General features: G+C 43.9%; 2 protein-coding genes, 1 long non-coding RNA gene and 2 pseudogenes across 3 annotated transcripts; 1 reads left to right on the top strand and 4 right to left on the bottom strand.

Moving 5' to 3' along the window:
* Window positions 1-14,423: 14,423 nt before the first annotated feature.
* On the bottom strand, window positions 14,424-14,563 carry LOC125533307 (annotated as a pseudogene).
* A 4,964-nt stretch (window positions 14,564-19,527) lies between these two features.
* Window positions 19,528-20,801, bottom strand: LOC125554159. The gene is made up of 2 exons (XR_007304340.1): window positions 20,532-20,801; window positions 19,528-19,883 (listed from the first exon to the last, which is right to left on the bottom strand). It is a non-coding gene; the product is annotated as an uncharacterized LOC125554159 (long non-coding RNA).
* A 4,780-nt stretch (window positions 20,802-25,581) lies between these two features.
* Window positions 25,582-27,458, top strand: LOC125532694 (annotated as a pseudogene).
* A 14,816-nt stretch (window positions 27,459-42,274) lies between these two features.
* On the bottom strand, window positions 42,275-46,102 carry LOC125532693. Its single transcript, XM_048696649.1, has 7 exons — window positions 46,084-46,102; window positions 45,680-45,882; window positions 44,980-45,327; window positions 43,789-43,886; window positions 43,658-43,686; window positions 43,459-43,520; window positions 42,275-42,778 (listed from the first exon to the last, which is right to left on the bottom strand). Exons 1-7 carry the CDS (start codon window positions 46,100-46,102, stop codon window positions 42,461-42,463), a joined length of 1,077 nt encoding a protein of 358 aa, XP_048552606.1. The 3' UTR covers window positions 42,275-42,460.
* A 21,470-nt stretch (window positions 46,103-67,572) lies between these two features.
* LOC125554056 lies at window positions 67,573-70,504 on the bottom strand. Its single transcript, XM_048717696.1, has 3 exons — window positions 70,303-70,504; window positions 70,063-70,169; window positions 67,573-68,005 (listed from the first exon to the last, which is right to left on the bottom strand). The coding sequence occupies exons 1-3, from the start codon at window positions 70,438-70,440 to the stop codon at window positions 67,807-67,809; spliced, it is 444 nt and encodes a 147-aa protein (XP_048573653.1). The 5' UTR covers window positions 70,441-70,504; the 3' UTR covers window positions 67,573-67,806.
* Window positions 70,505-72,089: the final 1,585 nt, after the last annotated feature.

Below are 72,089 nucleotides of genomic sequence, written 5' to 3'. Positions count from 1 at the left end.
GGTGGGCTGGGCCAGCACACTGTGCACTCATGGCCCATGTGCGGAGTGGGCTGCCTTGTTTTTCTTTTTATTAAATAACAGAGAGAGGAAATGAATTACTTGGGCAGTCTATTGACTCGGGAAAAACTTGGGAAGGGTGCCATTAAATCCCTGGTGATTTTAGACACTTCCACAAAAAGTTTAGGCAAGTTTGGAATTCATTTGAATTTTTTGAAAAAAGAATAGGGCATTTAAAGTGTCGTTTTGGCACTGTTTTAAATGCTTAGGCCCATATGAGTTGAAGATGATGCTGTTTTCCTTAACAACATTTGTTCTGAAATATTTTCTAGATGACAAACATTTTAGTTTTGCAATTTGAAGAAATAAATATTTGCTTTATTTCAAGTATGAATTTGAAGTTGGGTTTGGGACAAGCGGCATTTTGACTTAGTGAAAAATGCGCACATGAACCATTAATTAGCTTGATGACAGGGTTATCATCTGGAGGTGTTACAGCATCTTTATACCAAAAATATTATATCTATCAGATCTCACTCTCGTAAGTGACCGTGAAGGGATTGACAACCCCTAATCGTGTTGGTTGCGAGTAGCTATCGTTTTGTGCAGGTACGAGGGGCTTGAGCGTGACCTCCTACTGGATTGATACCTTGGTTCTCAAAAACTGAGGGAAATACTTACACTACTTTGCTGCATCATCCCTTCCTCTTTGGGGAAAACCAACGCAAGCTTAAGACGTAGCAATCATCAGGGAGCTGACACTGCATATTTGCTGCTCTACGTTGACGACATCATCCTCACGGCGTCCACCCCCGATCTCCTTCAGCGGCTGACTGCTCGTCTTCGTGATGAGTTCGCCCTCAAGGACTTGGGGACCCTGCACTACTTTCTCGGCATCAAGTTGATCCGCCGGGCTGATGGTTTCTTTCTGCATCAGCAGAAGTACGTCCACGAGCTCCTTGAGCGTGCTGGTATGCTTAACTGCAAGCCGGTGCCCACCCCTGTCGACACGAAAGCGAAGGTCTCTGCTCTGGAGGGGTCTCTCGCGTTCGATGGAGCATTTTATCGCTCTATTGTCGGTGCTTTACAGTACTTGACGTCGACTCGCGCCGACCTGCAATACGCTGTTCAGCAGGTGTGCCTCCATATGCACGCCCCGCGCGACTCTCACTGGACTCTGGTGAAGCATATTCTCCGTTACATACGCGGCACCATGTCCTTGGGACTCACCCTGACGGCCTCCGCCTCCACCGACCTCGTGGCCTACTCGGATGCTGACTGGGCTGGCTGCCCTGACACGCGACGCTCCACGTCAGGCTACTGCGTCTACCTTGGGCCCTCGTTGATCTCTTGGTCATCGAAGCGGCAGCCCACGGTCTCCCGCTCCAGCACCGAGGCAGAGTATCGCGTCGTGGCCAACGTCGTGGCCGAGTGCTCTTGGATACGTCAGCTGCTCCAAGAGTTGCTTTGTGATGTTCACAAGGGCACCCTTGTCTACTGCGATAATGTCAGTGCGGTCTACCTCTCCGCCAACCCGGTGCACCATCGACGGACGAATCATATTGAGCTCGATATTCACTTCGTGCGCGAGAAGGTTGCCCTTGGCCGTGTTCGGGTTCTCCACGTGCCGACAACGCAACAGTTTGCTGATGTGATGGCTAAGGGATTGCCTACTCCCGTCTTCGAGGAGTTTCGGTCCAGTCTCTGTGTCTCCGGCGGTGCTTCGACTGTATTGCACGTGTATTGGATTTGTGGCCCACCTCCTAGTCTTGTATAGTTGAGGTAGAGGCCTTCCCTTGTAATATATATACGTGCACCAGCACCCCATCAATACAACGATTATTGTATTGCAAACTTTCCCGTCAACAGGTCGGATGGCAAGGCCGTTGTGCACGGCAGATAGAGGCCAGCATGCCGGTGAGCTCGCCGGAGGTCAACGACGATGAAGGAGGCCTTCGACAATGAGCCGGAGCCCCTGCCCGCGCTGGTCCATGCCGGCTTGTCGATTTTATTTGCCACTTTTAAATATGCTATATGATGATCCAGTGTACCAGTGCACCTCAATGGTCTATGACCGTTTACCGTGATTGAACCACAAGTCACGAGTTTGTGAGCACGCCACAAAGGCCATAAAGAAAAGAGTTCCAATCCTACCACCTGGGTTCATCAGAATTGCCAAGAAACATAAACAAGCTGATTTAAGGAATGAAGAAAGATGTCATGTTCGTTAGAAGAAAGAAACCATTTTTTTTGTAGAACTAAGAAAGAAAGAAACAAAGCAATTGATGAAGGATGCCTGGAAAATAAAAATTCTTGCACATTCAGACATTTGGTAGTGTCTAAATTTGTTGTATGCAATCAATTAGAGTCATCTGCTCAGGCTGCCGTTGAGCTTGGTTACATAAGAATTAGAGTCATGGTTCAAGCTGAATACTGACATATGTTGCACCCTTCAGGCCCATGTCAAGCCTCAGAAAGATATATACTACTCCCTTCGTTCACAAATAAGATGTTTTGAATATTGCAATATTCACTACATACGGACTGAAACGAGTAAACAAAAGACACAGCGTATCTATATACCTCCAAATCAAAAGAAGATAAATTATCTTATATCTGTGAACGGAGGAAGTACTACTTAGACAACGATTTTAGAATGATAATGAGATTGAGAGCGTTAATAGACAAGGATCAGCATCTGTGGTGGACAAAACGACACAAATCGATAACCATCTCGACTAACTGCAGGACAATGGATGCTCGTCTTAGCGCACCTGCACAGTGAATTTGCACAGAAGACATCAGTGCGGCTCAAACTCAACTTCTATTCCTATATATGTTACAAAAGCTTGGACTAGTAAGATATCATACCTTCCAGCTCTGGTCTTCATCATACGCGCTTCAGCATCTTCAGGGCAGTCGACGCAGCAGTGCCAAACAACCTTCTCGACTGATACTTACTTGCGGGCGTCGGCTTACTTGCCACTCTCGGGTAATTTCTCTCCAACGTGCCAAGAAGAATATGAGAGTGCCTTTCAGCTCTCAACTTCTCCGAGCTCCCATCACAAGTATACAGTGGCAAGTCTTTTTTCGGTGTGTAGGGCGGAAAGATCTTCGAAATAAACCGAGCTGTTAACACTGATCTTCATACCGGGAAAAACTGATCTCTTGCATACAAGTGCCTAACCCGTGGTTTCTTCGTCGTGGCCTGTTTAACACGTACATAATCAAGATATCACCGTCAACAACGCACACAGAGCATTCATATTTTAACGTGATCAAACAACATGTACAGGCCCACTTGAGGTTCAAAACAGGCTGCATATGGATTACTATGTCATCAGCCACGAACAATCAAATAAAAAACAATCTAGGTTAAGCACTTTCATTTACCATTTAGTCTGCAAAAATCGTGTGCTTAACAGCAGGTGCAGACTGTACAAACTACAAGCCCAAGATCCTAAACTCCCATAGACCAGATTTCCCTCTTCTTCTTTTTTTGTTGGTAATTCAGAGTACAAAAAGGAACAAAAATGGCATGTGTGTCCTATGCATACACTTTTACTACAACAATACAAGATCATTTGCACAACATCAGTTCTCTTGATAAAAACTAAAACAGGAGTTTCATCTCTAGCCATCAAAGGACTCTTGAATTTGTACACACACCACTAAAATATGGGATTATCCGTGAAAATGTAGCCTGAAGACTTGAATGTGACTCTCATCATCCAAATGAATATTAACACAATTTTGTCAGTCTCAGCATGTAAACATCAGAAAGAAATTAAAACAGAAAACACAAAATTCATAAAAAAATGATAATCAGCATCCAGCAAAATAAGAGACAGAAAAATCGAGAGGAACTCAAGTTCAAATATCCTTACATTTTTTCCTTGGCTTGAGGAGTAGGTGATCCAATGGCTGCCTTGGTCAAATCTGTGCCCCCTGTTTCCCATGACAGAATTATTACAGCCAATTTTGCGAAATTTGTGAAGTAACTTTAACATACCAGGCTGTGAAACACAGATGTACCATGTTCATGTGGCTGTGAAACACAGACGTACCGTGTTCATGTAACACACCATCCGGCCCTCCACAGTCATAGGGGAAGCTTCAAGAGCATATGAAATAAAGAATCAAAATATTGTTAAGTAATCGTCTACAGATACAAGATATAGCAACCATAGAAGCACAAGGCATGAAAAAATCGAACCATTGAAGGTCTTCAATGCAAATATCTTTTCCGAGAGGACCAACATCATAACTTTTGAGAACTGCTGAAACTTTTCCATGGACCTCGTGATGAGATGCCTGCATATTATTCTATAAACCCAGTAACAAAGGTAATTAGGTTTGACTTGTTTTGATTTACTTGATAAGTGTCCAATCCTACTCAACTCATGTGCTATGTTCTAACCTGTTCCATAAACCCAAATGGCCAGGAGTGCCAAAGACTTAAACACTAGATTACCAGTCTACCACTACAGATCTCAAATGTGCTTACAGATAGATGCCAGTACACCTGTATCCGTAATCTTATTAAATCTTCAGGGTTTGAGCTCATGGGGATGTCGATGTTTAGACATGGATGCCCATGAAAAGTAGTTGAGTTGGATCAAAATATCTCTGTGCGTGGTGAAGATGTGGGTGATCGTGACTTTGAAGATGATCATTCATATCATGCTCATCGTGGTGAAGAGAGTAATGGGTTGAGGAGCCCTCCAATGAGTTGGGGAGTGGGATGATCATCAGAATGGCTTTTACTAATTGGGTTGTGATGCCATGCTTGCTACTATCTTGTATTAGTTTATCAATCTATCAACTTATGCAAGTTGATAATTGCTGCGTTTTGGCCATGCTTGAGTTTTGGTGACACCAACATTTGGTAAGATTGGTATTGTCAAGAAATCTTCAGGGTTTGAGCTCATGGGGATGTCGATGTTTAGACATGGATGCCCATGAAAAGTAGTTGAGTTGGATCAAAATATCTCTGTGCGTGGTGAAGATGTGGGTGATCGTGACTTTGAAGATGATTATTCATATCATGCTCATGGTGGTGAAGAGAGTAATGGGTTGAGGAGCCCTCCAGTGAGTTGGGGAGTGGGATGATCATCAGAATGGCTTTTACTAATTGGGTTGTGATGCCATGCTTGCTACTATCTTGTATTAGTTTATCAGTCTATCAACTTATGCAAGTTGATAATTGCTGCGTTTTGGCCATGCTTGAGTTTTGGTGACACCAACATTTGGTAAGATTGGTATTGTCAAGAAATCAAGCATCTCAAAATAAATAAATAAATTATAGTAACAACAACCTTTTTCAATCAGTAAATAGTACCCAACTACAATATGGAACTAGTTGTCTCTATGGCTTCCCCCGAATAACCGATTTAGTACTATTACTTAGGGAAATACTGATGATGCACATTTTCAGGAGATATTGATTATAAAGATGTCATAGCAGAGAAAATCCAAGAAAAATTAATTCAAAAAAATCCAAGAAAAAAAGATGTCTGATGACAATGACGATTTGGTAAAACAAGAAGAAAAAACAGTCAGATACTCTGTTCGGCAGATCACCTGCCTTGCAAGTCAAAAAGAAAAAACTCTGTTCTTTTCGTTATGGTCGGCAAGGGAACTGTTATATAATATTTTCTCACTACGATCAATACTTTAAGGTTCAAAAGCCAAACCATAACATACTAGAATATTAAGATTCGGTAAAACAAGAAAAAACAAATATATGCATCAAATGAAAAGGTGGTACCTCTGAATGAGTTTGAATATATGCATCAAGAGCTTCACCAGCTTTCAGAATTATCCTAACAAGGAACAACGCATTATAGAAACGTACTTCCTTCTCCTTCCGCTGCTTTGCTGCCTTGGTATTTTTACCAATTTGCAATCCACACCCCTCCCTTATCAGGGAGAATATAGAATCATCAATACGGTTCTTGATCATATCAAAACCATTGAGCTTACGAAATCGCCTTTGAGCTGCAAGGAGAAGAATAGCTGCAGGGACAATCTTCCCATGCTCCATGTACTTCCAGAGCTCATCGACTACATTATCAGTGTGAGCTGCAAGCAATCTAGTGGTGTCCAAGAAGATCTTCTGCATAAGTCACCAACACAGAACAGCTTTCACTTCAAGTGCTTATAGTATACATAACATTGACATCAAACTCTATCAGCAAACAAAATCAACTTAAAACTTATAATTGCAGAGAAACTTAGACTCATTTCCCATTGATTAAAGAAAAACGGTGCCTCCTGTATTATGGACATAAATACATCAGATGTTTTAAAAAGGTAAACTGTCCATCTCACAAATTGAACTATACAAAATCACAGATTGTCAGTTCTTAAACACTGTTAAGAATGGTGGATTTAAATAACTGGGATGAGCTGAACTTCTTTATTGCTATCATGTAACCAAAGTTTGTGAGGAGGGATTTAACACGAACCATCTCAGGCAGGCAAAGCAGTTGTATGAGCTTGTAGATGTACCCAACATTCCCATTCCTGTAGTTCTCGTCAACTAATAGGTTGTCCTCCAGATACTTATGCTGGCAAGTGTTCTCGATGGCAACATGGAGTGGGAGGAGGCCCTCGATGATTTTATTACCCGAGGTGCGCTGATTGGCCGATGCACCATATGGAACCCCAACTATTTTGATGCCATTGAGATTAGGAAAATGTGCAAGTTTTCATCCCTCGACTATTACATATGTAGCTTTCAGAACTAAACTTCTAAACTACCCAAAGTTGAACCCTCCACTATGAAAAGTTCAATACCATGCAACATTCATCTCTCATAATGGTTTCGAGAACAATTTCGAATTACATGGCACCTAAATATGTAGCTTACATTGCAGTTGCACCCACATGTCTAGCATGTCACAAATTTTCTCCATGATATTCCATTTGTTTATTTCAACGTTTGAACATAAAAAACTAAATTAAGACAAACAAAAAAAATTGTAAGAGAAAATAGATGTCTCCCTAGTATTTTTGTTTCCATAAAGTTGAGTTATTCCTGCATTTTACATTTTTACAAGTTCTTTAATACAAAAACAGATGTGATTTTCGGAACTTTTTTCTCTAGAACATTTCCTGTTTTCTGAGTTCTTAAAAAATCTATTGAAATTATTACCAATTTTATGAATTGTTTTTAAGGGAACTGATAGCATGGCGGAAACTGGTGGGTGATGTGGCCAACCGGTAGGCGCCACGCCATTGAGAACTGCTTTGGATTGGACAGAACCACTTTAATGATGAAAACCGCACACTATTGATAGTTGAGGGAGCAACGTCGAGGCGGTTTAGACTTTAGGGTTGAAAGTTACAATCAGATAATAGTTGAGGGATGAAAAACATACTTTTTTACAATGTTACAACATACAAGATAGCATGAAAAAACATTTGCAGGAAAAAGGCAAGAATATTAGTTACATGCCAATCAATAGTCACTCATATAAAATGAACAAGTATTAAAAAATACCTTGGGAGTGCGGTCTGGGGCGATTATATTGGTAGCTCTGGCATCAGCAAGGAAACGCTGCAGTTGAAGCATGTACTGTAAAAAAGGAATTGTCAGTCAAGAACCACCACAAAAATAAGTGTAATAAGAAGAGGGACGAAGTGGGATACATATCAATTGTGCTACTCCCTCCGATCCATATTAATTGACACACACATAGTACAACTTTAGTAATATGGATAGGAGGGAGTAGTTACTTTACCTGCCTCATATGTTGAATAGGACACGTCAAGTCAGCTAATGAGGGGTGAGGAGGAGGATGGGGAGGTTCCCACGGGTCATACTCGTCCGTGGGCGCTCCATCAGTGGTACCTTTACTATTATCTTCTTGATGAAGAGCTTCCACTGCTGCAGTTCCGTGGTCCGTTTGCAGTGACATTGGCTGAAAAGGGGAAGCATGAGATTGAATTACCATGCCAATCCAATTTGCCACCCTGCTGACCAAATTCTAGTGTGCTACAGCTAGACAACATGAAAGAATGCAGAATGCTTGAATGTAATTCAGCAGAGGCTGCTGGGACCTAATCAGCAACTCAGTAGGGTATCCTTTTTCCAAGGAGTTTATTACCCTTTAGCCTTAGGTGCTACAGTAGTTTATTTGAAACGAAGGAACAGAAAAATAACCTTCGATCAAATGCAGCAGAGCAACAATAGATCGGAATAGTGTTGATATCTCAATTGGATCTTCCAAACAAGGTCGCTTCTAGAATGCTAGGACTCTTAAAAATTGGCTAAGCATAAAGATAATAACAACAAGATCTTAACTATCTACGAGTTCTTTCGTTTTCTCTTGATCTTTCGGATTAGCTTTGCTGCAAATTGTGGGGATTTTTTTTCTGTTTCTTTTATGCGGGATCTTGTTAACTGATCCCTTTATGTACATCACTTTAGTGCATAATGCATTCTCAGGAGGGCTTGCCACTACTGTTTCTGGAAGCGAAATGCGACTGTTTGTTTTTTTTTTTGAACGGTCACCGGGGGGGGGGGGGGGGGAGCTTCCCCAACAGATCTTACATCCTACACAAACATACACAGAAGGATCCCCGGTGTATAAAACATAAGCCAAGATGCATACCATTTTCATAATGGTTCAAGTTTCAGATACTTGCAGACAGTATGCAGGTTGGAGAGCCAAAGAGAGCTGGCTTTTAGTTTTAGGTACCTGATCTGGAACGGTCGATGGGGCGGCTGACAAGGTAGACATTGGCCCAACTAGAGGCCGCAACACTGACCTGCACTGCACTGCCCGCAAACAAGTTCTCAATGTCAGTAAAATTCTTACTAGGTACTGTACGTACTACTGATTAAACAAAAGAAGCAGCAGATAACCTGACAGGAGAATGATGATTAAACAGAAGTGTCACGGCCTGATGCAAACCACCACCAGCTGATGGCGACTGGGCGGAAGAAAAATCGCGATGGATTGTTCTGACAAAGGGAGCTTCAACCTCCCAATTCGCTGGACTCTTTGCGTTTGTTCGAAAAGGAAAAAAGGGGATCTTTCTTCCTCTCTTCTTCTACGGCGATGGGGAGGCACGGCGCATCTAGGGTTCCGCGTCGGTCGACGAGAAAGAGAGACGGCGGAGAAGATGCCGACGAAGGGGGACGGCGGGGATCGATATCGCGAGCGGAGTACCTAACTGCGACGGCAGCTGCTGGAAATCCAGAGGACGATTTTCTTTTTCTCCAGGAGGACGCTACGGTCGCCCGATCCCGGCAAGCGATTAGTCGCCTCCCGAGCCGTCGGATCACACGCACGTGTACGTTCAGGATCAATTCTGGACTCGATCGTGGATCACAAGACGGTTTTACTAAAGATTAATGCTAGACGTGCTAAGGGCATCTCCAAGCTAAATGCTTGCTTAGGTTTCCTAAAAAAAATGTGTGCTTTGCTTAGGCAATTAAGAAAAGGACGTGTTACGTGTCGGCCGATGAAACTTTTAAAAGATCTGCCTCGTTAGCCGCCAGACCTGGCTTAATCTAGTGGCCGAGCATCATCGTCTATTTCTGCAACAAAACTTTTGTTATGAAAACCTTTGCAACAGAGTTGAGAACTGCTTTGGATTGGACAGAACCACTTTAATGATGAAAACCGCACACTATTGATAGTTGAGGGAGCAACGTCGAGGCGGTTTAGACTTTAGGGTTGAAAGTTACAATCAGATAATAGTTGAGGGATGAAAAACATACTTTTTTACAATGTTACAACATACAAGATAGCATGAAAAAACATTTGCAGGAAAAAGGCAAGAATATTAGTTACATGCCAATCAATAGTCACTCATAGAAAATGAACAAGTATTAAAAAATACCTTGGGAGTGCGGTCTGGGGCGATTATACTGGTAGCTCTGGCATCAGCAAGGAAACGCTGCAGTTGAAGCATGTACTGTAAAAAAGGAATTGTCAGTCAAGAACCACCACAAAAATAAGTGTAATAAGAAGAGGGACGAAGTGGGATACATATCAATTGTGCTACTCCCCCCGATCCATATTAATTGACACACACATAGTACAACTTTAGTAATATGGATAGGTGCGATGGCGGAAACGTCTTGCCTCGTTGGAGGCGACGGGTTCGTGTTAAATAGCAGGGGCGCACCTCCCTGATACAGCACATACATGAGTTGTTACAAAGATTGAGACTTGGAAGACAAGAGATAGAATTGGTTACAACTAGGTAGAGATAAGAGAGAATCCTACTACCCAACTACCAATCTAATCTATATCACAACAACCTCATCAGAAGAGATGCGCTAGGTAAAGGTGGTGCGGTGCGGTGCACACATTGGCACGTTACATGACATGTTTAACACCCTCCCTTAATCACAACTTCATCAAGTTGAGATTATACTTGAAAGCTTCAAAGCTCCTTGTTGGCAATGGCTTTGTGAATCCATCTGCAATCTGATCTCTGGAGTGTATGAACCGAATATCAAGCTGTTTTTGAGCAACCCTTTCTCGGACAAAATGAAAATCTATCTCAATATGTTTCGTTCTTGCATGAAACACAGGATTGGCAGACAGATAGGTAGCACCAAGATTGTCACACCATAGACAGAGAGCTTGCTTACTTTTCACACCAAGTTCCTTAAGCATGGACTGCACCCAAATGATTTCAGCTGTGGCATTTGCTAGTGCCTTGTATTCTGCCTCTGTACTTGACCTAGAAACTGTTGCTTGTTTTCTAGCACACCAGGAGATCAAGTTAGGCCCAAAAAATATTGCAAAACCACCAGTTGAACGCCTGTCATCCAAGCATCCTGCCCAATCAGAGTCAGAAAAGGCACTGACAAGGGTAGAAGATGATCTGCTGAAACTGAGACCAACACTCAAAGTATTCTTGACATATCTTACTATACGTTTTGCAGCAGTCAAATGAACAGTAGTGGGTGCATGAAGGAACTGACAGACTTTATTGACAGCAAAAGAAATATCAGGTCTGATTAGAGTGAGATATTGAAGTGCTCCTACCAAACTTCTGTATTTTGTGCTGTCTTCTTGGCTCAAGGGTGTACCTTCCATAAGAGATAGTTTTTCCGAGCTGGATAATGGAGTGGGTGTAGGTTTACAACCTTGCAGACCAGCCTTCTTTACTAGGTCAGTGGCATATTTTTTCTGAGAGAGATGAAGTCCATCCTTGTGTTTCTTCACCTCAATTCCAAGGAAATAATGCAAGTCTCCAAGATCCTTTAGAGCAAAGTCGGCCCCCAAGTCTTTCAACAGTCCTGTGATCGCTTCATCAGATGAACTTGTCACAATGATATCATCAACATATATGAGGACAAATATGCATGTGTTGGACTTGTTGTAAATAAACAATGAGGTGTCAGACTTTGAAGGAATAAAGCCAAGAGTTTGCATTTTGTGACAAAGACGAGAATACCAAGCCCGTGGAGCTTGCTTTAGACCATATAGTGCCTTGTCAAGTTTGCACACATGAGAGGGGTTGCTTTTACTTTCATACCCAGGAGGTTGCTTCATGTACACTTCCTCTTCCAGAACATCATGGAGAAACGCGTTATGTACGCCAAGTTGTCTGAGACTCCAGCCCCTGGAAACAGCAATAGACAGGACAAGATGAATAGTTGCAGCTTTTACAACTGGACTAAACGTGTCTTCATAGTCTATACCATACCGTTGCTTGAAGCCTTTTGCAACTAGTCTAGCTTTGTAGCGATCAATGGTTCCATCAGACTTTCTTTTGATTCGAAATACCCACTTGCAATCGATCAAGTTTTTACCTTGCTGTGGAGGAACCAAATGCCATGTATTATTTTTCTTTAGTGCAATAAACTCTTCATTCATTGCCTTCTGCCACTGTTCATCACCAAGAGCTTGTTCAAGTGTATTTGGTTCATCTGGTTCGCCTGTGGAACATATCATGCCATATTTAGTTATATGCTTGTAATCAACATGTTGTATTACCCTTTTTGAAGCCGTGTGCGACGTGGTGATGAGGTGGTCTGTAGATTAGCCGCAGAAGATCCTGTGGGCTGAATAGGAGTTGCCGTTGCCGATCCCGAGAGAGATTCACTGACCGCTGCAGCCGAATCTGCAGAGCTTGGATCTTCTGTGGCAGGAGACGACGTTGGATCCTCAGCAGCAGCCGCAGAAGATCCCCGCAGCTCATCATTGCTGCATGATGGCGTATCGACCTCGGAGCACGCGCGTGTCAGGCGGTCACGTCCGCTGGGTTCAGCACCAGCGCGGGGCGCCGTGGCTGCGTCTGCTCCTGGCCCCACCCCGGTCAGGCGAACCGGGGCGCGGCGTGCGTAGCACCGCGGGTGGGCGCCGAATCGTGCATCGCCCAGACCCGTCGCAGGGGGCCGCGTGTCAGGCGTGGATTGGAGCGGCGTTGGAGACGCGCCTCGACCAATTTGAGGCGACCGCGTGGCGCGCCCTGAGGCGGTCGGCGGGGAACGAAGTCCTGGCGCGGACGCGCCCGCGGATCCCGCGGATCCCGAGGAAGATCCGATCTGCTACGCCTGCCAAATGGATCCCGAGGCGGATCTGCCTCCCGTTTCACGACACATGAGATATCGCTCGGATGAGGTGATTTCTTCGCCGTTTTCTTCACCGTTTTCTTCGTTGTTCTCCCTGGTTTCTCCTGTTTCATCACAAGACTCAAGTGTGCCATTAGTAGGAGGATGTATCAGTAGTTGATCATCATAGTTTAGGCCCCCTTGATCAATGCCGGAGAGATTAGGAGGGAGGAGTAAAATTTCCAGAGCGCCGACATTTGGATGGAGGTCAGCGAAGGGAAACTTTGTTTCATCAAAAACGACATCCCTGGAGATATAGACGCGACCTGTGGAGACATCTAGGCATTTAACACCTTTGTGTTGGGCGCTATATCCTAAGAAGACGCATTGCTTTGAGCGAAACATAAGCTTGCGGTTGTTGTATGGGCGAAGATTGGGCCAATAGGCACATCTAAAAACACGAAGAGACTTGTAGTCGGGTTTTGTATGGAGAAGACGTTCTAGTGGAGTTTCATTGTTGATAACACGACTAGGAAGCATGTTGATGATATGAACGGCAGTGAGAAAAGCCTCATCCCAAAACTTGAGGGGCATGGATGCACCAGCAAGGAGGGCTAAGCCAACCTCAACTATATGTCTGTGCTTGCGTTCAGCTGAGCCATTCTGTTGATGGGCATGCGGGCATGACACGTGATGTGATATGCCAAGGGTTTGGAAGAAGGACTTTAGTTTTTCGTACTCCCCCCCCCCAGTCCGATTGGACTGCAATAATCTTGCGATCAAATTTTCTTTCAACTAGAGCTTAGAAGTTTTTGAAAACTTGAAAGACGTCGGATCTTCTCTTGAGGAGATAGATCCATGAAAATTTGTTGTAGTCATCTATGAAGCTTACGTAATAAGTGTGTCTACCAACAGAACTAGGAGCAGGACCCCAAACATCAGAGAAGATTAATTGCAAAGGATTGGTAGAAACACTAGTAGATATAGGGTAAGGTAACCGATGACTTTTTGCTCGTTGACAAGAATCACAAATAGTTTCAAGATCACGCTCACCAACATACGGGAGCTTATTTTTCCTAAGTAATTGTTCAACCAAAGAGAAAGCAACATGTCCTAGTCGATCGTGCCACCGTGTTGACGAAAGTTTGGCAACACCATAGGCTCGTTTATTGAATCTTGGATGCTCCGGAAGCAATGGGTAGAGTCCTCGAACGCATCTACCTCGATAGAGTGTTTTCTTCGTTGCCTGGTCCTTGATCAAGAAAAAGGAAGGATGAAACTCAAGGAAGACATGATTGTCAACGGCAATTCTATGGACAGAAAGTAGATTCTTATTGGCACTAGGAACATGCAAAATTTTCTTTAGATGAATTTTACGGCGAGGGGTACTAAAAACCGAGTGACCAACATGACTGATCCTCATGCCTTCACCGTTGGCAGTGTAGATTTGATCTTTTCCACGGTACTTCTCCTTCATCGTGACCTTCTCGAGCTCGTTTGTGATGTGATTGGTAGCACCACTGTCGACATACCAGTTTGTGTCAACGCCGTAGGAGCCGTCCGCAGCTGCAGAAACTTTGTCCTCGTCTTGGGAGTCGTCGTCGTCTTCATCGTAGCGGTACCAGCAGTCTTTGGCCGTGTGCCCAAGCTTGCCACAGATCTGACAGCGAGGGGCATCCGGACGAGACCTGGTGGAGCTGCCGCCGCGACGAGGTTTGGAGTTGGTGGAGCGACCGCCGCGGGAGTTGGAGGAGCCACCACCGTTTGCTGGTGCCTCCGGGCCGCCCTTTGTTGCGAGGAGAGCCACGTGATCGAGGGTCATTGCCACGACCGCGAGAAGCAGCGTTGGCCGAGGACTTGAAGCCGCCGGAGGAGCCATGGAATTGGGCCATGCGCTGATCGAAGTTACTTCAGCATGGCATAGAGCTCATCAAGGGTGACGGGCGTGACGCGGGCGTCGAGGGCGGAGACAAGCGGCTGGTAGTCGATGTCGAGCCCATGGAGGATGTACGAGATCAACTCGTCATCCTGGATGGGTTTTCCGGCGGCGGCGAGTTCATCAGCAAGGCCGCGCAGGGAGGTGAAGTAGGCGGCGACCGACTGGTTGCCCTTCTGCGCGTTGATGAGCGCAGTGCGGATGTTGTTGACGCGGCTGAGGGAGTGGGACGAGAACATGCCCGCCAATGCCACCCAAAGTTCACGCGCCATGGTGATCGCGGTGACCGCGACCAGGACCTCCTTGGAGAGAGTACTCAGCAGGTAGCCGAGCACTTGTTGGTCCTCCCTGACCCAAAGAGGGTGGAGAGGGTTGGGCCCAGAAGTCTCCTTGTTGTCTTTGTCCTTGGTGACGTGGAGTCTGGCCGGTTCTGGCGAGGTGTCGTCAACATAGCCGAAGACACCGGTGCCCCGCAGGTGAGGTGTGACCTGCGTGCGCCAGAGCACGTAATTCGTGCGGCTGAGCTTCTCGGTGACCTGGCCGTTGAGGCTAGGTTGGGAGGCGCCGGATGAAGACATGGCTATGCACTAGATGTAATCGGGATAGCCTAGCTAGATTGAGAGAGGAAGGGCTCTGATTACGGTGCGATGGCGGAAACGTCTTGCTCGTTGGAGGCGATGGTTCGTGTTAATAGCAGGGGCGCACTCCTGCATACATGAGTTGTTACAAAGATTGAGATTTGGAAGACAAGAGATAGAATTGGTTACAACTAGGTAGAGATAAGAGAGAATCCTACTACCCAATTACCAATCTAATCTATATCACAACAACCTCATCAGAAGAGATGCGCTAGGTAAAGGTGGTGCGGTGCGGTGCACACATTGGCACGTTACATGACATGTTTAACAGATAGGAGGGAGTAGTTACTTTACCTGCCTCATATGTTGAATAGGACACGTCAAGTCAGCTAATGAGGGGTGAGGAGGAGGATGGGGAGGTTCCCACGGGTCATACTCGTCCGTGGGCGCTCCATCAGTGGTACCTTTACTATTATCTTCTTGATGAAGAGCTTCCACTGCTGCAGTTTCGTGGTCCGTTTGCAGTGACATTGGCTGAAAAGGGGAGAAGCATGAGATTGAATTACCATGCCAATCCAATTTGCCACCCTGCTGACAAAATTCTAGTGTGCTACAGCTAGACAACATGAAAGAATGCAGAATGCTTGAATGTAATTCAGCAGAGGCTGCTGGGACCTAATCAGCAACTCAGTAGGGTATCCTTTTTCCAAGGAGTTTATTACCCTTAGCCTTAGGTGCTACAGTAGTTTATTTGAAACGAAGGAACAGAAAAATAACCTTTGACCAAATGCAGCAGTGCAATAATAGATCGGAATAGTGTTGATATCTCAATTGGATCTTCCAAACAAGGTCGCTTCTAGAATGCTAGGACTGTTAAGAATTGGCTAAGCATAAAGATAATAACAAAAAGATCTTAACTATCTACGAGTTCTTTCGTTTTCTCTTGATCTTTCGGATTAGCTTTGCTGCAAATTGTGGGGATTTTTTTCCTGTTTCTTTTTATGCAGGATCTTGTTAACTGATCCCTTTATGTACATCACTTTAGTGCATAATGCATTCTCAGGATGGCTTGCCACTACTGTTCCTGGAAGCGAAATGCGACTGTTCATTTTGGTACCTAATAAAACATATGATAAATGTGCTTCTTTTACCATTCAGTGACAGCAGACTCCAAAGTTGACAGAAATCATTCAAAATTTGTTGAAAAATAGAAGGATTTGAAGTGCGATATATATGTTGACAAAGCATTGAACTCATGACGGCGTACAGATCTTACATCCCACACAAACATATACAAAAGGCTCCCCGGTGCATACAACATATGCCAAGATGCATACCGTTTTCATAATAGTTCAAGTTTCAGATACTTGCAGATGCAGGCAGTATGCAGGTTGGAGAACCAAAGAGAGCTGGCTTTTAGGTTTTAGGTACCTGGTCTGGAACGGTCGATGGGGCGGCTGACAAGGTAGACATTGGCCCAACTAGAGGCCGCAACACTGACCTGCACTGCACTGCCCGCAAACAAGTTTTCAATGTCAGTAAAATTCTTACTAGGTACTGTACGTACTACTGATTAAACAAAAGAAGCAGCAGATAACCTGTCAGAAGAATGATGATTAAACAGAAGTATCACGGCCTGATGCAAATCACCACCGACTGATGGCGACTGGGTGGACGAAAAATCGTGATGGATTGTTCTGATAGACGGAGCTTCGACTACTCAATTCGCTGAACTCTTTGCGTTTGTTCGAAAAGGAAAAAAAAAGGGGGATTTTCTCTTCCTCTATTGCTCTGCGGCAATGGGGTGGCACGGCGCATCTAGGGTTCCGCGTCGGTCGAGGAGAGAGAGACGTCTGATAGGGAAAAGAATTCTATGAGACCAGGTCTCACGCGAGACCCATCCTGATGAATGACACGTGGCATTCATAAATCACAAAGTATCCTCCACCCCTCACTTAAAATCAGGGAGAATTAGATGCTTTGTGATTTGTGAATGCCACGTGTCATCTATCAGGACGGATCTCACCTGCTAACCGTGAGACCTGGTCTCATATAATTTTTTTTGTCTGATAGTGATAGCCGGCGGAGAAGATGCCGACGAAAGGGGCGGCGGGAATCGATATCGCGAGCGGAGTACCTAGCTGCGACGACAGCTGCTGGAAATCGAGAGGACGATTTTTTTTTCTCTCCAGGAGGATGCTACGGTCGCCCGATCCCAGCAAGCGATTAGTCACCTCCTGAGCCGTCGGATCACACGCACGTGTACGTTCAGGATCAATTCTGGACTTGATCGTGGCACCTCACCCACTCACCTCTGTGCAACACCTCGCCTCGTGGATAACAAGACGGTTTTGCTAAAGATTAATGCTAGACGTGCTAAGGGCATCTCCAAGCTAAATGCTTGCTTAGGTTTCCCTAAAAAAATGCTGGCTTAGGTGCTTAGACAATTAAGAAAGGAACGTGCTACGTATCGACCGACGGATCTTTTAAAAGATCTGTCTCGTGAGCCGTCATACCTGGCTTAATTTAGTGGCTAAAAGTCATCGTCTACTTCTGCAACAAAATTTTTGTTATGAAAACTTTTGCAACAAAGATCTTGTTGCAGAAACATTTGCAACAGAGGTTGAGTTGCGGATATTTTTTTTTTTTTTTGCAGTAGAGGTCATGTTGCAGAAACATTTAGACATTCTTTTAACTTGCAGAAAAATTTATGCAACGGAGGTCAAGTTGCAGAGAATTTATGCAATAAATATAACGTTGCTGGAACAGTTGTTGCGACGGCACCGACATCTACGGCTCAAACTCGAGGAGGCGACAACCATGGACGCCGGTGCTCCTATGGGGCGGCGGCAATGTGGAACGACGAGCGACGGCGGAAGAGGCTCCAACGGCGATGTGCCTCGCAGAGGCGGCGGCGACAGGATGGTGCTGCTCAATCTAGAGGGCGTCGCCGATTGACCGAGAACAGGAGAGACACGGGCAGCGGAGCACTTGCTCGCCGGTGACAGCGTCGGCGCATTGGGTAGCGAGTGTTTGTTGCGGAAGAAACATGAGGGGATGTGTTGCTCAAAAAACAAAAAACGTGGTTTTTGTTACTCAAGAGGATAAGAGCAATTCCAACAGGCCGACGCAAACGGACGGCAATTTCGTCCATTTGGGTCGGCCAGACGGACACAGATGCCCGCTTCGGCATTTGGGTCGGCGCCTGTGTGCAAAACAAGGCTGTCAGCTCTAGGCTTAATTAGCAAGGCCTTTTCAAGATCTTCCTTGGTGGCAAAACAATGCTGCGAGCCTATCATGAAATTCATTTCCCTGCGATCAGGATCAACGTAAAGGGTGCCATAAAATTGTCTCACAACATCTTCATTACAAACCCAAGATGAGTTGTTACTAGCCAGACCTTTGAGACCAAGATCCTCATACTTAGTGGACAAGTCAAAAGGACATGTTTCAGCATCAGCTATATCTGACCACTCCACAAATCTGTGCTAAAAAACTTTCTTTTCACGATAGATCTGATCATATAGATCTTTTTGCCTCGTGTCCCAAAAATTGCAGTCGCAAGAGATAGATCTAGCAGCAACATATGGGTTACATTGCTTCTGCTTCTTAATTTCAGGATATCTCGACTGATCCAATGTCTTCTTCTGCTGCTGCTTTCCCCTGGCCATGGCTCTATTGCCTGTAAGTGTGAAAACAAATCCAACACTAAGTATCTAATAATAAGCTTAATTTACAAGGGAACTGGAATGCCAGCTGATTAAGTTTTCTCATAGTTTTAAAATAAGGTAAAGTTACTCACTAGGGGCCATAACTTTGCAGCTATTAAACAGTAATTGTCCTTATGAATTCTGAATTTATTTATGTACAGGGCAATTTATATATATACATCATCAAATCAAATATCTAAATTATGTGTACAGAATGAGGTGCAGGGCAATTGTGAGCATTGGATGGTAGAGCGTTGGCAAAACAAGTCGTCTCATGAAAGAAAGCGGACGCCCATTATGCAGTTCAAAAATTGCAAATGGCAAGAAGTACCAAAACAGGACATCGATGTAATAGATTGTGGCCTGCAAGCGTAAGCTAGTGGAAACTGTTGGTTAGTCATTCTTGGGGAAAGAATTTCCAATCATCACTTCACTGACAAGAAGGTCAATTTCCAATCACGAACAAATGCAGGCCGGTAAACCCTCGTCTTCAGAAGGAGATTTGAGCCCTCTAAGGCTTCGTTCGGTTGTTGGGGTTTCCTTCCCTGTGAGGAACCAACCCCTGCAGGGATTGGGTGAATCCGCTCATGTCACCCAACCCCTGCCAACACCTTCCTCACTAATCCCTTCGTCTTAAATTCTGTTCGGTTACTCCCTCCCATAAGCAACACTTCTCACTACAAAATGCAGTGAAACTATAAGACACTAGCTCAACACAGTAGCAGCTAACTAACTGTCAGATCTAGCTCATCACAGTAGCAGTTAACAATAGCATCAGATCATACAATATATATGCGTTGTTTCATCAAGCAAAAACACAGGCTGGATTTAGAGTTCATCAATCACACCAGATTCGACTGATCAACGGAAGAGTCTTGGCTGACTTATCTGCTTGCGCACTTGCTAGCAGCCGCCACAACGACACCAAACGCTCATGGCTTCATCAGATTTTAAGTCGAAGACGACCCCACGGTGTCAAGTTAGAGCGCAGCACCTCAATCACTGTCCTATCGGTCCAAAAGTGGTTTCTAGCAAAACTTGCTAGGCCGGAGAGGACGTGTCCGTTCATTGCTGGTGATGTCGGCCATGAATTCCTCCACAAACATGGCCACTTATACATGAGCTCTTCATTCCTGCATAGATACAGCATTAAAGATTGCTAGCAGTACATCATAAGTATAATTGCAATGAATAATTTAGACATCAGTACAAGTAAACAAGGTAAATAAGCATGTCATGGACTTCTCACATAATAGAAAGAACCGTTGATGTGCAGTAACTTAGATGAAAGAAAGTAACTGGAAGTTGAAAGAATGCAACGGTAACCTATTTTCTCTCCTTGTTAGCTTAGAAATTGTTCTTTTTATCTTTCATTTCTCTTGGTCAATGCTAAGAAGAAAAATGAATTTTTGAACAACTAGCTAAGCAATGCAAAGCGAGAATAATAGTGCAATCTGGGCACAATCATTGATACTCTGAATCACATGGCAAAAATATAGGGTATACATAACATTTTTTAGATTTGAAAAGTCTTGTTATCGAGCTCTGGAACTTCACCAAAAAGGCCTATTGTCTAATGATATTGGTTGCTGGATATGACCAAGAAACTGCGAACCGGAGCAAGAAGAATCCAAGAAATTGAGGACCGGAGCATGAAGAAAAATAAAAATTGAGGCGCACGAAACAGAGGAAGAGCTCACCAATTTTCTCAAATCAAGAATCTATGAACCCTAGGAATAAAGGGAATGAGAAGGGGGTCAAGAAGAGGAGGAAGGGCTTACTAGCCCACCGTCGTGGGAGAGTGATGCCGGTGATGGGTTGCTCCAGTCGCCACAGCTTCCGCCGCAGCTGCTTCCCATCGCCGCCGAGCTCGCCGCCGGACAGGAGAGAGGGAGTGGGGGGGGGGGGGGGGGGGGGGGGGGGGGGGGGGGAGGAGGTACGGCGCCTCCGCGGTCTCCTCCAGTAGCGCTGCTGCTATCCCTCCTTCTCCGCTCTCCGGCGTCGTCGCCATCGGCGTCGCCGGTCGGGGCGAGAGAGAGCGTACCGTTTTGCGAGAGAGACGGGGTTTTCTTCCACGAGGTGGGACGCGTGGGTCATTTCCCGGCAGTTTCCACGGGGTTTAGAAGGGATTTGGCAGGGGCTTAATCCAGACCGGGTCTAACCGAAGGCTGTTATAAGCCAGACCGGGATTTGACCCCGGCCGGGGCGAAACCCACGGGGTTTGGGCTCAATCCCTGCGGGGTGGGGCTAACCGAACATAGCCTATACATAAAACATGGCTCTGAGCCCCTGATTGCATAGAGAAATACGGAGAAGGAGGCAGAGATGTACCAACCAGAGAGGGCGATGGCAAAGGTCTGAAGCCGCAGCCTTCGTACTAGCAGCAGCCAGCAGCTAGGGTTTGAAGCCAGAGACCGACCAGAGTCCCGCGCGGGCGAGTCGGGCTACGAGGGAGGCACGGCGCAGAATTCCACCGGCGAAGCTCCGGCCGCACCGGGGGCGGTGGTTCACGGCGGCACCATAGGTGGCTCAGACTCGAAGACGAGGTCGCGGCGCTCTCGCCATCGTACTATCGTAGTGGAGTGCGGAGTGTGGACTGAGCTTGCCGAGCCAGTTTTTCTTTCACTTGCTGATGAAACGGAGCAGTAGATAAAATAGTAAACTCGAAAAAATGCTAGGAAAATTAAAATAAAATCCGAATTTATTTTTGTAATATACATAGTCAATTGGTGAGTGAAGTCTGAAACAAACCCTGAGATTGTAGAGGCCGACGCAAATAGACCTTCACCTTTAAATCTCTGAATTTAGTACCCCGTATTTATAAATCCCTGTTAATCCCGACCCTGCATGACTAAAATTTTGTTTGGTGTAATAGGAAGGCACGATCCCAGCCAGGATTGGTTTCTATGTTGACTTCTCCCTAGCCCATCTGTCAGATGCATCTCTTCACAAGTTCTCTGCTCAACCATGTGCAGCGGCGACCGACGGCGGCCCTGCACGAGCTGCTCAACAGCACCTGGACAAGTCCAACCCGACGTCCCGTAGGCTGCACTCACGTCCGTCTGTGGTCTGTGCACACGCATGCACGTACGCATCCATGAGACCGTCCCGCCGTTGACCGCCGCGCTGCTCGCTGCCCGCGCCACCGTTTGCAGCCATGGAGCCATGCTTCGGTTTCGTGCCCGATGCCACCTGTTTCATGCAGTTGGCGCGGCTACGCGTCGCCGGCCGTTTCCACGCTTGCTTGCGCGTCGCCGCTCTCAACGGTCATCGATTGGACGCCAACACCACGGCCCCGTGCTAGATTGCCAGCTCCATGTCCGAGCTGTGTCAGTCCTCGCTGCCAACGGTGATGAGACGCGCGTGCAGTGTGATAGGCCGGCTATCGCCGCCCCCGTCGCGCTCCGCCAAGACCCAGCCGCCCGCCGCCACCATTGTGTATGGCCACGCTGTCCGAAGGTCTCCAGCAACCGCCACCTCCAGTCGTCGGCCCAGACGGGGTCGGCTCGGCTGTCGGCGCCAACCGGTGCGCCGCTCCGCCAACCTAGTAGAAGAGGAAAGAGGGATCGACAGTGGAGAGGGAAAGGGGATCGGGAGAGGAGAGGATAGAGGAAGAAGAAGATAAGACGAGAGAGATTAAAGTGACTTGTGGACCCATACCGTCAGTGAGGGTAGCAGATGAACCCGGCTGGGATTGCATATGTTCCCAGCGAGCCAAACATGCTAGGGGTAGAATAGAACGGGATCTGAAAGTTTAGGGTATCAACTTAGAGGTGAGGGTTCATTTACGCCAGCCTCTATAAAGTCAGGGTTTATTTCAGACTTTACTCGTTAACTGATATACGCGCGTATGAAGTTTCATAAAGAAACCACATCTGTGGTAGTTTGGGCAAAAATGACAAAATCAAAGCTATATTAAAAGAATATTGTTTGATAAATACAGTTCTACTTTTTCACTATAAGAATACCACGGACATCAATACATCACGAAACTTCACACTTAAGTAGAATGGTCGACTAAGTTTCGTAACGTGAAATTTCAGATTTTTTAAAAAGAATCATTAATTTTTATGAATTTACTATTCGCGTCCGTGCGCGTGAAACAATGTTCATCTTTGTATTTTCGCCTTTTTACAATCTAACATATAACTTTAAAACGTCTTATATTATGGGACGGAGGGAGTACAAGTCTCGTCTTTAAACTTTTCTTATAACACTATTGTACAATTAGAGTTGCTCACATACACTCATCATACGAACGTGCATACACACATCTTATCCCTATGAGCACTTCTGAGATATACCTTGAGGACATCTCGTACTCCTCCTACTAAATGAACATTGCCGGATCAAAAAAAATTCAGAAAAATACGAGCACATGTGTCAAGCCTAAAAATAAACCTTGGTGGACTGGTTTTACCATAAATAGCCTAACCATTTGAGCTACGCTCAATTTGCATTTGGTCCTCGAACTTATGGACGCAACTTTTTTAAAATCACTAAGGGCATCTCGAACTCGGATCCTTAAACCGACTGCATTCGTCCGGACTGAACAGTCCTCACGCGATTTGCCATTCAATACGGAACTCCATCAGTCCGCGGACTGGTTCCGACGTTAGTTTTTCCGCAAAATGGAGGCTAATCGGGATGGCTTTGCAGGCGTTCCGACTGTTGCCACGTACGCGCCGGACACTCCGAACCCACCCGAAAACCTCTCCCACATGAAGCGGTTGCCGTGCATTCATGCCACTAATGATCGATCAGAGCGCTAGCGCCACATTCATGCCGATCCAGAGCAGAGGTGGCCTCTCACCGGTGTTAGCATTAAAGCGGCGTGCCAGCACAATCCACACCACACCACCTCGCTCCTGCTCCTCCTCACCATACCACCTCCGCCATGACCGCAAGCTCTAGCGCGTTGTGGGCTAGCCTCACGACAGAGCAAAAGCCCGAGATAGCCACTCTTGCTGTCGAATGGCAGGGCCGTTGTGCGCGGCGGATAGAGGCCAGCATGCCGGTGAGCTCGCCGGAGGTCACCGACGATGAAGGAGGCCTTCGACAATGAGCCGGAGCCCCTGCCTGCACCGGTCCATGCCGGCTTCACCATGTCGATTTTATTTGTCACTTTTAAATATGCTATATGATGATCCAGTGTACCAGTGCACCTCAATGGTCAATGACTGTTTACCGTGATTGAACCACAAGTCACGAGTTCGTGAGCACGCCACAAAGGCCATAAAGAAAAGAGTTCCAATCCTACCACCTGGGTTCATCAGAGTTGCCAAGAAACATAAACAAGCTGATTTAAGGAATGAAGAAAGATGTCATGTTCGTTAGAAGAAAGAAACCATTTTTTTTTGTAGAACTAAGAAAGAAAGAAACAAAGCAATTGATGAAGGATGCCTGGAAAATAAAAATTCTTGCACATTCAGACATTTGGTAGTGTCTAAATTTGTTGTATGCGATCAATTAGAGTCATCTGCTCAGGCTGCCGTTGAGCTTGGTTACATAAGAATTAGAGTTATGGTTCAAGCTGAATACTGACATATATTGCACCCTTCAGGCCCATGCTAAGCCTCGGAAAGATATATACTACTCCCTTCGTTTACAAATATAGAATATCGATGTTTTGAATATTGCAATATTCACTACATACGGACTGAAATGAGTGAACAAAGGACACAACGTATTTATATACCTCCAATTCAAAAAAAGAAAAGAAATTATCTTATACTCCCTTTGTCCCAAAATTCTTGTCTTAGATTTGTCTAAATATAGATGTATCAAGTCACGTTTTAACATTAGATACATCCGTATCTAGACGAATTTAAGACAAGAATTTTGGGACGGGGAAGTATCTGTAAACGGAGGAAGTACTACTTAGACAATAATTTTAGAATGATAATGAGATTGAGAGCGTTAATAGACAAGGATCAGCATCTGTGGTGGGCAAAATGACACAAATCCATAACCATCTCGACTAACTGCAGGAGAATGGATACTCGTCTCAGCGCACCTGCACAATGAATTTGCACAGAAGACATCAGTGCAACTCAAGCTCAACTTCTATTCTTATATACTTTCACGACAAGTAATTTGGAACGGAGGAAGTATATGTTACAAAAGCTTGGACTAGTACCCAAGCCTCTATTCCAGGCAAGGGTTTTGCTTCAAGGTTGAGCCACTTGGGTGAAAGTGACCCATGGTGAATTGTGGATGTGCCACATGCTATTATTTTGGTACACGGCGGTGTACAAACGCCTTGTGGATTCAGATTTTTGATTCAAATTTTTTGAACTTCATTGCTTCATTGCTGTGTAGTCGTCGTGTAGCTCTAGCGCTAGCTTCTTGTTTGTCTTTTGTGTGCCGAGGTTGTTTCTGTAGTTGCTGATTGAATGGATCACATTGCAGTTTTCAAATTTGATTTGACTACGTCGGGTTGGGCCGTTCCTATTTGGATGGATCGGTGATCATGTGTACTAAGATATTTTTCATTCCATGTTTGTTGGCTAATAGAGACATTGCCACGCGAGTAGTTGGATCTGAGACGTTGACACGTCACACGTATTGATTTAGAACGGTGCCTTCGATTGGTATCTGGATGATCGGAGAGCCCTCGAGTCTCCCGAAGGATCCCGTCGAATCTTGTTTCACCGTTGTTTGTCTCTATAAAACCCTCCACACTCCCAACGTCGTCCTTCGGTCGAACATGGCGTGGGCGTCGCCCGCGGCTCCGGCGATCCTAGCCAGAGTTGTTCACGCCGTCGTCCGGACACGCTCTGGGGGCGAACCTCCCACAGGAAGGTGCACAGAGGAAGATGCGTGCAGACCATGCCGGCGGCCATGAATGTGGTTGTGTCGGTCTTGCTCGTGAGTTGCGTCAGGCTGCGGCTGACGGATACCAATGGGCAATCACTGGTGCCCATGAGCGCCGGCCGTCCGTCTCCGCTCCCCCTCTTTCTCTCTTATCTTCCACTGCGGCTCCATCCCCAGCACCCCGGCCTGTCGAGATCAGCCGCGGGCCTGCCTTCTACAGTCCTCCTTCCGTTCTCCTAGAAGCACCATGGAGTTTCAGCCAGTGCTGTTGGGCGTCTGTACGCGGTGACAACGTACATACACACGTCGGCCAAGGAGGAGGCCCTGGTCACCGTCTAGCGAGTCTTGTGGATTCACCGACCTCCGTGACCGCGGCCTCCGACGTGGTTTTCATCATGGTCGACAAACACGACGACGTCGGCACGGTCGGCTTGGACGCCGCTCGGAGGTCCTTGCAGGGCTCCGCCCGTACGGCGTGCTCATAGATTGCATGAACTCTTCCCCTCCCACGCGGCGCCTGCTGCCACGCTGTTGACTCTGGCAGTGGCGTTGGCGCTCGCGATGGCACGCTCACCCTCCCCGATGGCAGCGACGAGGCCGTCCTCTGGCTCGGAGGACCTATCTGCATGGGCCCGCCGGCAGCGGCCAGAGCAGCAAAATTGCCGTGGCAGGCGTGGTGGTTGGCCTCGAGCCCTTAGCGAGTCCTTGGTCTGGTCTTTGCCAGCGCCGCTGGGCTCGAGCGCGGAGGAGGCGGCTCGGGTGAGCGGCGACTTCACGTCCGGGGCGCCGTGCGGTACATCAAGGACCTCGGCATGGCACTGGAGCCTGGAGGTCGCTGACGTCCAGGAGGAGGAGGCCGGTGATCTGTACCTAGGTTTGTACCGGCAGTCCGGCAGATGTTCTCGGCCATGGAGGCGAACCGCGACGGCGGCGTGTATGGACTGGTCATCATCGTCGAACGCCTGAACGGGGTCCGCGAGTAAGGTAGGTAAGGCAGATAGCTGCCGACCAAGGTTGTTGTTAAGGGATCGAGGGCGACGTCCGCGGCGCATCTAGTGGCCTCCATCGAGCGGAGCTACCCACGGCGGCTATCACCGTGTAACTCGACACGGCGCGCCACTTCCCGGCGTCTTTGCATTTATCTCGCGTGCTATATATATATAGAAGGGTGCTGGACAAGTGATCCATTCACAACGCTACGCTTCAAAACTTTCTACAATTATAATTTGTGTAGTAGTTTGAGTGGAGGATAAAGGCAAGGCAGCTCCTCCTCAGATCTTCAGAGTAAAGGCATATTGTCTGGATAGTGTCATTTACTGTTCTTGCTGCCAAGTTAGTGTGCATTTACGCCGTATTAGCTGCTGCACTAGTGGTTGGGGCGCCATCGGGTGGCGCCACCTGAGTGGTGACTCTGCGGTGCCAGGTTGCCTTCGCCCATTCAACTACTTTGTTCACCTCTTGTTAGCACATACACATGACAATGGTGAGCTCTTTCATCAACATATTATGTTGCTACTTCATGTGAAAAGTAAAGAGAAATGCATGACAGGCAATACAAACGAATCTCGTCTGTAGCACAGTACAGACACACTGCAGCTTAGCTTCTTTTCGGATGTGCATAATTACAGCTCTAGTAAGAGCGCCCATAGTTTTTTTTCTTCCCTTCTCTGCGTTCAGCACCCTCGCCTAAAGTTGATGCCAAGCGAGATTGAGACAGGCAACGGCAGCGGTGGCTCGCCGGAGCAGTACCAGCCGGTGTGCGTGACCGGAGCCACCAACTCATCCACACCCTGCTCTGGCAGGGCGTCTTGTCCACGCCACGGCGAAGGACTCAGGATGTGTCACCTATTGGTTCTTTGCAGATTGGTGCTGAATATCAATCAATATGGAACCTATTCAACACCAGATTACAACACGGTAAGCGAAAACAACTTGAGTTCTAATAAACATTTTGGTGAAACAATAAGATGGACATCGTACATACTACGAACACTTTTTTAAAAATTCAGAAGCAAAAAAAAAATGTGAGAGAACCTAATGGATGGATAAATGAACCAACCACCAACCATTTATAAAAGTTCGGATAAAATTAATAGTACCTCATGAAATAGAGTACTGTAGCAACTAAGAAAGATTTTCAGATGATCAGGATATGAAGGTGTTCGCAGCTTCAGCTCGTGCAACACCGACCCTCTGTTTAGGACAGCCATCCGACTCCCTGTAGAGCATGAAGCAGACGTTGTCACGAATTATTGATTGCTCTAGTTGCTCGTTTCCCGGGGATTGATTGCAACTGCAGGGCTAATATAATCATTCAATTGGTTGAAAATAGAGCATCTGGAAAGACATAAGAATCTAAACACAAAGGGAAAACCTACCTCTTGTCCAGTCAGCGCCGTTGTTGGACGAAGCAAACAAAATACAGAATAGTCACAGTAAAAAAACAAAATGTTCCATTGGTGGGCAGCACACGAATATTCATATTTTCTATCCCTTGATTTTGTAACCAAATCCAACACAGAGGAACAAAATCTTAGCACATGGTAATATTACGGCCTAACAGGTCCGCCTACATAATTCATATAAAAGAGGAGAGCACGGGAATGAAAAGAAGCTTCAAAGAAGAGAAGTTGTATAAAACTTCTGATCAGGATTACCTCACAGAAGTTATTTAGTAGATGGAATAGGTGCACAGTCAATAAAATATATAGATTTCAAAGTTATTTTTCTTTGGTGTTTTATTGAATGACATATATCCTTCTATAGCCACGTAATTTTCTTATCTATACTTTGAAGATGTTCTCAAGGAAATAAGGGCTAAAAGTAGCAGCAACTAAAGGAAGAGCTCATCCAATTCATTCTACAACAGCAGCAGTGGCAGAACTGATCTTCTCAAGATACTCTCATATGAATTGGGTGTGTGGAATTCTAAATAAAAGAAATGATATTTACATGCACTGTTGTACATGATCTAAACATCAACGTTTGCTCACAGAAGCATGTTACTGTCTTACTGCATAACCATCGAATGCAGGTTAATAAATAATAATAACATGAATAACAACCTCTTTTTGGATAGAATAAAAATGGTATTACAAAAACAAAAACAGATGGTTCACAAGTGAGGGCTATTGAGTCTAAATGCTTGTTGCTTTGATCTGGGAAGACTAAGAACTTTTATTAATTTTCACCTTAATTAGAGCAACAAGAGGGAGCTGAATAGATGCGGGGGTTGGCAACAAGCCGCACATCTCTTATTTCATCTCGAAGAACCTCCGTCAAACCATATACAACCTCTTATGAGTTCACAACAAACAAACATAATGACACAAGAGGACTAGAAGACATCATAGGCTACACAGGAATCTAATCCAAGCTCCAAAGGTAATGTACAAAGAAATTGATGAAACATCTCAGTAAACTGGAACTTTAGAACTGAGTAACTTCAAAATTTGTGTAACCAATGGCTGGTATATTAACAAGTCTGTAGGGTATAGTACTCAAGAACACCTGAAGTTTCAGTGCCCTATGAGCATGGCCATAGTGCCATACCACTCAGCATACTCATTGATGTCACGCAATCGAAAATCCTACGAGCATGGTAAGTCTGAAAGATTGGTTGTTCAATAGCAACCGAGGTGATACCAACATAGGTAAAGCATGTGTTTGTATAGAGCATACCGCAGAGGGACCAACAATCTCCAGTTGTTGGGGTAAGCCTTTAATAATTTCTTGATAACAAACTTGCCATCAGACATTGCTCTAAGTGTGGTCGATACAAAATCTTATCTTCCAATTGAGAGCTGAGCATATAACTGGATTCCTTCATAAGTTTAGCAATTGATAGAAAAAAATCTCAGAAAAAGCATGATGAAGCTACCAACCTGTGTTGTTACATGTGCCAAGCAACAAAAAACAGCATCAACATATGAAAAATCTGCATCTTTACTTGCAACTAAATTTGGCAGGTCCTACAATATTAAAAGAGGATCAACATATGCGAACACAAATTCATATACATAAATGTGCTACTGCTGAAAGGTTCAGCTAATTCTTGATGTACAGGAGTGCCAGACTGACTCTGTACAGTGTTTACTTAACACGACCAGACCCCTGACCACTTCAATGATGTTCTAAATTTCTAAGCCAACATTTTCACCCACTGCCCTTCTCATGGCCAAGCAAAAGAGTTCAGCACCGGCAGGAAGTGAAAAAACAAATACATGGTGTAACTGAAAAATAAATCCTAAATTTAGTATAGAATAATTCAGTACCGGTGTGAAAATGAAAGCATTGGATACTAAATGAATCCTAAATTTAGTATCTGCAACCTGCAACATCTACACCTAGACTAAATTTAGTATCTGCAACCTACAACATCTACACCTAAATGAATCCACATTGATGTCAAGCATTGGACTAATGAATAACCGTCCAAGAAAGTGAAGACAAAAAGTATGCCAAATGGGCCGTAGAACACCATCATGTCGTGTTACCTGCGAAAAAATGGGACCACGAGCTGCCGCCAAGAATGTTGTCTCATGTTGTATACTGCATCTGCTCATCGTGAATAAAACAGACATGGGCATTTACCACATTGAGTAAACCAAAGTATGCAGTTGTACCTAATGATAGATGACAGACAATCAAACCATCAGGCTAACCATGCACCAAAATAAGATCAGTGATCTCATGTGATTGGCAGGACTCGATAATTCTGATATCACCTACCGGGAAGAAAAGACGGATCAATAAGAAACAATTGCTAAAATTCCCAAATGATAAGAGAGAAAATTTACAGTCCAAGCAAACACTATATAACCTGTTTATTCTTCAATAATCAATAAAATCATACGTGAATGAGCATCTGATATTAGTAAACACAACATGGAATGCTTTGCATCATACCTGAGAACCACGGTTCACCCTCTGTTAATTTGGAAATACAACTTTCAGCTCCCAACAAATGAAAAGATTGACCAGTCAACTAGCACAGGATGCACCATTTTAACATGTCAAAACATCTTCCAATTCACCTAAGGCCTTGTTCGGTTGGGTGCGAATCCGAGTGGATTGAAGGGGTTTGAAGGGGATTTAAACCTCTTGTAAGTCAAAATACAAGCCAATCCTTGCCAATCCCCTCCAATCCTCTTGGGGAGAGGATTAACCGAACAAGCCCTAAAGGAGGAGGGTATGTAAATAAATCAGATAAGGACCTAAAGGATCATATAGTGACATCAAATAATTCATATGCAAATATACTTTGAAGTTGCAGAGGATATCGACTTCAACATGAAAAGATCATTTGCTAAATGAATTCCTCATCAAAGCATATGAAGTATGACTATCGACAACTTAAAAAATATCAGCATGAAAACATATGATAAATCTTAGAACTTTTTTGTTGGAAAACTAATGCAACACAGCTGGAGCAGAATAAATCCATAGTCCAAAGGGGAGCTTTATGGAAAATACTGATCCATAAATTACAGGATAACTCAGGTGGGGACCCTCTCCCCCCGGTGATTGTTCAAAAAATAAATAAATTACAGGATAACCATGCAAAATGCCGAAGCAGGTCTATATTAACAAAAAGATAAAACTAACCCCCTTTGCAATCTGCAATGTATATAATTTGAACTTTATACAAAAAGGCTTGTTGCATAACTGTTCTGTGCATTAATGTCTAAGAGTACTTGAACAGGGTGCATTGTTTCCGAACTGCAAATATCGCAACTATGTTTTCATAAGAAAAGAAATCAAATATAGAAACGAAGATATAAGTAGTTCCAAGTTGGAACTTCCAAAGAATTATAATGACTTCTACAGTCTACTTAAATATCTGGGCCTCACAAGTTAGGCATGAACTCTAATCATTTAGGTTATCAGGGGAGAAAGCTTTGTATAAGCAACATATGATGCATGACTTACTCCTCATGATTCATTATTGTTCGATTGGTTAAATTACCAATTAGCGCTTTATAAGGGAACTACCCCAGCGTTACTGATTTGATTAGCAATTCACTCCAGAGAACACCTACTGATCCATCCTGCAATTTGTAGGGATGGAGAAAAGTGAAAAAACTGTAAGCACATTTTAGGAGCTCGTGTCTGAATCCTGAACATGTTAATCGATCCCCATTGACCAAAATCCCAGATTTTTCTTTGCAAAGTAGCATAAGAACGTGTAAAAATAGGCATATTGCTGGAAATATGCCCTAGAGGCAATAATAAAAGCATTATTATTATATTTCCTTGTTCATGATAATTGTCTTTATTCATGCTATAATTGTGTTATCCGGAAATCGTAATACATGTGTGAATAATAGACACCAACATGCCTCTAGTAAGCCTCTAGTTGACTAGCTCGTTGATCAACAGATAGTCATGGTTTCCTGACTATGGACATTGGATGTCATTGATAACGAGATCACATCATTAGGAGAATGATGTGATGGACAAGACCCAATCCTAAACATAGCACAAGATCGTGTAGTTCGTTTGCTAGAGTTTTCCAATGTCAAGTATCTTTTCCTTAGACCATGAGATCGTGTAACTCCCGGATACCGTAGGAGTGCTTTGGGTGTACCAAACGTCACAACGTAACTGGGTGACTATAAAGGTATACTACGGGTATCTCCGAAAGTGTCTGTTGGGTTGACACGGATCAAGACTGGGATTTGTCACTCCGTATGACGGAGAGGTATCACTGGGCCCACTCGGTAATGCATCATCATAATGAGCTCAAAGTGACCAAGTGTCTGGTCACGGGATCATGCATTATGGTACGAGTAAAGTGACTTGCCGGTAACGAGATTGAACGAGGTATTGGGATACCGACGATCGGATCTCGGGCAAGTAACATACCGATTGACGAAGGGAATTGTATACGGGGTTGCTTGAATCCTCGACATCGTGGTTCATCCGATGAGATCATCGAGGAGCATGTGGGAGACAACATGGGTATCCAGATCCCACTGTTGGTTATTGGCCGGAGAGTCGTCTCGGTCATGTCTACATGTCTCCTGAACCCGTAGGGTCTACACACTTAAGGTTCGGTGACGCTAGGGTTGTAGGGATATGTATATGCAGTAACCCGAATGTTGTTCGGAGTCCCGGATGAGATCCCGGACGTCACGAGGAGTTCCGGAATGGTCCGGAGGTAAAGAATTATATATAGGAAGTGCTATTTCGGGCATCGGGACAAGTTTCGGGGTCACCGGTATTGTACCGGGACCACCGGAAGGGTCCCGGGGGTCCACCGGGTGGGGCCACCTGCCCCGGGGGGCCACATGGGCTGTAGGGGTGTGCGCCTTGGCCTACATGGGCCAAGGGCACCAGCCCCAAGAGGCCCATGCGCCTAGGGTTCAAGAAGGGAAGAGTCCCAAAGGGGGAAGGCACCTCCTAGGTGCCTTGGGGAGGAGGGATTCCTCCCTTGGCCGTCGCCCCCCCTAGGAGATTGGATCTCCTAGGGCCGGCGCCCCCCCCCCTTGGCCCTCCTATATATAGTGGGGAGATGGAGGACTTCTTACGCCACGCCTTTGGTGCCTCCCTCTCCCTCTCCAACACATCCTCCTCCTCCATAGTGCTTGGCGAAGCCCTGCCGGAGTACTGTAGCTCCACCACCACCACGCCGTCGTGCTGCTGCTGGAGCCATCTTCCTCAACCTCTCCTTCCTCCTTGCTGGATCAAGAAGAAGGAGACGTCACGCTGACTGTACGTGTGTTGAACATGGAGGTGCCGTCCGTTCGGCGTTAGGATCTCCGGTGATTTGGATCACGTCGAGTACGACTTCCTCATCCCCGTTCTTTGAACGCTTCCGTGCGTGATCTACAAAGGTATGTAGATGCAATCCAATCACTCGTTGCTAGATGAACTCATAGATGGATCTTGGTGAAACCGTAGGAAAATTTTTGTTTTCTGCAACGTTCCCCAACAGTGGAATCATGAGCTAGGTCTATGCGTAGTTCTCTTGCACGAGTAGAACACAATTTGTTGTGGGCGTAGATGTTGTCAACTTTCTTGCCGCTACTAGTCTTATCTTGCTTCAGCGGTATTGTGGGATGAAGCGGCCCGGACCAACCTTACACGTACGCTTACGTGAGACCGGTTCCACCGACTAACATGCACAAGTTGCATAAGGTGGCTGGCGGGTGTCTGTCTCTCCCACTTTAGTTGAAGCGCATTCGATGAAAAGGGTCCTTATGAAGGGTAAATAGAAGTTGACAAATCACGTTGTGGCTTTCACGTAGGTAAGAAAACGTTCTTGCTAGAACCCTATTTCAGCCACGTAAAACTTGCAACAACAATTAGAAGACGTCTAACTTGTTTTTGCAGCAAGTGCTTTGTGATATGATATGGCCAAAGTTGTGAAGAATGATGAATAATATATATGTGATGTATGAGATGTTCATGCTATTGTAATAGGAATCACGACTTGCATGTCGATGAGTATGACAACCGGCAGGAGCCATAGGAGTTCTCTTTATTTTTTGTATGACCTGCGTGTCATTGAGAAACGCCATGTAAATTACTTTACTTTATTGCTAAACGCGTTAGCCATAGTAGTAGAAGTAATAGTTGGCGAGCAACTTCATGGAGACACGATGATGGAGATCATGGTGTCATGCCGGTGACAAGATGATCATGGAGCCCCAAGATGGAGATCAAAGGAGCTATGTGATATTGGCCATATCATGTCACTATTATTATTTGATTGCATGTGATGTTTATCATGTTTTGCATCTTGTTTACTTAGAACGACGGTAGTAAATAAGATGATCCCTCATAATAATTTCAAGAAAGTGTTTTCCCTAACTGTGCACCGTTGCGACAGTACGTTGTTTCGAAGCACCACGTGATGATCGGATGTTAGATTCTAACGTTCACATACAATGGGTGTAAGACAGATTTACACATGCAAACACTTAGGTTGACTTGACGAGCCTAGCATGTACAGACATGGCCTCGAAACACAGAAGACTGAAAGGTCGAGCATGAGTCATATAGAAGATACGATCAACATGAAGATGTTCACCGATGTTGACTAGTCCATCTCACGTGATGATCGGACACGGCCCAGTCAACTCGGATCATGTTATACTTAGATGACTAGAGGGATGTCTGTCTAAGTGGGAGTTCATTGTATAATTTGATTAGATGAACTTAATTATCATGAACTTAGTCTAAAATCTTTACAATATGTCTTGTAGATCAAATGGCCAACGTAGTCCTCAACTTCAACGCGTTCCTAGAGAAAACCAAGCTGAAAGACGATGACAGCAACTATACGGACTGGGTCCGGAACCTGAGGATCATCCTCATAGCTGCCAAGAAAGATTATGTCCTACAAGCACCGCTAGGTGACGCACCCGTCCCACAGAACCAAGACGTTATGAACGCTTGGCAGACACGTGTTGATGACTACTCCCTCGTTCAGTGCGGCATGCTTTACAGCTTAGAGCCGGGGCTCCAAAAGCGTTTTGAGAGACATGGAGCATATGAGATGTTCAAAGAGCTGAAAATGGTTTTTCAAGCTCATGCCCGGGTCGAGAGATATGAAGTCTCCGACAAATTCTTCAGCTGTAAGATGGAGGAAAACAGTTCTGTCAGTGAGCACATACTCACTATGTCTGGGTTACATAACCGCTTGACTCAGCTGGGAGTTAATCTCCCGGATGACGCGGTCATTGACAGAATCCTCCAGTCGCTTCCACCGAGCTACAAGAGTTTTGTGATGAACTTCAATATGCAGGGGATGGAAAAGACCATTCCCGAATTATTTGCAATGCTGAAATCAGCAGAGGTAGAAGTCAAAAAGAAACATCAAGTGTTGATGGTGAATAAAACCACTAAGTTCAAGAAAGGCAAGGGTAAGAAGAACTTTAAGAAGGACGGCAAGGGAGTTGCCACGCCCGGTAAGCAAGCTGCCGGGAAGAAGCCAAAGAATGGACCCAAGCCCGAGACTGAGTGCTTTTATTGCAAGGGAAGTGGTCACTGGAAGCGGAACTGCCCCAAGTACTTAGCGGACAAGAAGGCCGGCAAAACGAAAGGTATATGTGATATACATGTAATTGATGTGTACCTTACCAGTATTCGTAGTAGCTCCTGGGTATTTGATACCGGTGCGGTTGCTCACATTTGTAACTCAAAACAGGAGCTGCGGAATAAGCGGAGACTGGCAAAGGACGAGGTGGCGATGCGAGTCGGGAATGGTTCCAAGGTCAATGTGATCGCCGTCGGCACGCTACCTCTACATTTACCTTCGGGATTAGTTTTAAACCTTAATAATTGTTATTTAGTGCCAGCTTTGAGCATGAACATTGTATCAGGATCTCGTTTAATTCGAGATGGCTACTCATTTAAATCCGAGAATAATGGTTGTTCTGTTTATATGAGAGATATGTTTTATGGTCATGCTCCGATGGTGAATGGTTTATTCTTAATGAATCTCGAGCGTAATGCTACACATGTTCATAGTGTGAGTACCAAAAGATGTAAGATTGATAATGATAGTCCCACATACTTGTGGCACTGCCGCCTTGGTCACATAGATGTCAAACGCATGAAGAAGCTCCATGCTGATGGACTTTTAGAGTCTCTTGATTACGAATCATTTGACACGTGCGAACCATGCCTCATGGGTAAAATGACCAAGACTCCGTTCTCAGGAACAATGGAGCGAGCAACCAACTTATTGAAAATCATACATACTGATGTGTGCGGTCCAATGAGTGTTGAGGCTCGCGGTGGCTATCGTTATGTTCTCACCCTCACTGATGACTTGAGTAGATATGGGTATGTCTACTTAATGAAACACAAGTCTGAAACCTTTGAAAAGTTCAAGGAATTTCAGAGTGAGGTTGAGAATCAACGTGACAGGAAAATCAAGTTCCTGCGATCAGATCGCGGAGGAGAATACTTGAGTCACGAGTTTGGCACGCACTTAAGAAAATGTGGAATAGTTTCACAACTCACGCCGTCTGGAACACCTTAGCGTAATGGTGTGTCTGAACGTCGTAATCGCACTCTATTAGATATGGTGTGATCTATGATGTCTCTTGCCGATTTACCGCTTTCTTTTTGGGGCTATGCTTTAGAGACTGCCGCATTCACTTTAAATAGGGCTCCGTCGAAATCCGTTGAGACGACACCGTATGAATTATGGTTTGGGAAGAAACCTAAGCTGTCGTTTCTAAAAGTTTGGGGATGCGATGCTTATGTCAAGAAACTTCAACCTGAAAAGCTCGAACCCAAGTCGGAAAAATGCGTCTTCATAGGATACCCTAAAGAAACTATTGGGTATACCTTCTACCTCAGATCCGAAGGCAAGATCTTTGTTGCCAAGAATGGATCCTTTCTAGAGAAGGAGTTTCTCTCAAAAGAAGTAAGTGGGAGGAAAGTAGACCTTGATGAAGTATTACCTCTTGAACCGGAAAATGGCGCAACTCAAGAAAATGTTCCTGAGGTGCCTGCACCGACTAGAGAGGAAGTTAATGATAATGATCAAGATACTTCTGATCAAGCTCCTACTGAAATTCGAAGGTCCACAAGGACACGTTCCGCACCAGAGTGGTACGGCAACCCTGTCTTGGAAATCATGTTGTTGGACAACAGTGAACCTTCGAACTATGAAGAAGCGATGGCAGGCCCGGATTCCGACAGATGGCTAGAAGCCATGAAATCCGAGATAGGATCCATGTATGAAAACGAAGTATGGACTTTGACTGACTTGCCTGTTGAGCGGCGAGCCATAGAAAATAAATGGATCTTTAAGAAGAAGACAGACGCGGATGGTAATGTGACCATCTATAAAGCTCGGCTTGTCGCTAAGGGTTATCGACAAGTTCAAGGGGTTGACTACGATGAGACTTTCTCACCGGTAGCGAAGCTAAAGTCCGTCCGAATCATGTTAGCTATTGCCGCATTCTACGATTATGAGATATGGCAAATGGACGTCAAAACAGCATTCCTTAATGGTTTCCTTAAGGAAGAATTGTATATGATGCAGCCGGAAGGTTTTGTCGATCCTAAGAATGCTGACAAGGTGTGCAAGCTCCAACGCTCGATTTATGGGCTGGTGCAAGCATCTCGGAGTTGGAACATTCGCTTTGATGAGATGATCAAAGCGTTTGGGTTTACGCAGACTTATGGAGAAGCCTGTGTTTACAAGAAAGTGAGTGGGAGCTCTGTAGCATTTCTCATATTATATGTAGATGACATACTTTTGATGGGAAATGATACAGAACTCTTGGACAGCATTAAGGCCTACTTGAATAAGAGTTTTTCAATGAAGGACCTTGGAGAAGCTGCATATATATTAGGCATCAAGATCTATAGAGATAGATCAAGACGCCTCATAGGTCTTTCACAAAGCACCTACCTTGATAAGATATTGAAGAAGTTCAATATGGATCAGTCTAAGAAGGGGTTCTTGCCTGTGTTGCAAGGTGTGAAATTGAGCTCGGCTCAATGTCCGACCACGGCAGAAGATATAGAAGAGATGAGTGTCATCCCCTATGCCTCAGCCATAGGTTCTATTATGTATGCCATGCTGTGTACCAGACCTGATATAAACCTTGCCGTAAGTTTGGTAGGAAGGTACCAAAGTAATCCCGGCAAGGAACACTAGACAACGGTCAAGAATATCCTGAAGTACCTGAAAAGGACTAGGGAAATGTTTCTCGTTTATGGAGGTGACGAAGAGCTCGTCGTCAAAGGTTACGTCGACGCTAGCTTCGACACAGATCTGGATGACTCTAAGTCACAAACCGGATACGTGTATATATTGAATGGTGGGGCAGTAAGCTGGTGCAGTTGCAAGCAGAGCGTCGTGGCGGGATCTACATGTGAAGCGGAGTACATGGCAGCCTCGGAGGCAGCGCATGAAGCAATTTGGGTGAAGGAGTTCATCACCGACCTAGGAGTCATACCCAATGCGTCGGGGCCGATCAAGCTTTTCTGTGACAACACTGGAGCTATTGCTCTTGCCAAGGAGCCCAGGTTTCACAAGAAGACAAGGCACATCAAGCGTCGCTTCAACTCCATTCGTGAAAATGTTCAAGATGGAGACATAGAAATTTGTAAAGTCCATACAGATCTGAATATAGCAGATCCGTTGACTAAACCTCTCCCTAGAGCAAAACATGATCAACACCAGAATTCCATGGGTGTTCGATTCATCATAATGTAACTAGATTATTGACTCTAGTGCAAGTGGGAGACTGTTGGAAATATGCCCTAGAGGCAATAATAAAAGCATTATTATTATATTTCCTTGTTCATGATAATTGTCTTTATTCATGCTATAATTGTGTTACCCGAAAATCGTAATACATGTGTGGATAATAGACACCAACATGTCCCTAGTAAGCCTCTAGTTGACTAGCTCGTTGATCAACAGATAGTCATGGTTTCCTGACTATGGACATTGGATGTCATTGATAACGAGATCACATCATTAGGAGAATGATGTGATGGACAAGACCCAATCCTAAACATAGCACAAGATCATGTAGTTCGTTTGCTAGAGTTTTCCAATATCAAGTATCTTTTCCCTTAGACCATGAGATCGTGTAACTCCCGGATACCGTAGGAGTGCTTTGGGTGTACCAAACGTCACAACGTAACTGGGTGACTATAAAGGTATACTACGGGTATCTCCGAAAGTGTCTGTTGGGTTGACACGGATCAAGACTGGGATTTGTCACTCCGTATGACGGAGAGGTATCACTGGGCCCACTCGGTGATGCATCATCATAATGAGCTCAAAGTGACCAAGTGTCTGGTCACGGGATCATGCATTACGGTACGAGTAAAGTGACTTGCCGGTAACGAGATTGAACGAGGTATTGGGATACCGACGATCGAATCTCGGGCAAGTAACATATGATTGACAAAGGGAATTGTATACGGGGTTGCTTGAATCCTCGACATCGTGGTTCATCCGATGAGATCATCGAGGAGCATGTGGGAGCAAACATGGGTATCCAGATCCCGCTGTTGGTTATTGATCGGAGAGCTTCTCGGTCATGTCTACATGTCTCCCGAACCCGTAGGGTCTACACACTTAAGGTTCGGTGGCGCTAGGGTTGTAGGGATATGTATATGCAGTAACCCGAATGTTGTTCGGAGTCCCGGATGAGATCCCGGACGTCACGAGGAGTTCCGGAATGGTCCGGAGGTAAAGAATTATATATAGGAAGTGCTTTTCGGCCATCGGGACAAGTTTCGGGGTCACCGGTATTGTACCGGGACCACCGGAAGGGTCCCGGGGGTCCACCGGGTGGGTCCACCTGCCCCGGGGGGGTCACATGGGCTGTAAGGGGGTGCGCCTTGGCCTACATGGGCCAAGGGCACCAGCCACAAGGGGCCCATGCGCCTAGGGTTCAAAGGGGAAGAGTCCCAAAGGGGAAGGCACCTCCTAGGTGCCTTGGGGAGGAGGGATCTCCCTTGGCCGCTCGCCCGGCCCCCCCCCAGGAGATTATCCAGGCCGGCGCCCCCCCCCCTTGGCCCTCCTATATATAGTGGGGAGATGGAGGACTTCTTACGCCACGCCTTTAGTGCCTCCCTCTCCCTCTCCAACACATCCTCCTCTTCCATAGTGCTTGGCGAAGCCCTGCCGGAGTACTGTAGCTCCACCACCACCACGCCGTCGTGCTACTGCTGGAGCCATCTTCCTCAACCTCTCCTTCCTCCTTGCTGGATCAAGAAGAAGGAGACGTCACGCTGACCGTACGTGTGTTGAACACGGAGGTGCCGTCCGTTCGGCTCTAGGATCTCCGGTGATTTGGATCACGTCGAGTACGACTTCCTCATCCCCGTTCTTTGAACGCTTCCGCGCGTGATCTACAAAGATATGTAGATGCAATCCAATCACTCGTTGTTAGATGAACTCATAGATGGATCTTGGTAAAACCGTAGGAAAATTTTTGTTTTCTGCAACGTTCCCCAACAGATATAGCTAGCAAGGAACAACATGGACACACAGAAGCGCATCCGCTTGAGAAAATCTGTAAACAGCACTGTGGAGAGATGGAGAGGAATTTACCCTGCCAGGCCGCCATCCTCGTCGGTGGCCTTTCCCTCCTGACCCCAACGCCATCATCCCCGCCGACCCATCTCAGTAAGGCCGGCAACTCCAGCGCCTCCGAGACCTCAGACACGGGCGTGAGTGGCTCGTCGGCGTTGGACCTCCTCTGCCAGATGACCTTGTGGCAGCTCAGGCGTAGCAGCTGGCCCGTGTTCCATCTTCAGAGGAGTAGAGAGGCGGTCAAGGAGGAGGGGATGGCTGGCTAGGAACGGGGAGGAGAAGTGGCGGCAGAGGGATGCGGGAGAACGATCCGGAGACGGCGGAGGTTGCGTGCCTGAGAAAGGCTGAAGAGGAAGAGGTGGGGTTTGCTTAGCAAGGAAGAGAAAGCAGTCCTGGGGGAGGTGTTATGTGAATCTTTCTTCTCAACTGAGCGAATTTTTTTGTCTCATGCTAGTCCGACATGGACATCACCAGAAAGCGCCCTTGTAGCGACTGTTAAAGGGTTGTATTTGCCTCCTTAGTATTCGATCAAATCCTGGTTGAGCCGCAGTGACGGTGATTACGTCGTCGTCGTTGTTGGGCTAAGAGACCCTGGATTAGGCGATTCCTAGACGTATACTCTGTCAGGCAGCTTTTGTATACTTGTTTCCGGTTTTGAGAAGTTTCAGACATTCTGCATTCTAATTCTAAATTCTCAATTCTAAATTGCTAGCTGGGATTTTTTAGGCTTTTCGGAGTGTTTTTGGCAGGGATATTATAGCCAATGGGGTGATGACACATTAATTAGTGGGGATCTGGCCAGGTGCACTTTAGGGTGGATCTTGCAATTATGGTGGCGAGCAGTTCCTGGTCAACCACACATCCAATTTGTTGGGCGGTGCTATTCTTTGTCTGCAGCAGCGGAGCACGCAACATGTGGAGCGATGGGATGGGATTTTTCTAATATGACCACGTGCATGCGCCGACTGGCTCTCTACATGCAGCGGTTTTCAGATTTCTCTTCAATCTTTATTCCTTATCTTAAAAGATAATAACTCCATTGGATATCCTGAGCACGACGGGTCACCGTTTCGACCTTCTACGGTCGCGCGCGGTGGCCTTCGTATGGTCTAAGCCAGCATGCCTGCAGCTAGTGGTTGATAGCTCACGGCCCTAGTGCTCTTCATTCCGTGATAGCTCACGTCTTCTCGCCGCCGGCGTTGGTAAATCCGTCGATGTTCTTGATTTTGAGCTCTCTCGCGCCTTAAACCCATCCAACTCGCCAGCTGTTCTAGTTTGCGCCCGTTGAGTCGACTTCATGCCCGCCAGACCGCCGAAGCAGATGGCCTGTGGGGCTACAACTGCGAGGTCCAGCTCCAGCAATAGCATGTGCAGTGCATGATGAGCATGGCGCGCCGGATCCACACTTTTTCATGTCCACATTGTGAAGATCCTATCATTATATACACAGGTGCCAAGCCGCCTATGGGCCGGAGGCAACAGTTCGCAGAAGTTCTTTATCACTTCATCGCGAGCACTAATCCTGCAGGAGGCCACACTAGGATGATGAAATCTAGCAATAATTATCTATATTTCTTTCATCTTACTGCAGTAGAGTCGTGCCACGACAAGAATAAATGATCCTATCAGAGATGTATGAACATGCGTTTCCGTGTTTAGCAACATGCATGATGCCAATAAATTAGCTTATTTCCTACTTATTTTCCCTGTATCCACAATTTTATGTACAATAATTGCTATATGAGATAGATAAGACTAATGCAAAAACTAAACACAATTGAAATGAACACATCGTACCAACGGGCGCGGTGTGTCGCCGCGCGGGCTATGCTAGTAAGATATTATACCTTCCTGCCCGGGTCTTCATACACGCTTCAGCATCTTCAGGGCAGTCGACGCAGCAATGCCAAACAACCTTCTCGACCGATACTTACTTGCGGGCGTCGGCTTACTTGCTACTCTCGAGTAATTTCTCTCCAACGTGCCAAGAAGAATATGAGAGTGCCTTTCAGCTCTCAACTTCTCCGAGCTCCCATCACAAGTATACAGTGGCAAGTCTTTTTTCGGTGTGTAGGGCGGAAAGATCTTCGAAATAAACCGAGCTGTTAACACTGATCTCCATACCGGGAAAAACTGATCTCTTGCATACAGATGCCTAACCCGTGGTTTCTTCGTCGTGGCCTGTTTAACACGTACATAATCAAGATATCACCGTCAACAACGCACACAGAGCATTCATATTTTAACGTGATCAAACAACATGTACAGGCCCACTTGAGGTTCAAAACAGGCTGCATATGGATTCCTATGTCATCAGCCACGAACAATCAAATAAAAAACAATCTAGGTTAAGCACTTTGATTTACCATTTAGTCTGCAAAAACCGTTGTGCTTAACAGCAGGTGCAGACTGTACAAACTACAAGCCCAAGATCCTAAACTCCCATAGACCAGATTTTCCTCTTCTTCTTTTTTGTTGGTAATTTAGAGTACAAAAAGGAACAAAAATGGCATGTGTGTCCTATGCATACACTTTTACTACAACAATACAAGATCATTTGCACAACATCAGTTCTCTTGATAAAAACTAAAACAGGAGTTTCATCTCTAGCCATCAAAGGACTCTTGAATTTGTACACACACCACTAAAATATGGGATTATCCGTGAAAATGTAGCCTGAAGACTTGAATGTGACTCTCATCATCCAAATGAATATTAACACAATTTTGTCAGTCTCAGCATGTAAACATCAGAAAGAAATTAAAACAGAAAACACAAAATTCATAAAAAAAATGATAATCAGCATCCAGCAAAATAAGAGATAGAAAAATCGAGAGGAACTCAAGTTCAAATATCCTTACATTTTTCTCCTTGGCTTGAGGAGTAGGTGATCCAATAGCTGCCTTGGTCAAATCTGTGCCCCCTGTTTCCCATGACAGAATTATTGCAGCCAATTTTGCGAAATTTGTGAAGTAACTTTAACATACCAGGCTGTGAAACACAGATGTACCATGTTCATGTGGCTGTGAAACACAGACGTACCGTGTTCATGTAACACACCATCCGGCCCTCCACAGTCATAGGGGAAGCTTCAAGAGCATATGAAATAAAGAATCAAAATATTGTTAAGTAATCGTCTACAGATACAAGATATAGCAACCATAGAAGCACAAGGCATGAAAAAATCGAACCATTGAAGGTCTTCAATGCAAATATCTTTTCCGAGAGGACCAACATCATAACTTTTGAGAACTGCTGAAACTTTTCCATGGACCTCGTGATGAGATGCCTGCATATTATTCTATAAACCCAGTAACAAAGGTAATTAGGTTTGACTTGTTTTGATTTACTTGATAAGTGTCCAATCCTACTCAACTCATGTGCTATGTTCTAACCTGTTCCATAAACCCAAATGGCCAGGAGTGCCAAAGACTTAAACACTAGATTACCAGTCTACCACTACAGATCTCAAATGTGCTTACAGATAGATGCCAGTACACCTGTATCCGTAATCTTATTAAATCTTCAGGGTTTGAGCTCATGGGGATGTCGATGTTTAGACATGGATGCCCATGAAAAGCAGTTGAGTTGGATCAAAATATCTCTGTGCGTGGTGAAGATGTGGGTGATCGTGACTTTGAAGATGATCATTCATATCATGCTCATCGTGGTGAAGAGAGTAATGGGTTGAGGAGCCCTCCAATGAGTTGGGGAGTGGGATGATCATCAGAATGGCTTTTACTAATTGGGTTGTGATGCCATGCTTGATCTTGTCTTGTATTAGTTTATCAGTCTATCAACTTATGCAAGTTGATAATTGCTGCGTTTTGGCCATGCTTGAGTTTTGGTGACACCAACATTTGGTAAGATTGGTATTGTCAAGAAATCAAGCATCTCAAAATAAATAAATAAATTATAGTAACAACAACCTTTTTCAATCAGTAAATAGTACCCAACTACAATATGGAACTAGTTGTCTCTATGGCTTCCCCCGAATAACCGATTTAGTACTATTACTTAGGGAAATACTGATGATGCACATTTTCAGGAGATATTGATTATAAAGATGTCATAGCAGAGAAAATCCAAGAAAAATTAATTCAAAAAAATCCAAGAAAAAAAAGATGTCTGATGACAATGGCGATTTGGTAAAACAAGAAGAAAAAACAGTCAGAAACTCTGTTCGGCAGATCACCTGCCTTGCAAGTCAAAAAGAAAAAACTCTGTTCTTTTCGTTATGGTCGGCAAGGGAACTGTTATATAATATTTTCTCACTACGATCAATACTTTAAGGTTCAAAAGCCAAACCATAACATACTAGAATATTAAGATTCGGTAAAACAAGAAAAAACAAATATATGCATCAAATGAAAAGGTGGTACCTCTGAATGAGTTTGAATATATGCATCAAGAGCTTCACCAGCTTTCAGAATTATCCTAACAAGGAACAACGCATTATAGAAACGTACTTCCTTCTCCTTCCGCTGCTTTGCTGCCTTGGTATTTTTACCAATTTGCAATCCACACCCCTCCCTTATCAGGGAGAATATAGAATCATCAATACGGTTCTTGATCATATCAAAACCATTGAGCTTACGAAATCGCCTTTGAGCTGCAAGGAGAAGAATAGCTGCAGGGACAATCTTCCCATGCTCCATGAACTTCCAGAGCTCATCGACTACATTATCAGTGTGAGCTGCAAGCAATCTAGTGGTGTCCAAGAAGATCTTCTGCATAAGTCACCAACACAGAACAGCTTTCACGTCAAGTGCTTATAGTATACATAACATTGACATCAAACTCTATCAGCAAGCAAAATCAACTTAAAACTTATAATTGCAGAGAAACTTAGACTCATTTCCCATTGATTAAAGAAAAACGGTGCCTCCTGTATTATGGACATAAATACATCAGATGTTTTAAAAAGGTAAACTGTCCATCTCACAAATTGAACTATACAAAATCACAGATTGTCAGTTCTTAAACACTGTTAAGAATGGTGGATTTAAATAACTGGGATGAGCTGAACTTCTTTATTGCTATCATGTAACCAAAGTTTGTGAGGAGGGATTTAACACGAACCATCTCAGGCAGGCAAAGCAGTTGTATGAGCTTGTAGATGTACCCAACATTCCCATTCCTGTAGTTCTCGTCAACTAATAGGTTGTCCTCCAGATACTTATGCTGGCAAGTGTTCTCGATGGCAACATGGAGTGGGAGGAGGCCCTCGATGATTTTATTACCCGAGGTGCGCTGATTGGCCGATGCACCATATGGAACCCCAACTATTTTGATGCCATTGAGATTAGGAAAATGTGCAAGTTTTCATCCCTCGACTATTACATATGTAGCTTTCAGAACTAAACTTCTAAACTACCCAAAGTTGAACCCTCCACTATGAAAAGTTCAATACCATGCAACATTCATCTCTCATAATGGTTTCGAGAACAATTTCGAATTACATGGCACCTAAATATGTAGCTTACATTGCAGTTGCACCCACATGTCTAGCATGTCACAAATTTTCTCCATGATATTCCATTTGTTTATTTCAACGTTTGAACATAAAAAACTAAATTAAGACAAACAAAAAAAATTGTAAGAGAAAATAGATGTCTCCCTAGTATTTTTGTTTCCATAAAGTTGAGTTATTCCTGCATTTTACATTTTTACAAGTTCTTTAATACAAAAACAGATGTGATTTTCGGAACTTTTTTCTCTAGAACATTTCCTGTTTTCTGAGTTCTTAAAAAATCTATTGAAATTATTACCAATTTTATGAATTGTTTTTAAGGGAACTGATAGCATGGCGGAAACTGGTGGGTGATGTGGCCAACCGGTAGGCGCCACGCCATTGAGAACTGCTTTGGATTGGACAGAACCACTTTAATGATGAAAACCGCACACTATTGATAGTTGAGGGAGCAACGTCGAGGCGGTTTAGACTTTAGGGTTGAAAGTTACAATCAGATAATAGTTGAGGGATGAAAAACATACTTTTTTACAATGTTACAACATACAAGATAGCATGAAAAAACATTTGCAGGAAAAAGGCAAGAATATTAGTTACATGCCAATCAATAGTCACTCATATAAAATGAACAAGTATTAAAAAATACCTTGGGAGTGCGGTCTGGGGCGATTATATTGGTAGCTCTGGCATCAGCAAGGAAACGCTGCAGTTGAAGCATGTACTGTAAAAAAGGAATTGTCAGTCAAGAACCACCACAAAAATAAGTGTAATAAGAAGAGGGACGAAGTGGGATACATATCAATTGTGCTACTCCCTCCGATCCATATTAATTGACACACACATAGTACAACTTTAGTAATATGGATAGGAGGGAGTAGTTACTTTACCTGCCTCATATGTTGAATAGGACACGTCAAGTCAGCTAATGAGGGGTGAGGAGGAGGATGGGGAGGTTCCCACGGGTCATACTCGTCCGTGGGCGCTCCATCAGTGGTACCTTTACTATTATCTTCTTGATGAAGAGCTTCCACTGCTGCAGTTCCGTGGTCCGTTTGCAGTGACATTGGCTGAAAAGGGGAAGCATGAGATTGAATTACCATGCCAATCCAATTTGCCACCCTGCTGACCAAATTCTAGTGTGCTACAGCTAGACAACATGAAAGAATGCAGAATGCTTGAATGTAATTCAGCAGAGGCTGCTGGGACCTAATCAGCAACTCAGTAGGGTATCCTTTTTCCAAGGAGTTTATTACCCTTTAGCCTTAGGTGCTACAGTAGTTTATTTGAAACGAAGGAACAGAAAAATAACCTTCGATCAAATGCAGCAGAGCAACAATAGATCGGAATAGTGTTGATATCTCAATTGGATCTTCCAAACAAGGTCGCTTCTAGAATGCTAGGACTCTTAAAAATTGGCTAAGCATAAAGATAATAACAACAAGATCTTAACTATCTACGAGTTCTTTCGTTTTCTCTTGATCTTTCGGATTAGCTTTGCTGCAAATTGTGGGGATTTTTTTTCTGTTTCTTTTATGCGGGATCTTGTTAACTGATCCCTTTATGTACATCACTTTAGTGCATAATGCATTCTCAGGAGGGCTTGCCACTACTGTTTCTGGAAGCGAAATGCGACTGTTTGTTTTTTTTTTTGAACGGTCACCGGGGGGGGGGGGGGGGGGGGGGGAGCTTCCCCAACAGATCTTACATCCTACACAAACATACACAGAAGGATCCCCGGTGTATAAAACATAAGCCAAGATGCATACCATTTTCATAATGGTTCAAGTTTCAGATACTTGCAGACAGTATGCAGGTTGGAGAGCCAAAGAGAGCTGGCTTTTAGTTTTAGGTACCTGATCTGGAACGGTCGATGGGGCGGCTGACAAGGTAGACATTGGCCCAACTAGAGGCCGCAACACTGACCTGCACTGCACTGCCCGCAAACAAGTTCTCAATGTCAGTAAAATTCTTACTAGGTACTGTACGTACTACTGATTAAACAAAAGAAGCAGCAGATAACCTGACAGGAGAATGATGATTAAACAGAAGTGTCACGGCCTGATGCAAACCACCACCAGCTGATGGCGACTGGGCGGAAGAAAAATCGCGATGGATTGTTCTGACAAAGGGAGCTTCAACCTCCCAATTCGCTGGACTCTTTGCGTTTGTTCGAAAAGGAAAAAAGGGGATCTTTCTTCCTCTCTTCTTCTACGGCGATGGGGAGGCACGGCGCATCTAGGGTTCCGCGTCGGTCGACGAGAAAGAGAGACGGCGGAGAAGATGCCGACGAAGGGGGACGGCGGGGATCGATATCGCGAGCGGAGTACCTAACTGCGACGGCAGCTGCTGGAAATCCAGAGGACGATTTTCTTTTTCTCCAGGAGGACGCTACGGTCGCCCGATCCCGGCAAGCGATTAGTCGCCTCCCGAGCCGTCGGATCACACGCACGTGTACGTTCAGGATCAATTCTGGACTCGATCGTGGATCACAAGACGGTTTTACTAAAGATTAATGCTAGACGTGCTAAGGGCATCTCCAAGCTAAATGCTTGCTTAGGTTTCCTAAAAAAAATGTGTGCTTTGCTTAGGCAATTAAGAAAAGGACGTGTTACGTGTCGGCCGATGAAACTTTTAAAAGATCTGCCTCGTTAGCCGCCAGACCTGGCTTAATCTAGTGGCCGAGCATCATCGTCTATTTCTGCAACAAAACTTTTGTTATGAAAACCTTTGCAACAGAGATCTTGTTGCAGAAACATTTGCAACAGAGATTCGGTTGCGGATTTTTTTTTGCAGTAGAGATCATGTTGCAGGAACGTTTAGAGATATTCTTGTAACTTGCAGTGCAATGAATGTCAAGTTGCAGAGAATTTATGCAATAAATATAATGTTGCAGGAACTATTGCTACGGCAGCACCGGCATTTACAGTTGAAACTCGAGGAGGCGACAACCACGGACGCCGTTGCTCCTATGGGGCGGCGGCAATGTGGAACGACGAGCGACGACGGACGAGGCTTCAACTGGAGAGAATTCCTTATTTGGCCCTTTCTTAAATTTTGGTTCCTTTTTTGGCCCTAAAAATTTATTTTTTCCTTCTTTGACACCCTAACTTTATTTTCTTCCTTTCATGACACTTCCGTCGATTTTTGTCGTTAACACCGTCAACTATGACAGGAAAAGTCGTTTTACCCCTTCTTTATAGCACACTAAAAAAAAGAAAAACGAACCCCCCCCCTTCTGCCCCCGATTCCCCTTCTCCTCCCCGAGACCTAACTAGCGCAGCGGCGGCACGAGCGAGGAGCGAGGCACCCAGCGGCGGCGCGAGCGAGGCACCCAGCGGCGGTGGCGGGAGTCACCCAGCGGCAGGCACATGGAGGAGGGCGAGGTGGACGAGGGCCATGGGCGAGGCGGCCATGGTGGGGAGGCAGGGGACGGCCAACTCTTGGAGGACGGGCAAGGCGGCCATGGTGGGGAGGCGGGGGGCGGCCAACTCCTGGAGGACGGGCGAGGCAGCCATGGTGGGGAGGCGGGGGCGGCCAACCCCTGGAGGACGGGCGAGGCGACCATGGTGGGGAGGCGGGGGGCGGCCAACCTGCTGACGACGGGCAAAGCGGCCATGGTGGGGAGGTGGAGGGCGGCCATGGTGGGGAGGCCGGCTGTGCGGCGGTCTCAGCCTTGCGTGGTAAAGGCGCAACACCGGAGCAAGGCCAAGTATCACCGAGGGATGCGGCTACATCGGCTTGTCTAGATGGGTGAGGCATCTCTTCTTTAAATTTGACAGAGTACTTAGAGATGGCTTTGAAGATTACTTAGAGATGGATCCCAAATGCAACATATTTGCAGCACCTCTCTTCTAGATTTGTCGAAATGCAACAGATTACTTAGGAGTTTCATTTAGAGATGATAATTTGCTGCAAAATCTGAACTTAGAGATGGATCCCAAATGCAACTCATGATTAAGTTTATTTGGTTTTTACAGGATGGATCAAAATTCAACTTATGTGCTGAAAATCAATTTGCTTGGCAACCCAAAAAAGGCTAGAAAGGATATCAAATGCTTCTGTTTTGATAAGGTTATTGATTCTGACTTAACAAATTATAAGGACTTGGTTGAATCAATCGTAGAGCAGTACTCGCCTCGTTATTTGGAAGTTGCACATGTTCAGTATTATGATGATGTTCTTAAAATCTACCCCGAAGTAACATCTGACCAAGAATTGGTGTCGATGTTTGAGAAACACTCCAAGACAAAGGTTGTCCACATGTTTGTTGCATATTGTGATCCATCGAAACCATATGAGCCTATAACGGAGTGGCATAGTGATGCGCATAGCCAACCTAACAACATAGAACAAGATGATGATGATGATGATTATCTTCGCAACCCAGTACCTGAGAATGAGCATGTTGGACCGAAGGAGGAAAGTAGCAAGGAAGTTGGTTGGGTTGATTCTTCCCCACATAATTAAGAAGTTGAATGCAAAGACTAGAAAATTAAACTTGGAGGTGGTAGAAAGCTCAGAAGAAGTCGCTGAAGTGACAGCATTGGGAGGCAGCGGCTTTAGGTTTGTGGTCTGCTTGACAGGACATGTTCTTGTAGACAATGGCAAGTTTCTGGCCTTCCTTGCAAGCATGGTCTAGCATTTATCACATCTCTTATCAATGCACACATACAGAATTATGTGGACTTGTATTACTCCATTGACAAATTTAGGGCAGCCTATGACCAACTAATTCCTGCCATGGTTGACAAGAACCAATGGCCTAAATCTGACCATGGATTCTTCATGTTTCCACCACTACTAAAATCCACAGCGGGTAGGCATAAAACTGAGAGGTATAAAGGCTGCAGTGAGAAGAAAAGAAAAAGCGGCCAACACTTATGCCCTATTTGTAAGGACTATGGGCATCATTGGCATAAATGCAAGAAGGATAACCTAGATGACATTGCTGCTATTTTAGCTGTGAGGTAATAAATATAATTGTGTAACTTGCTTCACTTGCATTTTTTTGTAAGCAGCCATACATGTTAACTACTTTTTTGTTGCTCATGTAGAGGACCACCAAATAAGAGGGCAAAGACCACCAAAGCATCAATTGTGCCTTGCGAGGATGATGCTCCAGCAGCCTCTATGTGCTTTCCGCCAAGGTTAGCCACTTTACACTCATGCTCATAATTATATGAAATATGTGTTTGAATTCTAAGTAACTTCTCACAATAGCCAAAGCTTAGAACCTACAACTACGAAAAAGAGAAAACATGATAACTCAATTACTGGAGCATCAAAAAGGTAAGAACTAGTTCTGAATTTTGTAGTAGATTAGATGAAAGCTTGGTTTTGTATTATAATTGCATTCTTCTCACTATAGCCAAATGTTGGAGAAAACAACTAAGGAAAAAGGGAAAGGGAGTAAATCTGGATCCAGAGTAGCAAAAAGGTAACCTATGGTTGTTTCCGAATTTTATGTTATGTTATGCATTGTTCTATTGTTAACCTGGGCTACTATATGTGATGTATGATGTGCTGCCATGAATGTGTATGTGTAGATCAATAACTCAGCCCATTTGTGTGGCCAACAAGAAAGCATGTGTTGCTTTGAAATTAGATGCCAAAAGAAAAGGCAAAGAGGTTGCTGATAAGTTGCCACACCTTCCTATGATGCCACATGATAGCCCTGCAATGGGCACACGTAGCAAAAACATGAATCCTGCCAGCCCTGCAATGAGCACACGAAGCAAAAGGAGGCTTAGCTTGTGATTCTCATTGGATCCCTTTCCATATCATGGTTCATTTGGGAAAGTTTTGAGCTGTTTATGTAATATATATGTGAACCTGGGCTTTTGTAAGTGCTATATGTGACCTTCATGTGTTGTATTTGACATGATGTGAACCTGGACTATTATATGTGAACTCTATGTGAACCTGAATGTGTGTAGAGGACTAAATATGTGGACTATTTCCGTATATGTGAACCTGGACCAAGTTTCTATGAACTTTTAGTTTGCATACATGTGAATCTGCTCCAAGTATATTATAATTTGTGCATATATGAACTGTACAGGGGATATATCATCAATATACAAGGGAGGTTCTGTCCAATTATCCAATTAAAATTAAAGCTGTGCTAAATAGCAGATTTGGTTATTTGGTAATGTATTCAAGACAAACGGATCACATCACCATTGCTTTTGACTTCTAGTTCACAATTTTGGTCACAAACTACACCAAGGGTAAAAAGGACTTTTCATGTCGGATTTAACGGTGTTAGTTGCCAAAACTGACGGAAATGTCATATAGGGAACAAACTGAAGTTTGAGTGCCAGAACATGAAGAATTTTTTTACTAAGGCCAAAAAAGGAACCAAAATTTAAGAAAGGGTCAAATAAGGAATTCTCTCCTTCAACTGCGGTTGTGCCTCGCAGAGGCAGCAACGACACGATGGTGCTACTCGATCTAGAGGGCGCCGCCGATTGACAGAGAACAGGAGGGCCACGGGCAGCGAAGCACTTGCTCGCCGGTGACAGCGTCGGCACATCGGGTAGCGAGTATTTGTTACAGAAGAAGTATGCGGGGATGTGTTGCTCAAAAAACAAAAACGTGGTTGTCGTTACTCAAGAGAATAAGGATGAGAGTGCCCGAGCTGGTTGGCACGAGGCAACGATCGTGAAATATCAGCCAGACTGAACCGGATCATTGAGAGGTGCATCGCTAGACGCAGTGGCAGCTGCACGCACGGCATCGACGGTGCGCGTCCCTTCATGATTCGCATCAGCACGGCGTGCTACTTAGAGTATAGCGGGACGTTGGATTTTGGTTTGCATGATATACGCGTATTCAAAGCACCAATCTGACAGCACGGTCTGACATAAGGCTGCTACACGCTCCAGACGCCCCATGCACCCTGATCAATCACGCTCACACGTCGTAGGACAGCATTGACTGGTTCCACTAGTTGTTTCAACTACACACAAGCACACCAGCGGCCCATTTGTCTAATCCACCGTGATTGAGCCAGGATGCCTCAAAGTTCGTCCTCTGCTCACCGTCTCCGGACAGCTCTACCACGGCTGCCATTGATCTTCTGCCCAAAGTGTCCCGGGACCAGGAGAAGGTGGTTTCTGTCCGGGACAGACCGGAACCCAGACATCCGGTTTTACAAATACCCAAACCAGGCAGTATGTTGCACTGAACAAGTATCCGATTCTACAAATGTCCGAGCCAGGCAAAAGGTTTTAGTAAAAAAATATGAGAATGGTGTGCACTTTTTTTGAGAAAACAAGAATAGTGTGCACTCAGTAGGCAGCGAATAGCTTGTTGTATCCTTGGGCAAGAGAATGAATGTAATACCACTAGTTGAATGCCCATGCGTTGCCACGGGAATACGAAATATGATGTGAAAAGATTCTCGACAGTGGACATTTTATATGAGTGCTTTTTATGAAGTACATTTCAACAACAGAACAATGTCAACGTTAATTAGAAATCTACGAACATGGTCATATTTTCTAGCCAACGCATTGTATACTTTGATTAAATTTTTTATTTGCCGGAATTTTATTTGGAGAGAACATGATGAAAAATGTAAACAGCGAAGCACGATGTGACATATTGGTAGGGGACCAACCCCATGAAATTGAGAGCTTCAGATCCACCGTTTGTACATTGCCATCAGCTCTCACTTATTGGTCTTTAATACATAGTTTTAAAAAACGACACACGGTGTGACTAAGTTTTCAAGCTCCGTGCGGCAACCAGGGCTTCACCGAAAAAGCACCATTCAGCACCGATGGCTTGATCAAAGAAGAACCCCTCTATGCCGCCCTAGACTTAAGTTTTATAATTTTTGTCTCTTCAATTTTATGTTTATTTCCCTGAGATTCTTCAGCCATTTCGAATTCTTGTTGGTAGGTTGTATAGAATTTGCTGAGTTTTTTTATCTCTTCCAACAACATCACCTTCGGACTCTTGTTGGTAGGTTCTTTTTGATGGTCAATAATATCCATATCTATCATGGACACAGTCTGAAAAAGTGAAATGTATATACTAAATATATTACTATCATTTATTCTTTTTCTTTGCAGGGAGTACTATCATATATTCATATACAACATGCAAACTAAAAAGGTTAAAAAGACAGACATCTAGAATATGCAAAACAAGATTTGTTCTAGTCTAGCCAAGATATTTGGTAGCCCCGACAGACCGTCCAAATACCTCAGTTCTTATGCTATAATATACAGAGAATGGCGTTTTAGCTCTCGGCCCTTTTTTTTGAAAAAAAAAAAATTCAAAAATTTCAGTTCTGAACTTTTTCGTATAAGTAAACAATGATGTGAGGCGTATGTGTGTAAAATTTAAGGATGAGATATGTTAAAACACTACCTGTACAAAAAGGACAAATTGATGATCGGGGAGGATGAATCGTATCATGTGTTAAAAAACCACAAATTTGTAGTTTTTGCACAGCCCACATTTCTGTTGGGGAACGTCGCATAAATTCAAAATTTCCTACGTGTCACCAAGATCAATCTATGGAGTCATCTAGCAACAGGGAGGAGTGGATCTACATACCCTTGTAGATCGCGCGCGGAAGCGTTCAAGAGAACGGGGTTGATGGAGTCGTACTCATCGTGATCCAAATCACCGATGATCCTAGCGCCGAACGGATGGCACCTCCGCGTTCAACACACGTACGGAGCAGCGACGTCTCCTCGTTCTTGATCCAGCAAGGAGGGAGGAGAGGTTGATGGAGATCCAGCAGCATGATGGCGTGGTGGAAGTAGCGGGATTCCAACAGGGCTTCGCCAAGCGCTGCGGGAGGGAGGAGATGTGTCATGGGAGGGAGAGGGAGGCGCCAGGGCTCAGGTATGGTTGCCCTCCCTTCCCCCCACTATATATAGGGCCAAGGGAGAGGGGGAGGGCGCAGCCTTGCCCCTTCCTCCAAGGAAGGGTGCGGCCAAGGGGGGGAGGAGTCCATCCTCCCCAAGGCACCTCGGAGGTGCCTTCCCCCTTTAGAACTCTCCCCTCCTCTTGTCCCTTTGGCGCATGGGCCTCTAGGGGCTGGTGCCCTTTGGCCCATGTAGGCCAAGGCGCACCCCCTACAGCCCATGTGGCCCCCCGGGGCAGGTGGCCCCACCCGGTGGGCCCCCGGGACCCTTCCGATGGTCCTGGTACAATACCGGTGACCCCGAAACTTGTCCCGATGGCCGAAATAGCACTTCCTATATATAATTCTTTACCTCCAGACCATTCTGGAACTCCTCGTGACGTCCGGGATCTTATCCGGGACTCCGAACAACATTCGGTAACCACATACAAGCTTCCTTTATAACCCTAGCGTCATCGAACCTTAAGTGTGTAGACCCTACGGGTTCGGGAGACATGCAGACATGACCGAGACGTTCTCCGGTCAATAACCAACAGCGGGATCTGGATACCCATGTTGGCTCCCACATGTTCCACGATGATCTCATCGGATGAACCATGATGTCAAGGACTTAATCAATCCCGTATACAATTCCCTTTGTCTAGCGGTACGATACTTGCCCAAGATTCGATCGTCGGTATCCCGATACCTTGTTCAATCTCGTTACCGGCAAGTCTCTTTACTCGTTCCGTAACACATCATCCCGTGATCAACTCCTTGATCACATTGTGCACATTATGATGATGTCCTACCGAGTGGGCCCAGAGATACCTCTCCGTTTACACGGAGTGACAAATCCCAGTCTCGATTCGTGCCAACCCAACAGACACTTTCGGAGATACCTGTAGTGCACCTTTATAGCCACCCAGTTACGTTGTGACGTTTGGTACACCCAAAGCACTCCTACGGTATCCGGGAGTTGCACAATCTCATGGTCTAAGGAAATGATACTTGACATTAGAAAAGCTATAGCATACGAACTACATGATCTTGTGCTATGCTTAGGATTGGGTCTTGTCCATCACATCATTCTCCTAATGATGTGATCCCGTTATCAATGACATCCAATGTCCATGGTCAGGAAACCGTAACCATCTATTGATCAACGAGCTAGTCAACTAGAGGCTTACTAGGGACATGGTGTTGTCTATGTATCCACACATGTATCTGAGTTTCCTATCAATACAATTATAGCATGGATAATAAACGATTATCATGAACAAGGAAATATAATAATAATCAATTTATTATTGCCTCTAGGGCATATTTCCAACAATTTCAACGTATTTTGTTCTCAAAATTTACACACTTGTGCACTATGCCTTCATCTGTTTCCATATCTTTTTCAGAATTTGTTTGAATGTAAAAATATGATTTTTCAAGAATTTTGAATTTTGGATTTGGAGATCTCCATAGAGCTCGGCCTCCCAAAGCAATTGCGCATAATATACACTAATATAAATAAAAAATTATAGAGTCGTGGGACAAAAACAATTCTGCTACAGCCAGCACTCTCAGTCTCTTCTCCTCGCTGCTCACCCCTTTCCCATTCAGCTAGCCACCCATGACCCACCCTGCTCCCCTGTGCAGCCGCCGGCGCGTCATGGCGCACGGCACCCATCCCGGCCCAACCTCCCACCCCGTGCCTCTGAACCGTCCCTACAGCCTACCTGCGGCGTCGCGGGCCTCCCACACCGCGTCCCCATCACTCCCTGCTGTCCGGCGAGATCCGGGGGGCAGGTAGACGCGCACGCAGTCTGGGCGGCGGCATCCACCGTGCGGCGCTCCCTGCCCCGCGCCCCCGCCGCGATGACGCCACGTTGGTCCGAATCATCGAGTGGTAACGCCCGGCGACTGGCGCGCGCCGTGCAGCGCGAGGTGGGCTCGATCTGCATCCACCAGCGGGATTGGGCTCCTCATTTTGGAGACCCTGCCGCAAGCTGTGCTCGGCCGGATGGGCGGAGATCGACGAGGAGTGGATTCCGTGGTGCAGCACGACGCCGACGGCTTCTCTTCGCCACCGAGCTCTGCTCCCCTCCCTATGCGTCAGGATCAGGGTGCCCACGGATCTTACCTTGTCACGGTCGGCTCTCGTCTCTCCCTCCGCGTTTGGTAGCTCTGTTGGGTTGGCACCGCCGGTGAAATTCGATCTTAGAGGTAAGCAAAAATCTGGAGGTAGATTGAATCTATCTTATATATACTCAGTTTGAAAGATAGCTAGGAGTAGATGTGTAGTAATCAGAATACGGTTATGATTAAGTTTATTTTATGAGATGAGGATAAAACCTTTCTTGGGTTGTCTAGATATGGAGTTTTTTGTCAGTTCTGTTTCCCATAAACTCGTTTAAAGGTCTAACCACCTGAAATGAGTTAGCGTACCAAAAATATAGTTTTTTTAGGGGCAGAAATAAGTAAAACTTCGTTTTAGTACAACAAGAAAAGTGGGTCTTAATAGTTTTTCTACAAACAATTTTAGCCGTTCCTATTCAAAAAGGCATGCTTCAGAAAAAGAAAAAACTCTGGTCAAGGAGGCTTAGCTTCCTCTTCCTGGAGAGTCAACCTTCCAATCCTGACCAAATTCTAATTGTACACAAACACACAATGCATTTCAACAAAGCAAAACACATCGGGGAATCATACAGATTTATGCAAGGTAACCTGACATAAAAGTCAGCACTGTCCAATGATCACATTCATACTGATGTACCAATTGTAAAAAACAAACGCAAAGCTCGGTCTGCATCTTTTGGCAAATGAACTCAGCATAACGCGCTATTGTGGTATTGCCAAAGCTTCCATTCCGAGGTCCTTGCCATTTTGCAGGTTAGCGGTGCTTGTATTCAGGGTCTAATATGACTCATTCTCTAGTTACCACAATGCTCTTGCTGAATAGCTTAAGGGTTGATTTTTCTAATCCTGTACTTGGCACTTTGGAATCACCATCTGCAACAAATTTTGAGGCCTGAATTTAAGGACACATGTGTGCTAAATCTTATCACAGAGCTACAGAAAAAAAGCAGACGAACAGATTATGTTCCTTTTGTTCATATCGAGGTATCTATTGTCTTGAAAGACTCATCCTTTAATAGTAGAGATAGTAGAGATATGAGGAGCTCACTGATGGCAAACTCAGCTCGAATTTGGGTTCTTTGTAAATTATCAGATACATAGTTCCTTATCCATGTATTTCCAACGAGAGATTGTACGGAACTGAAGTTTAAGTCAGTTTTTTAATTGCTACTCCCTCCTTCCCATATTCTTAGGCGTATTAGTAGCCAGCATGAAAATCAGCGCAGTTTAATTGTTACTTGAACCATCGTACATGCTGTTGAGATGTAAGCATCAACGAAAGACCCAGCCAGAGATTTGTTTTTGTTTCCAAAAAAATAGCGACCGTGAGTGGTTGTTGTAACTGAATGAGAGAGAGAAAGGCATCTGCGCCTTAGATTTTGGGACTTCATGCAAAAACTTACGCGCCTAAGATTTTGGGAAGGAGGGAGTATATGATATTAGATGCCTCAGGTTTTTACCATATTAAAAAGCGTATGCCTTAGAAAGAAATACGACACCTTAGTATTTTTGTTCTTCTATAGCAAGTCACTGTCCAAGCATCTTCATCCTTAATCTGTTTGCAATTTCACGTTATCTCTTGTTATTTCCAGCTTAAACAGGTGCATATTCGACTAAGTATAGAACGGGGAGATGTCGCGAAAGGAATACTCATGGTTTCTGAAGACTGATTATGCTCACAAACTCAGGTTAGTGTGCATTAAGATCTACAATAGTAATGCAGAATTGAACATACTTTACCTGAGTTGTTATAATTTGATCTGGCGACTTCATGTGCTAAAGACTTCCTTGTAGGCTATGTTCTTCATGGTCGTTAATAAGGGTTCAAATCTTTTTCGCTTCTTTGAAATCTTGCTTTGTTCCTTGCCCTTGCCCTTACCCTTCCTTTACCCTTGCCATTGTCCTTGATGGCGAGAATCTTAATGTTCCTCTTCGCGTTGGCTCTAGACAATGCAACGTAGAGCTGACCATGAGAGAAATATTTGTAACTGTATTGTACTGTGATTAAGAGGACTTTAGCAAGATTCTTTATGGAAAAGGGGTCTTCAATATGAACTTGAGTCTGGGAACTGAACAGGTGTCTATAGTATGAAATTGGGTGAAAAGCATGTCAATCTCACGACATCAATTCTTAAATTTTTTACTTCGTTACATTTGCTTTCATTCATTTGCATAGAGTAGACTTGCTGTAAAGACAAGTTTGAGATGCCATGTCGCACCCGTCCACATTAGCACACATTATACATTTGTTTCATGTATTAATTCCCAGAAGTTGATGAGCCTAATGAAGCACCTTCACAATTTGGTAGCTAGCTTAAAATCCTGCATGCTTTGTTCAATGTACTTGGAGTAGTACTCCTTCACAATTTGGTAGCTGGTACATAGCTTAAAATCCTGCATGCTTTGTTCAATGTACTTGGAGGTCACATCATGAAGTTCGGAATAGGAGTTTAGTATCTTTCTGATGTAAAAAACTTTGCTGAAACAGTTGAGGATTGCAAACCTAGGGCATGGTGGGCACCATCGAACATAACAAAGGTGGACCTCAGTCCTTTGCCGTCGGAGAGGCAGAAGACGGTAGGTGAAGAACTGTGAAGATGATGGCAGGAGGATGTAGCGGCGGCATCCGGAGATATAGACGCAGCAACAGCCGTTGAGCGCAGGTTCTGGTTCAGGGGCGCCGAGGTTGCAGTTCAGCAGAGGCTGTGCTCGCACAGCTCGCCGCTCGCGTGAGAACGATGTGGCCGGACGGGGAGTGAACTGGCGATTCTCTCCTTGACGTAGTGCGTCCGTGAGTCGATGGAGCTCGTACGCGAGGAAGAACTGGCGTTTCTCTCCCTGGAGATGTGCGTTCGTGGGTCGATGGAGCTCGCAGGTGGTTTGATTTTTTGCCGATGGACCTCGTTCGTGGATTGAGCTGAACTGTTTTTTAGGCTGGTTTGTTGATCGATGGACCTCGTTCGTGGGTTGAGGACTTCGTTCGTGAGTTGAGCCGATTTTTTTTGGCTGTGGATCTTGTACGTGGGCTGAGTTGGCCTTTGATTTTGGGGATGTTGTGGGCGTGGCCCATCGCCTGATGGTTGTCGTACGAAGGGGGTGGGGGATCGAACGAGGTCGAACCATCACGATGTTCGATCCCCTTTTAATAGTAGAGATTTTGAAATTAGCTTTTCAATCAATAAATTCGTCCACATATAGTCATACATCAGTTACCGATGAGCTTCGAGACATGCACTGGCGCATGGATGCACGGTAAAAAGCCTCACGACAACGTGTCAGAACGGCAGCTTTCACATGCGAGCGTGGACACCATATTCGTAAGTACAACGCCTAAGAGCATCTCCAATAGCATGTGTATATTTGGATGTCTATATATTCATATAGACAATGGTCTAAAAAGATTCCCTCATATACACATCCAGTTTTGCATCAGAATGTCTATATACAGAGACCATGACAGGTGGCCATCGCTAGAGAGAGGAAGAAATCATGACTGCAGCTGAGTTTAGACAACGCCTTCACATTGTCCAGACATGGACATTGTCGAGGCCAATTTAGAGGATGTGTATATTTGGACGATCATATAGACAAGCTGTTGGACGCCTGTTTTGAGCTCACGTCGTGGAAAACGAGTATAGACATCCATATAGACAAGCTATTGGAGATGCTCTAAGCTAGGTACACGCAACCATTTTAGTACTAAAACCAGAGTCGGGCCCGTGACGTAATAAAAGTCATGCCCTGCAGGCCTTTCCATGCATGCTCTGAGCGGACCGGCCCCTGCGTACGTCAAAACCGTACCAAGCGACCCCATCGAAAGCGACGTATGCTGTGTATTTGCATGTATCGATCGAATGTATGTCCGCTTTGCTTACTTTGACATTTTCTTTTGCACACATCACCTCGCGCGCCGCGACCGTCGATGCGCTGCGTGCATCTGCCGCTGCGTGCAGGAAGGCCGCTTTCCCGGATCATTCACTTAAGAAAAGGATTTTTTTTTTTTGCATAGCCCTCGTGTACAAGTCACTGCCTCCAGCTAAAGCAATCTGGAGACGCCTCATGATTTAAAATGAAAAGGAAAAACGACGCCGTCCTCTTCCCCGACACACCATGTAACGAAGCGCCCCTATATTATGTTGATTCTGTTGCCTTCCTTGTATAAATTCTGGCGCTCGAGATAACTCCTACCGCTTGTTGATTTGTTCCATGCTGAAACAAAGCTAAGGGCATGTACAATGGTTGATAGGATAGTCTTATCTTAAATTTTGCATGTAATTTAGATATGATAAAAAAAAGTCTATAATGGGTCATCTCTTAGCCATATCTTCAATAACTATCAATTTCTAAAAATATGATAAGACATATTGTGCTAAGAGATCATCTTTTGTCTTCTCTTAAATAAGAAAAGACAAGCCTTTTCTTATGAGCCCTCTCTCCTTCACCTCATCACTGATCCTACGTGGCACTCTTAAGATAGCACTATTGTACATGCCCTAAAGCGTTTGACGACAACTTCCACTGCGACGGTAGCTATTTTCCTAGTTTCGGCCGGGAATTGAGCCAAAATTCTAGGGAATCGACCCTGGCGTCCGCGCTAAGCGTACGTGTCGTAGATGTGCTAAGAATTTCTATATGAATTTAATGGATTCATTCACGTGGAAGATTTTGATTGGATTTAGTTATTGAACATTTGACTTCTGAGCCATATGACATGCTGCCTCAAAGAATCACACAAGTTGAGTTGCGTTTTATTTTTCACGAGGGTTGTCGCGTGTGTTTTCTATTCGATGTGGGCCGTGGGCGAGTGCTCCTATTTGTTGCATAGAGTGGTGTGGGGCACATAATCACAAACGCCCGACACGGTTTGGTATGGCCCAAAGCGGGGGTGTGAAACACATTTTTTCCTTTTCCCTTTCTATTGTTCTTCTTTCTTTAAACCAAAATTTCAAAATTCAAAAGAATTTATAATAATGTTCACAAATACAAAAAACTATTTATGACTTTTTTAAATTTTAAAGATGTTGCCTTATATAAAAAATGTTCACGACTTTAAAAAATGAATATTAAACAATGTTCCTGAATTAAAAAAATGTTTGCGAATTTGACAAATGACTCTGTAGTAATTTTTTTGCATGAAAATAAAAAATATTTTATTTCAAAAAATGTTCCAATATTTGATTTTTTCATCAATTTGAAAAAATTTATGAATTTAAAAAGTTCCTAAATTTGAAAGAAGTTGTTTTATTTTTAAAAAATTATGAATTTTAAAAAATGGTCCTGATTTTCAAAATTTGTTTATGGGTTTGAGGTTCGCCAATGAAGAAAATAAGAAAAAGGAAAAGTAAATAAAATAAGAGATGAAGAACCGAAGAAACCCGAAAAAACTGGTTCAGATAAGGTTCTAGAACCCTTACAAAAAGCGGTGGAATGAACAAATCAAAGAAATGCATAAATGAATGAACGGGCTGACCCATTACCGTGGCGGGGGTTCATGTTTGATTGCTCTACCTAACCCGCACGGGGAATATCATCCCGCCTGTTGGACCGCGTGGCTGTGTTTTTTTTGTTTTTCTCCGTGTGTTGGGAGCAACTAATCCCATAGTGGTCGCTTTCTTGCGCTTGGGAGCGTGTCAAGTGGTGTGCCCAGCCGCCGTCATGTGTTGCGCATTGGTTGTACCGTCGGGATTTTTTTGCACGTGTATGTGAGTTTTTTAATTACTTTTACTAGTTCTTTTTCTAGGTTTTGATGGCAATTTATTTAGGAAGCGATGTTTTTTCACAAGAACCACAACATATGATTCTGCGAGAAGCATAGTCGTGCTTCTCGAAATGGAAAACGCATAACTGTGCTTCCCTAAAAAAATGAAGAAGCACAATTCTAGTTTTTTTTCCCAACTGTGATTCCCAATTTTTTTGAAGAAGCACAATTCTTGGTTCCGGTTTTTGGGTTTACGATTTCTTTTGGATTTTGATCTTTTTTCAGCTTTGGTTTTTTCTGTTTCCATTTTTATTTTAGTTCTATTTTTTTATTTCCGTTTCTCCCGTGAATGTTTTCATCCAAATCCAAACCAATTAATATAAGATGTAGTTTCAAAGATCTTGACATGAGAAATTCAATGATGAAAACATTTCGTGATTTGGACGCATGGTTCAAAAGTTAATTTTTTAAAACAATAATTATACGAAAATGACAAAACTCCCTTGTAGCGACAAATGGCGTACATGTATTGCGTCGCTTGTAAGTAGTAGAGAAGGTGGGAATGATCTTTGCAAGCATGCCCTTGATTAGTGATTTCGCTGTTTGTTGGGGTGTTGGGGTTTTCACCTCCTAACAACAATTGGAGGCGCATGTATAAGATGCCAACCAGCCCAGCCTTGTGCTACTGTTTGAAGAAGAAGAAAAGCCACATCGAGAAGCATTCTTTGCCCAAAGGTCAAGGGTGCGCCTATGTCTGGCTTATAGCGGGAACCTCCTATAGCGCGCCTTCGGCGCCGCGCAAGAAAAGTGGCGCTCGCAGCAGCGGCTGGATGGGCCGGCCCACTATCACGCAACAAGCAAAGCGAAAAATGACCGGCAAAAAATACATTCTGACTTGGGACCGAACTTGCGCCCTCACCCTTCAACACTGAAAGGCTAGCCACTACACCAGCTAATTGCTACCAAATGTTCTCAGCGCGAAAGCTTTAAAGAATAGAAAGGTAGACGCACTATTTATTGCACACTACACTGTAGCGCTTATAATTTCCAATTATTTGAAAATGTTCACATATAACAGACAGGGCCGTCTCCAGGAATTCGGGGCCCCGGTGCGAAAAGAAAAATGGGGCCCTAAATTTTAAAAAATATACAATTACGCATGCATTCTAGTTCTGGAAGAAAGTATGATTCTGGTGCCTTGAAGCATAAGAAGAAACAGAAATTAGAAGAAGATGCTCAAATTCAAAGGGGTGCTCTTGATAAATTTGTTGTGATAGTACCCCAAACTAATTCTGAAAATCATACTCCAGATGGTAATATTAATGATGGGGCCCTAAATTTTGAAATATATACTCAGATCAATTTATTTGAACTGGTGAGCTCACATGAAATATAGGCTTCTGACATGTATAGGTAGTTCAAAAAACTTACAATCAGATATAACCTTGATTTTGGACTTGGACGGTAGTACGAGCAACTACTGAAATTCTTGAATCTGTGACTACTTCTGAACTTGAACGACTGCACAAAAAATCGTTCCCAAACATATTAACACAACTTTGTAATTTGTATCAAAATTAAAGAAAAGGGGAGAGCGTAAGGAGCAGGGAGGGCACCACACCGGTTGGTCTTCTGTTCCTGTTGGGCGGCACCGCGACAGTGACGACCGGCCGCCGGCGCGACGGCGTCGAGCGCTAGAAAGTAGTCCGCTTCTTGCCCGTCGCTTCCCTGAACCTGTAAGGTTGCAACGCGATCGGCGATCGCCATGACGCCACCGAGCCGCCGATTCAGTTGGAAGCGATGGGGAGATGGAAAGCCTAGCGACCAGGCAGGGAATAGGAAGCGGAAGTTACCGAAGCGCTGGGGCTGTCATTTCATCTATGGTCGATCAATCCATCTCATCAGGGCCTGCATCTCATCGCTGGAGACTTGACCGGACCAGGCCCAAGAAGGCCTAAAACTGAATTTCTTTTTCCAGACTATACATATATGTATATGGACCCTAGTTGGGGGCCCCAGAATTTTGGGGGCCCTGTGCGAGCGCACAGCTCGCACAGGCCCTTGGACGGCCCTGATAACAGATGGAGTTCATGAACGTGCAAAAAAAGTTTACATATCAAAAAGCAGTTCACCAAATTGAAAAAGTTCATGTATTCAAAAAACAGTTCACAAATTCAAAAGAAGTTCATCGATTTTCAAAAAATGTTCATCGAATTTGAAAAAAAATCATCGTCTTGAAAAAAGTTCATCGAATTTGGAAAAAGTTCGTAAATCTGGAAAAAGTTCATCTAAATTGAAAAAAGTTCATCAATTTTGGGAAAAAAAGTTCATCGATTTTGAAAATAAGTTCGTCGATTCTGAGAAAAAGTTCATCAAATTTGAAAAATAAGTTCCCCTACTTTGAAAAAGCTTCACCAATTTGAAAAAAGTTCATGAGTTTCGAAAAAATCAGTTCATGGATTTAGAGAAGAAGTTCATCTATTTGAAGAAAACAATTAAGAATTTGTAAAAAATAGTAATAAAGGATAGAGAAAAAAGAAAAAGGAAAAGGAAAAAGGAAAAAGGAAAAAGAAGAATAGATAAATGGACGAAAACATGTATGCTATCACACTTGGCGTAGTGGATGAGTTAGTTATGCGTAGATTACTGATAACTGGGTCGCAGGTTCGAATTCTAGCTAGCGCCCCTTTTTTGCAGTCTATCATCTAGAGTTTAGAAAACAGAAAAAAAATTGTAGTTGGGCCGAGCCCAGCTAGTGCGGCTGCAGGTTCCGGCTTGCGGAAACAGCTATAACCGGCGTCTGCAGCGCTAAATAGAAAATGCCCTTATAGCGACGCGCTTACAGCGAGACATATTTCCTCCGTCCGCGAATAAGTGTATATCTAGCTTTTGTCTTAAGTCAAAGTTTTAAAACTTTGACCACCTTTCTAGGGAAAAAGTAAAAGCATTTATGACACCAAATTAGAATCACTAGATTCGTTTTGAAGTGTACTTTGATAATATATCAGTTTGTTGTTATATATGTTACTACTATTTTCTATAAAGTTGGTCAAAATTTTAAAAATTTGACTTAGAATAAAAGCTAGATGTACACTTATTCGCGGACGGAGGGACTAGGTTGCGTTCGCGTTAGGCGCCACACTAAATGGGCTGACCCAACGCGAGGGGCCACATGCCGCTGAGTCTTTTTTTCTACTTCTTCACGTTTTCTGTTTTATCTTTCTTTATTTTTTATTTGTTTATACTTCCAAATATTCTAAATAAATATATTAAAAAAACTTTATGTAAAGCATTTAAAAAATGTTAAATATGTATAGATAAAATATTTCTCATGTATACAAAAAATGTATTCTAAGATATACAATGTGTGTGAAATATGTTGATCACGTATTTAAAAAATATATTATTCAAGAATTTGAAGGAAACTATTTATCAAGCATTCAAAAAATATAAGATGTGTGTAGAAAAAATGTTTGCCATGCATATGAAAAATATATACAGAACAAAGATAATGTGCATAAAAAATGTTGATAATTTGTTTAAAAAATGTTAAATGTGAATAGTGAAAATATTTCTCATGTATATGGAAAGTTTATATCAGAAATATACAATGTGTATGAAAATTTTTGATCACGTATTTAAAAAAATGTTAATCTGGAATGTAAAAAATTCTTAATCCAGAATTTGAAAAATGTTATATCTGTATAGAAAAAATATTTTTCATGTATACAAAAAATATATACAAAAAAATACAATGTGTATGAAACAAAATGTTGATCATGTTTTAAAAATGTTAAATGTTTTTAAAAATGTTCCTGCAGTATAAAAAACGTTATTTGTGTATGGATTTTTTATTGCCATTAAAATAACGTTGACCATGTATGGAAAAATATTGACCATTTATTTAAACAATTATTAATCTTATATTTTTAAATGTTAAACATGTATGAAAAATATATAAGTATGTTCAATCTTATATTTTTTTATAATCTTGAATATAAATTACTAAATATATAAGTACCATAAATGTCAATGTCTATGAGAAATATTACTCATAAAATTGTTAGTTTTAAAAAACATTAATCATATTTTCACTAATGTTAAATGTGTATATAAAATATGTATCTGATGAATACGAAAATTACAGAATGTGTACTGAGAAAAGTTGGCATGGGTGAAAAAAACCCAATGAAAATTGACGAAAGGAACAAAGGAAAACAAAGACACCTCACGCCCTCGCCAAGGCGGCCTCCTCTCTTCCTTCTGAGCGTCATGTGTGGCTAGCAGCTTTGCTTGTTATAATTTGTAGCCGTATGAACATTATATTATCTAATATAAAGGACGGAATTTCAAAAAAAAGAGAAGAAGCTAAAAGAAGAAGGAGCGACGCTGCAACTCACCATATGTCACGGAAAAGAATTCTATGAGACCAGGTCTCACGTGAGACCCATCCTGATGGATGACACGTAGCATTCACAAATCACAAAGTATCCCCCACCCTCACTTAAAATCAGGAGGGGAGAGATTAGATGTTTTGTGATTTATGAATACCACGTGTCATCCATCAGGACGGGTCTCACCTACTAACCGTGAGACCTGATCTCATATAATTTTTTTCCATATGTCACGGCCCAACCTCAAGCTCCCCCGGCAACGCGGAGAAATCACGACCGGGTTTGCTTGCTGGCAGGGAGGTTGAACCTTCCTTTCTAAAGAGAAAAACAGAGCTTACCATTTAACTAGCGTCACACAATGGCTACCGTACATTACAAAAACATTCAAGGAACGAATTTAAAATTTAACACCATTATACGTACCAATAATATGGACTTATAGTCCTTAACAAGTACAAATTTGAGTCCTCGAATGTCATACGTACATCAGAAGTTCAGAACACATAAATCTGGGTTACGAATGTGTAATAAGATGCAGAAAGCACAAGAACTAGATATGCACAAGAACTCTTACAAGTGCAGATTCTATTCGAGTATGCTTCCAGAATGCTTGGCATAGACTGTTCTTGAATGTTCAGGCTTTGGTCATCAGACATCAGTTTTCTTCTTCTTTGGCACATACTGTCGAGCCCATAGATGTTTTCCCCTGGTCATGAACTTGACTCTCCTGTTCCCATCAAGAACACGGAATAGTGTCATCTGCGAGTAAAATGTAACGTGTGCGTAAAGTGGTGGCCTACTTTCGACTGGCTCCTCTACACTTATTTCTTCAATATCTCCATAGTGCCTGTGACAAGGAAGAAATTAGTGAAATAAAGTTAGCAACGTCCTATATAGGCAAAATTACTGCGATGAATTCAAACCACTGTATATGAATTTTCTCCTCAAATTCATTTTGTGTTATTTATTATAGCCTTTCCTGTCTTTTATGTCAATCATGTACTATCAAATTGACCACGTTAACTAGTAGATTTTAGATTTTGCAACATCTATTGGCCGCCTTCACAGAATGAGAGGCCCGGGTGTATGTCTTCACACCTCTCTATGTATGTGGACTTCACGGTGGTTTTTATGGTGCCTATCAAAGAAGATAACAGAAACGTGTTTTCAAGCTTTGATGAGGTTACCAGTCTTGTTAGCAATGTGCACAAGATCTTAGTGCCTACTACCCTTGTTCGTGTATCGATCTCAATGGCATCCCTCTTGATTCTTAGGACATTTGCACTCAATTCCCACTGCCACACTTAGGTCTTCCCCTGTCAGTGCATCATTTGCAATGCGTGTACAACGTCACGTGCAAACGTATTAATTAACTTGCATGTCATGGCAGAGACAAACGCATGGTTATCGGTCCTTAATTCACAAGCTATGACCACTTTACTCGTGTGGTTTTGCCTAAAGGAATCATGAAGACCGTAGTTAAGTTGAAGCAGGCACTTTTGCGGGTCAAGTCCGACAAGGTGTCGAGAGGGAAATACAAATCAAGTGGGAGCTCGTTGTCGGCCGCCGTCTATGTGCGGGTTGGCATCGTTGAACTAGAGAAATTCTGGAGAGCTTTTGCGACTATGTTGCTCATGGCTTTCATGGGAAGACCCGGATAGGGGGTAGGGTTGGGACACCCTTGCGACGCCATTGATACAGACCTCTTCTATGATGTTACCATGAGCACTATTGGACATGGTAAAACTGCAGCCTTTTGGCATGCAACTTGGCTTGGGGGCTACAAATGGAAAGACATTGCGCCATCCATTTTTTGAAATATACATGTATAGGATAACCGTGGAGATAGAGTCTTTGGAGTATGATTGATGGAACAACAACACTAAGATAAATTTTGGGTTCTTTGTGAAACACATCATTGATTATTATTTTTGCTTTGGGTCAGTTTGCAAGACACTCAAGTGATGACAACAAGAATTAAACTGTTCGGAACCTTACTACTTTGGTAGAGTACTAGACATCACTGGTATATTCCGCTCGACTCGACTCCAAAAAGTGTTTAGTTAATGAAGTTAACTTTTTTTGGAAAAATTGATTATCATCTAAGAAATATTCTTGGCTTATCTTGCAAGAATTAAAGGGTGTGGACAGCTGATAGAGTACAGTGTAGAGGATGACTTGTCTCAATTTGTGAAAGGGGGCCTGAGTGGCCGAAACTTTTATTATTCATGTGTAGGTTCATGTGGCGGATTTATAATGCGATAAAAGTGTTGTTTGGGCTTATTAATGTTAACACCGACGAATGGGGTTACTTTAACTCGGCCAAAGATTGGTGGTATTCTGTGATCAACATCAACAGAAACACGAGCAGGTGGGTCACTTCCTTCTTCATGTTTACTTCATGGGAAATTTGCAATCCGTGGAATGCAGGGTTTTTTATGAATCTTTCAAACAAATCTAGTGTCATTTTGCGCAAGGTAAAAAGGGAGGCCACGTTTTGGGGGCGGCGGGTGCAAAGCATTGGGAGTCGATCATGTTGAGGTGAAGGTAGATGTTTATGTGCCATGCTTCGGCTAACTTGAAATTAATGTAAAACTCTTACTAATTAATGAGATGAGGGAAATATTTTGCCTCCATTTCAAAAGAGAAAAACTATGTCATTCGGACATCAACATGGTCGCTAGTCATCTTTCACCACAAACTCCTACGGAATATTCTTAGAACACAAACCACGTACAATATTATTAACTACCTTTGACAAAATGGAGAATTTACACTGTTTATTACCAGCATTCAGCTTTCCGATATTACACTGTTTATTAACAGCGATCAATAACCATACCACTCTCCATACACATAATGGTGAATTTACCTATGTAATAAAATCTGAAACGATAGGCATACCTCATAAAAAATTCATGTAGTTCATCTTTGGTCAGTGGGTAGCCATTGGAAAATGTCACGAACAAAGTTCTCTCATCAGGTGGAATATCAGATAGTTGTTGCGTGATCTGCAGAGAAACATATTATTATTTTCTCTTCAAGTACGAACTGCACTAAGTATTTGGATGAAAGCTATCAAGACTTATTGGAAAATAACTGAATGGACATGCACAAAATGACTAGTGACGATGACTTTCTTACTGTATCATTATGGTTCTCTCTTAAGCTCAACTTATCCAGCAACGCCGCCAAACGGGAGGTGGACTGATAGTCATGGCGGAGCACATGACTTTTTTGAGCATGGATGTTTCTTGAACTTGAGCATTCTCCATGATGCATTTGACTTGTTTGAACATGGATATTTCTAGAACTTGTGCCTTCTCCATGATGCTTCGGAGTGTTAGCATACAAAGCCTTGATCTTGGTAAGAAGGTGTTTCTGCATAGATGATTAATTTGGTGAATCAGAAGGAGGAGAAAATACTTCACAAACTATTAATAGATCTTTCATTACTCTCACCGAGCTATTAGGAATCTGTTCATGCGATGATTCTCCATAGGCCTCTTGGTATAGATCTGTCATCTGCATATATAGATGATAAAGCAAATCACAAAAGGGTAAAACCTTGTACTAGTAATAGATCTGATCTTGAATAACTAAATATGAACACTAGTCTTACTGAGATATTAGGAATCTGTTCATGCGATGATTCTCCATAGGCCTCTTGGTATAGATCTGTCATCTACATAGATGATAAAGCAAATCACAAACGGGTAAAACCTTGTACTAGTAACAGATCTGATCTTAAATAACTAAATATGAACACTAGTCTTACTAAGATATTAGAAATCTGTTCATGCGATGATTCTCCATAGGCCTCTTGGTATAGATCCGTCATCTGCATAAATGATAAAGAAAATCACAAAAGGGTGAAATCTTCTACTACTAACAGATCAGATCTTGGATAACTAAATATTAACTCCAGTCTTACCGAGCTTGCAGCAGGAACCCGATTAGTCCTGGACTGTCCATAGGCTTCTTGGCGCAGGTATGGCATCTGATTACGGACAAAATTCATCTCTATCCTTTCTCTAAGATCTTCTAAGGCCTCATAACAGATAGTATTGAGGTAGAGAGAAATTCCTTCAACAGCTTGGTTCTGAAAGTCACTTCTTGGTATAGATCTGGCCTCTGAACCATCGAACGCAAAATGGAGAACTTCTAGAAAACGTTTTGCAGAAGAAACAATTGCGCGAAAATGGTTGTCACCAAGAGAGTATATGTGCTGAAGGTAATGAACTTGGCCATTCCCTTGTTGGAGCCACAACCAAAAGGCAATTATCTCCATGGAAAGGGAAGACTCAACTTGAAGACCAAGGACCAAACGAAAGAACAACACTCGAAGTAGCATATAGTAAGAATTTGAAGCATTATTCAGTGGATCTGGTGCCATGGAAGGTGTGGAAGGCATATAGGAGTGTATAGAAGAGTTGCTAGTTTTGAATCAACAAATACATACGAGGAAGAAGAAGGTATGTGGGCTTGCTTATCATTTAAGTAAATGCATATAAGGTTCAAGCAGATGTTAATTGAGACTTCAATGCCTCCCAAAGTATGAGTAGAAGATAGGCAGAGGCGACAAGAAAAGCAAACTGTTGACAGTCTTACTCATTAATGGCAGTACATTGTAGGCACACTTGCCAAATAATTGCTGATTTTTGTTTCTTTTGCATGCGTCACCTTTCTGGTAATCTCTACAAAATCACCAAGTTTATCACGAGACTTGTATAGGGAGTTATAAAAATTATATGAAAATATTCATTATTTAATGCTATTTAAAGCGTTCCTATATATGCACTCTGTGAAAAGACAGTTGGTACTCTGTGTAAAAATAGTTGGTACTCTCACTCCTATGTATACGAAAATGCCAAACGGAGACCGAACTCCATGAAGGCCTTTATTCGAAAACTTCAAAATTCAAACTTTTC

The sequence above is a fragment of the Triticum urartu genome, chromosome 1, assembly GCF_003073215.2.
Source record: "Triticum urartu cultivar G1812 chromosome 1, Tu2.1, whole genome shotgun sequence".
NCBI lineage: Eukaryota > Viridiplantae > Streptophyta > Magnoliopsida > Poales > Poaceae > Triticum > Triticum urartu.
This window is presented reverse-complemented; position numbering and strand designations above follow the sequence as displayed.

Coding starts and splice junctions, on each gene's coding strand:
- LOC125532693 (XM_048696649.1), bottom strand. Junction 43,887..44,979: donor ATATTCAAACTCATTCAGAG/GTACCACCTTTT, acceptor AATAATATGCAG/GCATCTCATCACGAGGTCCA. Junction 42,779..43,458: donor CTCAAGCCAAGGAGAAAAAT/GTAAGGATATTT, acceptor CGTGTTAAACAG/GCCACGACGAAGAAACCACG.
- LOC125554056 (XM_048717696.1), bottom strand. CDS start 70,440: ATGCATCATGGAGAATGCTCAAGTTCAAGAAACATCCATGCTCAAAAA. Junction 70,170..70,302: donor GAGAGAACCATAATGATACA/GTAAGAAAGTCA, acceptor GTTTCTCTGCAG/ATCACGCAACAACTATCTGA. Junction 68,006..70,062: donor CTACATGAATTTTTTATGAG/GTATGCCTATCG, acceptor TCCTTGTCACAG/GCACTATGGAGATATTGAAG.